The sequence below is a fragment of the Microcaecilia unicolor genome, chromosome 2, assembly GCF_901765095.1.
Source record: "Microcaecilia unicolor chromosome 2, aMicUni1.1, whole genome shotgun sequence".
NCBI classification, from domain to species: domain Eukaryota; kingdom Metazoa; phylum Chordata; class Amphibia; order Gymnophiona; family Siphonopidae; genus Microcaecilia; species Microcaecilia unicolor.
This window is the reverse complement of record NC_044032.1, coordinates 342,128,265-342,200,353: the sequence shown is the minus strand read 5'-3', so window position 1 is coordinate 342,200,353 and position 72,089 is coordinate 342,128,265.

The window sequence follows — 72,089 nt, the reverse complement described above, 5'->3', positions numbered from 1 at the left end:
GAACATCTCACTCAGCAGTTTAGCGGTTTTCTGTTTCCTTCAGCCTGTGAGACAGTATGCAGGGAGTAACAAGAGAAGGGGTGAGACCAAGGTTTGAGCAGATAGAGAAGAGCCACTCTGCTTAATAACCCAGCTTTCTCTTTTCTCTCCTCTGCAGTGGTGCAGAGGGGAGGTTGAAGTGGACAGATCAGAGCAAAGAAGATCTCAGTTGCATGCTCTTTCATACCCTCTTCTTTTTCCCCCTAATTCCATGGCAACCTGCAAGGAACAGGCGGCGAAGGGCCACCATCCAGAGAGTTCATGGAAATTCCTGAATCTCCTTCACCCAGAAAATTCCCAGATATGGAGAAAAGGGGGAATCTGGGGATAGAGGGTTGAAAATATACAGATTGTATATGGGGCTTTCGAGGCAATGTGAAAGACAGGTATTATTTTGGAGCTGTCAGAGCATAGGGAAAGAAGGGATTTTGGGTAAGGTGGTACCTTGCTGTTTGGGTTTCCAGGGATGACATTGTGTAAAAGAAGAGGCAGCAGCCTGAATGGCTGCTGATATTACCTACTAGTGAACACAGTGTAAGCAAGTGCCACTGGGGAGTTTTAGAGAGAGAGAGTATTTATGCTGGGGTGGGGGGTGGGGAGTGCTTGAGAGAGAGAGAAAGTGTTGTGGAGGTTATATGTGAGAGGGAGTGTTTGAAAGAGAATGTGTTTACGTGAGAAGGAGATGTTGGGGATGGGGGAATGAGAGAGAGTGTGTGTGTAGAGCAAGAGTGGGGGAGTATTGACAAAAACAAAAGAGGTTGAGAGAGAAGAGCAATGGAGACTAGGTGGGAACTAGGTACAGCCCAGCGATGAATATCCAGGTACTGCATTCAAAGTTGTTAAATCACAAAAGGATTGTGAAGAATTGCAAGAGAGCCATACGAGATTGGAAGACCAGGCATCCAAATGGCAGATGGTGTGAAGTGATGCATGTCGGAAAGAGGAATCTGAACTATAGCTAGGTGATGTAAAGTTCCACATTAGGAGTCACCGACCATGGAAAGGATCAACAAGACAGAATATTGTAATGCCTTTGTATCGTTTCATGATGCAACTGCACCTCGAATATTATATGCAATTTCAGTCACCACATCTCAAAAAAGATATAGTGGGATTAGAAAAGGTACAGGGAAGGGCAATAAAAATGAAAAGAGGATGGGACTATTTCCATATATGGAAAGGCTAAAGTGGCTAACTCCTCAGCTTGGAGAAGAGACAACTGAGGGAAGATATGATAGAGATTTATAAAATACTGTGTGAAGTGGAATGGGTAGACATGAATCGCTTGTTTATTCTTTCCAAAAATATAAGGACTAGGGGGCAGACAATGAGGATACTAAGTAGTACATTTTAATAAATTGAAAAAAAATATTTCTTCACTCAACAAGTAATTAAACTCTGAAATTCATTGGTACAAGCAGTTAGCTTAACAGGGTTTAAAAAAGGGTTGGCAAGTTCTAAAAGAAAGGTCCATAAGCCATAATTAAGATGGTCTTGGGAAAGTCCACTGCTTATTCCTAGGATAAGCAGCATAAAATCTATTTTACTCTTTTGGGATCTTGTCGGGTATTTCTTGTGTCCTGGATTGGCCACTGTTGGAAACAGGATATTTGATGGACCTTCGGTCTGTCCCAGTATGTCAATGCTTATGTTCTTATGTAAAATCATAGTGGCCAGCATATAGAAAGCTCTCAAAGGACAAGCAGGCCAGTTGTATTCTCACATGTGGGTGACATATTGCCAGTGGTGTGCTGGTAAATGTTTAACAACAGGCTCTCTCCCCGGTCCCCCTCTGCACCACCACCCCCTGTCTCCCTCTGCGCCCCCCCCCCTCCACAAATTGCAGAGCTGGCTATAGCCGGGGAGAGAGCCTGGTGGGGGGGGGGGGGGGGGTGGCAATGCATTACTCCAGGAAAAAAAATTAAATGATCCCAGGTTCCAATCTAATTTATGTTTAATGTGGGATAAAATGCCATAAATAAGTAAATAAATATAAACTTTTAATGTTGAGCACCTGATTCTCAAAGTGAACATATTCCAAACACTATAATGAAAATAAAATGATTTTTTTCTACCTTTGTTGTCTGGTGACTGTTTTTCTGATCATGCTGGCCTAGTATCCGATTCTGCTGCTATCTGTCCTCTTAACTCCGTTTCCAGGGCTTCCTTTCCATTTATTTCTTTCCTCCTTTCTTCTGCATTTCTGGTCCTCAGCTTCTGCCTATTTTCTTCATTCATGTGCAGTTTTTCTCCTCTCTTCCTTTTCCCTCATCTCATCTCCTTCCTCACTCTTCTCTCCCCTCCATCCATGTCCAGCGTTTCTTCTCTCTCCCCTCCTCTCCCCTGCCCTGCATGCACCCATGTCCAGCAGTGACCCTCCTCTCCCCTGCCCTGCATGCACCCATACCCAGTGACCCTCGTCTGCCCTGCCCTGCATGCACCCAGATGTCCAGCAATGACCCTTCTCTCCCCTGCATGCACCCATGTCCAGCGACTCCCTTCTTTCCCATGCCACCCCTCCCAAGTTGTTCACCAGCGACTTCTCCTCCCTCCCTCTGGATCCGTCCCTCACCGACCTGTCCTTTGAATTCTTCGGGGCAGGCAGTCTTGCCTGCCTGCTACCAGCGCTGACTCTCCCCTCCCAGTTCGCGCTTCAAAATGGCCACCGAGACCAGCAGAAGTCTCATGAGGCCGCCTCTGGAAGTCTTGGCGGCCATTTTTAAAGCGCGAACCGGCAGGGAAGAGTCAGTGCTGGTAGCGGGCAGGCAAGACTGCCTGCCCTGAAGAATTAGAAGAGTAAGGTCGGTGATGTGAGGGACCGGATCTGGCGATCGATCGATCAGGCGGGGCGGGCGGGAGGGAGGAGAGCCAGCTCGCATTAGGGAACAACCGGCTCGCAAGTCGGTACAAAATTTAACAACTGGCTCTTGCGAGCTGGTGCGAGCCGGCTCCAGCACACCACTGCAATAGGGAACAACCGGCTCGCAAGTCGGTACAAAATTTAACAACCGGCTCTTGCGAGCCGGTGTGAGCCGGCTCCAGCACACTATTGCATATTGCTAAAAGAAAATTCTAGATGTGTCCCACCATGCATGTGTAGGTGCCTTCCCGCCCAACATATGAGCATGAGTCCATCAGTCTCTTCTTTTCCATGGAGTAAAGAGTGCCTTCCTGTGCGGATTACACTCCTTTCTACTTATTTTTCTCAACATTTTATTTTCTATACTTTTCCCTGTTAGATCTTAGATATTTTCAGCCCTTCAAGGTTTCTTTCTTTTTTTCAGGTTCACTAGCCTTAATTTGAGTTTAGCCCCTTTTCACTCTCAAAATTGAGGAGTTTAATTTGACCGCAATTCTTTTCTTGAAGTCTAAGAAGACCTCCAATGGCTTCACAAGGTGCACCTAATGTACTCTCTGTCATGGACCCATACAATTGGTGCATCGGGTGCCTAGGGCCTAACCACTATGCTTACTATTTTGTTTTTCTGTTTAAAAATGCAAAAGAAATGTGTAATCCTGTCGCTTGCCCTTGGGGAGGGGAAAACACTTCAGCCCTAGGGGCTGGAATAAGAGAGACAATCAGACTTAGATATAGGTGCAACCAGTAAAAATCTTTATTGGTATCTCACTAAACCAATACAAAATAATTGTTCTCTCTGGAGCAGGATGGTCATATATGGATTTTCCTGTTTCCTTCCATCACACAATATAGTAATATACAAAAATGGCAATTTCCTATATTGTACCATCCTCTCCTACTTGTGTCCAAATGCACACTTTGTGGCAATTGGCTAATTCCTTCTCAGTAACGCGTGCTCACAGCGTGCCAAAACCACGTAGCAAGCAAGTTGATATTATAAAACACCTGGTGTCCTTCCTCTCTGAACACATATTTCCGTTGGAACATCTTGGGCTCGCAGGGTCCTCAGTCTCTCATCACCACCAAGGTTATATCCATATGTTTCTGCCATATATGGACCGCATAGCCTCAGTTCCTTCCAAGTGTCACCTTGACATGTAACATGTACTTTCCATTTCCTGAGAAAGCACTGTAACTCACATGCAGCTGCAGGAAGAAACTAAAAATATGCTGAGAACAGCAAGGCTAGGAAAACTGAGGGCTAGCAGGGCCATATTACAGGTCTAGTATAGGAAGGAATATATATAAGATACAGAAAGCATATCAGATACAGCAGGAGAAACATTTTGGCTACAAGAAGGCCAGTTCGTTGACATCGGCAACAGAAGCATCGACCTCAAGGGCTGCCCAGACTGCATTAACCACTGAGAGTGTACCGGCATCAGGAGATCACCTCATTCAACATTGGGCACTGATAGCAGGCCCCGGGACCAGCCAGCATCAGACCCAACACCAAGGACGAGTATGAGTTTGATGTCATCCTTGTTGGTACCAATGGACCTTGATGCAGAGAATCAAGGGAAGCCTAAGATCATCGGCATTGGTCCTCTTTGAAGAGCAGTGCAGGGAACATGGGTCATTGGCATCACCAGTAGCTGAAAAGCATCAGCACAGAGGGGAACACTCCCCCTCTATACTGGAGGTGCAGATGTGCCAATGAGCAGCCAGGTTCCTGCTTCCAGTTCAACACCATTGCTTCCCCAGCAGGGGCATAGCTACGTGGGGCCACGGGGCCATGGGCCCCCACAGATTACGCCCTGGCCCCCTCTACATTTGACCCTCCCGCCGCCTGCTCCCCGCCGCATCAGGTACCTTGTTAACTGGTGGGGGTCCCCAATCCCCGCCAGCCGAAGAGTCTTCTTCAGCGCCGGTCGACTCCTGCGCCTTCGTGGTGTGATCATCTGTTTCTGACGCCTTACGTCCTGCACGGGGCTACATGCACGGTGCAGGATATAAGGTATAATAAACAGATAATCACACCTCTCGTGTCCAATATTGTCTCTGTGTGTCCTTATTTCCTCTCTGTCCAGCATTGCTCTTGTGTCCCTGTTCCTATGCTCCCTCCATACCCAATATCTCTTCTCTGTCTTCCTGTCCCTTCTCTCTCTCTTTTTCCTTCCTCCCATACCTCACACCCCCTACCTCCTACTCTCTACCCTGGGGCCAATATCTCTCTCCTTCACCTTCTCTCTTCCTCCACCTCCACCCCAATATATCTCACTCTTGGTCCAGTGTCTTTCTCTCCTTTCTTCCTCTCCTCCAGTCTCAGTCTCTCTCTCCCTCCCTTCTACTCCCTCCCCTCACTGTCCTTATCCCTCTCCATCTCCTTGGTCCAGCACTTCTTCCTATCTGTTCCTCCCCCCCCCCCCCCCTTCCTCCGGTAGAGCAGCACCTCCTTCATTTGATCTCTCTGGGTCCAGCACCTCTCTTTCCCTCTCCATCTCCCAGATCCAGCGTCTGTTTCCTTCCTCCCTCTCCCATTTCCAGCATCTGTCCCAATGCCTTTCCTTCCATTCCTTCCCCCTTCCTGATTCTAGCATCCCTCCCCTTTCTCCTCCCTCCCTTCCCAGTTCCAGCATCTGTCCCCTTTCTCCTTCCACCCTTTCCCTCCTTGCAGTCCCTGTCACTTTTTCTCCTTGCAGCTGGTAGCGGCACTGCTTCAATTGAATCAGCTCTGGGCCTCTAAATAGAACTACGCCAGGACATTGGGCAAACGGGGTTAGCCCTGCCCTAGTTAGGGGGGATTATAGCTAGTGCTAGATAGGCAGGTTTTATTTTGTGTTTACTGGTGTACTGCATGTTTCTGCCCGCTAGCAATACAGCAAGAATGTGGAAAGGCTACTCCAGGCCTTGGTGGAGGGCCAGCAGCAACAACAGTTTATGCAGGTGCATGTTCAACAGCAGTAACAGTGACAGTAGCAACAACAGGTGCAGAAGCTGCTAGAGCTACAACAGAGTGCTCAGCACCAAGCAGGAAGGGCTGCCCCAGCACTCAGCCTGCAAACAACCCCTCTGGTTTCAGTATTAAAGAAAATGGTGCCAGAGGATGATCCTGACTATTTCCTGACCAATTTTGAACAAACCACCCACCTTGTTGGTTGGCCAGAAGCATCAATGGACAGCTTATCTGGGGAATTTACTGACCGGTAGCAGCTAGATGGCATTCCAAGATATTAATTTTGCTGGGACGGCCACATATGCGGAAGTAAAAGCTGCCATTTTGGAGAGGGCGGGCAACACCCCAGAGATCTATCGGCAGCAGTTCCAGAAAGGATCCCTACAAGTTAAGGAAAAAACACAAAGTTTCTTCAACCGACTCAAGGAGGGCACTTGGAGATGGCTGCAACTGGAAGGCAAGACGGGCCCTGAGATTGCAAGAGCTGTCATTCTGGAAAAGTTTTTTGAAGGATTACCCTTGCTTTTCTTCATATTCCACTGGTCTAGCTATGTCATTTTTAGAATACACATGTACATGTTTCATTCATAGTTTCTTAAAATAAGCAGGGAAAAAAATACCATAAATATTCATACTGGAATGTGGACACGTTTCCTAATAGCTTAAACATCCTGAAAGTAAAACTGTAAAATTCTTAGCAAGCCTAGCAGGGAAAAAATTGTTATCTAGAAATCATATACACAAAATAAAACATTGAAATAAAATTGTATCTAATAAATATTAGATTTAAGTCAAGAGAAATAAAACTGTAAGACAAACTTAGGAAATGCCAGGGCAGCAGTTAATTACTTCGGGCTAAGAATGAAAGGTAATTTAATCCTTATCAGTAGTGCTGGATTTCAAAGTTCACACAAAGAGATAGCCAGATTGGGTAAACCAGTTTATCATTTAACTGGAGACAAAGTTATTTACAAAGGAATGTTGATAAGTAATCATGACAAACAGAGACACAAACCATTCATTCCAGACAAAAGAAACAATTCATCTATGCTCTCAGAAAAAAAAAGAGAGACACTGCTTACAACTAAAATTAGCAATCCAAGCAACTGGAACCATCTTGAAATAAGAAAACTGTTTGCAACATATAGACAAAACAGGAAAAAAATAATGTTGGCATGAGCATGTCAGGAAATCTAATAGCTAATGTAAAAGCTACATAGCTGTGAAACATACAACAGAGAATTCAGAAGAATTAATGGCAGTAAAAAGTACAAATCCCAATGACAAAGGTGCATCCTTGGCTGACCTTTACCAGATTCATATAGATCAGGCATAGCACATAAACGTTTGCAAGTCTTATGAAGAAATTTGGAAATTAAAGATTGTATTGTATTGTAAATATAAATCACATTCCTCCTCTGCGGTATGAATCGGGCCCTGAAACACAAAGCAGTGGGAAAGAATGGTATTCCATATACTTTTAGTGTAATTTAAATATAAAATGCAATTAAATCAACCGTAATAGGGATAGCCATAAGACTTGAGTGAGAAAAAATCATAACGGAAACAAGGGCACTGTCCCAGAGGAAGTTCATTACAGGACAGAACTGATGAGCAAAACGAATGTGCACAGCTCAAAGAAGATAGCAAAAGGCAATACAAGAAAACAGTTTATTTCAAAGAAAAAGTCTCTGTACAACAACGTTCAGGAATCTCTTATAATGCTAAAACTTAGTGCTCTCAAACAAAGTAAAGTTTCTATCACGTAACTGAAAACAAGGCAATTAACAAAAGAACAGGGCTAAATATACAGGCAGCTGATATCTCCCTGAAAGAAAGCACAAACTGGACTTTACTCATGCCCACACATACTTATGAAGGATAGCAAAAGAAAGAAATGATCACTGCTTTCAATCCAGACAGCCTCTGCCAGGAAGCAAGGAAATGAATGTTCAAAAAGATATAGCTCTCCTATCTGTACAATAAACTCTCCAGCACTGTTTCTCACTTTATTCCAAAGTTCAAACAGTAATAAATGCTGTAACAAGCTGTTAGCCCTCTCACAAATATCCAAGGCTCTCAACAAAAGTACAAGATAACGGGACAGGAAAGATCCCTCCTTAAACTAGGACAAAATAGAGGTAGAATTTAGCAATTTATGGCATTTTACATTGTACAATTTAATATCCTGAACCATTAAGGGAAGAACAGTACATACGCAAACTACAGATACTGACTTTTTTTTATCATGCTCCCTCTTTCACAAATCAATGACAAGGTTCTTTCTCTAATAAAGAATTACTGGTACACACAATTTTAAATGCACTACCCATTTCCTACTCTCAATGAAATGAGTTGAGAATTAAAAATTAACTTTCCTCTTCAAAATCTAAATAAAAAAACATAACAATACAGCAGCCGGCTTCAAACTTATTTGCGTGCACACTTTCAAGTATACCTGTTTTAAAACACCTAGTCAGGCAATAGTGACATAGGACCTAGCATAATAAAAATTTAAAGATGCCACTTACCAATCTTCGTCCATACCATGACCGTCTGTGGTGTCAGGAATCCTGCAGCTGAACCGACACCCTTGTTTCTTTTCACGAATGTACCCGGAAATCACCGAACTGAACCAGGATACTGTTTCTTCTCCTTAAGATACCTGAAAATCTCCGGACTGAACCAGGACCCTATCCCCTCTATCGACTGAGTCTTCTGTTTCCTAGAATCATGTGCTCCGGCGTACCAGAGACAGACATGTGACTCCCAATATATTTTTTTTCTCTTTTTTTGTTTAAATTTTTTTCTTTTTGCTTCGCCTCAACCCGAAATCCGGGTCAATCGGAGGGTCCGTTCGCGACTCTTAATGGACGATCCCTCCTATCAACGTCGGGGACACCAATGTTTTTAGGCTGCTTGTACCCCTCCCAAATTAACATGTACCAGCCATCCACAATTTGGGAGGATAAAAGAAACCAAGGCTACGTGCATATGAGAAAGTATATATTTTTTATTTGCTTACCAAGTACAGATACAATTAATAGTTTCTCATGAGAGATCAGTACAGTTACCTAAAGAGATATTCACTGTCTGCATCTCTGAAATACTACTCTGAGACGGCGGCTTATATTGTTTGCTTCAGACAATGATTTACATGACTCTTTCTCTGCAAACTATCCTTCTACTACTACTACTACTATTTAGCATTTCTATAGCGCTACAAGGCGTACGCAGCGCTGCACAAACATAGAAGAAAGACAGTCCCTGCTCAAAGAGCTTACAATCTAATTGACAAAAAATAAAGTAAGCAAATCAAATCAATTAATGTGTACAGGAAGGAGGAGAAGAGGGTAGGTGGAGGCGAGTGGTTATGAGTCAAAAGCAATGTTAAAGAGGTGGGCTTTCAGTCTAGATTTAAAGGTGGCCAAGGATGGGGCAAGACGTAGGGGCTCAGGAAGTTTATTCCGGGCGTAGGGTGCAGCGAGACAGAAGGTGCGAAGTCTGGAGTTGGCAGTAGTGGAGAAGGGAACAGATAAGAAGGATTTATCCATGGAGTGGAGTGCACAGGAAGGGGTGTAGGGAAGGAGGAGTGTGGAGAGATACTGGGGAACAGATTATAATCTGGTTCCCAGCATCTGGTTCCCTTAAGCTGTTGGACAACATTTTTCTATTGTTTATACTAGTTTCTTTCCCAAGCCTGCCTTGCCCATAAGGGTATCATAAATACCAGAGATCATGCAGGCTCATCAATCTCTGATAGACTCCAGTTTTATCAATCTCTGGCCTTTTAACCCATTCCATAGTGTATGACTGTGCTCATAATTCTACAGCAGCACTCCCATCGTGCATGCACGAGTGATTTTCCACCCGCCCCGAGAATGCAGGACCTCCAGTTCTCTTTTTCCGCGGCGAGGAGAGGATGTCATTTTTATCACTCCTCACAGCTTGGATCAAGAGAGTTTTTTCGAGTGACTGTTTTGTGCCTTCCCTTTATTTATTGCCTTGTTTTATTTTGAGGCTGTTTTCTTCCCTTACCCTTGTGGTGTTAGTTTTTTTTTGTCCTCGTTTTAAGTTTCCTTTATATTTACTGTGCTCAGTAGGCTGCACTTAGGCCTGAGTTCCAGTTGGGCTTGTTCCTATTCTTTTTTCTGGTGTGCTGCCCCTTTTTTCAGCACCATCGAGTCCTTTAATTTGGCCATGACTGTTTTTTCTTCCATGTCATTGAAGGTTCCCAGTGGTTTTAAGCGCTGCAGCCAATGCCATAGGACCATCTCTGGCAAAAGATACCCATTCTTGGTATTTTCATTGTTTGAGGTCTGAGTGTACTCCTTCTAACCATGTTCTTTGTCTTTGTATGATGAAAAGAACCCGACTGGCCAGAGAGGCTCAGTGAGAAAAAACTTTTTGGAGCCAGGTCCGAAGCTTCGGCATTGGTGTTGGGAATTGCATTGGCATTGGGCCTATCGGTCCACTAGGCATATAGACACTGGGAGTGGCCATGCATCAAGTAGATCTCCATTTTCCTTGACACCGGTCACTCTGCAGGCCCCCTAGGACTGGTCAGATTTGCACCCAACCCTGAAGCGATGTGAGGAGTCAATGTCATCCTCGTTGGCACCAAGGACTGTTGATGACTGGCATCGGGAGAAGCCCAAGAAACATCAGCATCGATCACCCTCAATGCATGGTGCCAGGAGCTCCAAGACACTGAGGCAACACCCGGTACCCAAGAAGCACCAGCGCCGGGAGGACCTCTCCCCATCCATACAGAAGGACTGGTGCGTGGATCTCCACACAGCCAGGACCAGATGCCCGCATTGACCCCAACAGTTCAGCAGCCTATCTCTGCTCCAATGCCCCAGCCTTTCCCGATGTTGGACCTCGATGAAAACCTCTGGGCTTTGCTCCTTGAGCTTTTGGCGGGGCTACTACAACAGAGTGCATTGGCATTTGGGGTGCTTGTCCTCGCCATGCCTCTTGCTGCTGCCCCTTATGGCTGTCAGCCTGCGGTGATGTCTCTGACACCGGCGCCACTTGCATCCTTAACATTGACTGCCATCCTCAATGTCAGTGGAGGAAGCTTTGCCAGATTCGAGGCTGGAGCCAACACCTCAACGCACCTCTCAGGGACCTAGGTCCTCCTCTGATCCCTCCCCTCCACAGGAAAGGAGAAAGTTTCCACCTGAAAGCCTTTCCTTCCCATCTTTTGTTAAGGAAATGGTGGCTGCCATTCCCATTTCTTTGGAAGTGGAGGATAAACCCAGGGCTAAGATGTTTGAGGTTCTGGACTAGGATTCTCCTTCTAGGGAGGGCTGTGATGGTCCCGATTCACGAGAACTTGCAGGACATTCAAATGAAGAACTGGGTGAACCCTCTGTCGGTCCCTGTTCTCCCTACATGATTGATATCATGTACTGGATTCAGTCTTACCCTGGATTTGATAGGTTTCAATTGCCTCATTGTTCCCAAGTGATAGAATCCATGCTCAAAATGGTCGGTGCCACCCGGCAGGGAAGCTAGAACTCTAGATTCTTTTGGGTGGAAGGTGTATCAGGCCTCTATGCTCATCTCCCATATACAATTGTTCCTGCTCTACACAAGCCTGTACTTGCGGTCCTTGGTGCACAGTATGTCTGATTTAGCAGGCTCTCTCCCACCAGAGAAGGCTGAATCTCTTTGCCAGTTGGTCAAGCAGCAGAAAGTGTATCCTTGACCAGGGGCGCCGATGGCATTTTTGATGTGTCATCCAGGATCTCTGCTTAACGTATAGCAATGTGCAGACTCTCATGGCTCTGTGTCTCTGACTTAGACCCAGAGGTTAGCAGATGCCACGTGCCGGGGGGATAATCTTTTTGGAGAGAAGGTAGAGAAAGTTGCTGACCTCATCAAGAAGCACACTGATAACATCAAGCTCTCTCCCGCTGGACATCTTCTGCAACTACCTACTCATCCAGGTGGTTTTGGGGCAAGTTGAAGAGGGGTCTCTACTACTCACAGAGACGTAGGTACACGTCTTCTCATCAGCCTCAGCAGGCTGAGCCCCATTGCTCTCATTCCTGTCAATAGCATGTGCCTATGGCACAGTCAGCTCCCCAGTCAAAGCAAGGGGAGAGCTTTTGACTGGTTCCAGCAGAGTATAGCTGCAATAAAAATGACCGGTCGGAGGGAGGCTGAAATTTTTTCAAGAAAGGTGGCCCCTTGTAACCACCGACCACACCGTCTCAGTTACACCCTACATTGGCGACAGAGACCACCAGATTGCTCACCAAGAGCAAATCACTTAATTACATAAATATTGCCATACTGGGAGAGACCGAAGGTCCATCAAGCCCAGCATCCTGTGTCCAACAGTGGCCAATCCAGGTCACAAGTACCTGGCAAGATCCCAAAACAATACAATACATTTTATGCTGCTTATTCTAGAAATAAACAGTGGACTTTCCCCTTTCAATAATGGTCTATGGACTTTTCTTTTAGAATGCCATCCAACGAATTTCAGAGTTTAAGCCGTAGAAGAGAGATTAAATTATTTATTTGCTTCGGTCTTCACTGAGGAAGATTTGGGTGGGATACCGGTGCCAGAAATGGTATTCAAAGCTGACGAGTCGGAGAAACTTAATGAATTCTCTGTAAACCTGGAGGATGTAATAGAGCAGTTCTACAAACTGAAGAGTAGCAAATCTCTTGGACTGGATGGTATTCATCCCAGAGTATTGATAGAACTGAAAAATGAACTTGCGGAGTTATTGTTAGTAATATGTAATTTATCCTTAAAATCGAGTATGGTACTGAAAGATTGGAGGGTGGCCAATGTAATGCCGATTTTTAAAAAAGGTTCCAGAGGAGATCCGGGAAGTTATAGACCAATAAGTCTGACATCGGTGCCGGGCAAAATGGTAGAGACTATTATAAAGAACAAAATTACACAGCACATTCAAAAGCATGGGTTAATAAGACAAAGTCAACATGGATTTAGTGAAGGGAAATCTTGCCTCACCAATCTACTGCATTTCTTTGAAGGGCTGAACAAACATGTGGATAAAGATGAGCTGGTTGATATTGTGTATCTGGATTTTCAGAAGGCGTTTGACAAGGTACCTCATGAAAGACTCCAGAGGAAATTGGAGAGTCATGGGATATGAGGCAGTGTTCTATTGTGGATTAAAAACTGGTTAAAAGATAGAAAAAAGAGAATAGGGTAAATGGTCAGTATTTTCAATGGAGAAGGGTAGTTAGTGGGGTTCCCCAGGGGTCTGTGCTGGGACCTTACGAGACTGGGAAACTGGGCATCCAAATGGCAGATGACATTTAATGTGAGCAAGTGCAAAGTGATGCATGTGGGAAAGAGGAACCCGAATTATAGCTACGTCATGCAAGGTTCCACGTTAGGAGTGACGGACCAAGAAAGGGATCTAGGTGTCATCGTTGAAGGGATCTAGGTGTCATCATTGATGATACATTGAAACCTTCTGCTCAGTGTGCTGCTGCAGCTAAGAAAGCAAATAGAATGTTAGGTATTATTCGGAAAGGAATGGAAAACAAAAATGAGGATGTTATAATGCCTTTGTATCGTACCATGGTGTGACCGCACCTCAAATATTTTGTTCATTTCAAAAAAGATATAGTAGAATGAGGAAAGGCTAAAGCAGCTAGGGCTCTTCAGCTTGGAGAAAAGGCGGCTGAGGGGAGATATGATAGAGGTCTATAAAATAATGATTTGAGCGAAATGGGTAGATGTGAAGCGTCTGTTTATGCTTTCCAAAAATACTAGGACTAGGGGGAATGCGATGAAGCTACAATGTAGTAAACTTAAAACGAATCGGAGAAAACATTTCTTCATTCAACAAGTAATTAAACTCTGGAATTCGTAGGCAGAGAATTTGGCAAAGGCGAATAGTTTAGCGGAGTTTAAAAAATGTTTGGACGGCCTTCTAAAGAAAAAGTCCATAGACCATTATTAAATGGACTTGGGGAGAATCCACTATTTCTGTGATTAGCAGTATAGAATGTTTTGTATTTTTTGGGATCTTGCCAGTTATTTGTGACCTGGATTAGCCACTGTTGGAAACAGGTTGCTGGGCTTGATGGACCTTTGGCCTTTCCCAGTATGGCAATACTTATGTACCTTACATATACCGAAGAGAAAACAACATTGACCCAGACTATATCTCCCACCTTACCTTCCTCTCTATCACCTATCTCTACCTACCCATCCATCCTATTACTACCCATCATTACTATGTTATACTTAATTTCCTACTTTACATAACAAAATTCTGTGTTACCTATTACTATGTAAGCCGCATTGAGCCTGCTTTTAGTGGGAAAGTGCAGGATACAAATGTAATAAATAAATAAATAAATAAATACTTTTGTAATTACATGTTGAGTGAAGAAATATTTTCTCCAATTTATTTTAAGTTTGCTACTTTGTAGCTTGATTGCGTGCCTCCTAGACCTAGTATTTTTAGAAAGAGTAAACAAGCGATTCATGTCTACCCGTTCCACTCCACTCATTTTATATTATTTTATCACATCTCCCCTCTCCTTCTCCAGGCTGAAGATCCCTACCCGCTTTAGCCTTTCCTCATAGGGAAGTCATCCCATCCCCTTTATCATTTTAGTTGCCCTTCTCTGTACCTTTTCTAATTGCACTATATCTTTTTGAGATGTGGTGACCAGAATTGAATACAATATTCGAGGTGCAGTCACACCATGGAGCGATACAAAGGCATTATAACATCCTCTTTTTTGTTTTCCATTCCTCTCCTAATAATACCTAACATACTATTTGCTTTCTTAGCCGCTGCCGCACACTGAGCAGAGGGTTTTCAACGTATCATCAATGAAGACATCTAGATCCCTTTCCTTGTCGGTGTCTCCTAATGTGGAACCTTGTATGACGTAACTATAGTTTGGGTTCCTCTTTCCCACATGCATCACTTTGCACTTACTTAAATTAAACGTCATCTGCCATTTAGATGCCCAGTCTCCCAGTCTCTTAAGGTCCTCTTGTAATTTTTCACAATCCTCTCATGATTTAACAACTTTGAATAACTTTGTGTCGTCAGCAAATGTAATTACCTCACTAGTTACTCCCATCTCTAGATCATTTATAAATATGTTAAAAAGCCACGGTTCCAGCACAGACCCCTGGGGAACCCCACTATCTACCCTTCTCCATTCAGAATACTGACCATTTAACCCTACTCTCTGTTTTCTATCTTTTAACCAGTTTTTAATCCACAATAGGACACTTCCTCCCATACCATGACTCTCCGATTTATTCTGGAGTCTTTCATGAGGTACTTTGTCAAACGCCTTTTGAAAATCCAGATATACAATATTGACCGGCTCACCTTTATCCACATGTTCATTCACCCCTTCAAAGATACCGTTTTGCCTGGCACCTATGTCAGGCTCACCGGTCTATAATTTCCAGGATCTCCTCTGGAACCTTTTTTAAAAATTGGCATTACATTGGCCAGAACCATGCTTGATTTTAAAGAGCACAACCAGGTAGTTGCAGAGAATCTGTCTACCCTTCTCAAGGCCCATGCTGTCGAGCCTGTTCCACCATTGGAAGACGGGAAGGGATTCTATTCCAAGTACTTCCTTGTGCAAAAGAAAACAGGGGGGATTTTATTTATTTTTATTTATTGCATTTGTATCCCACATTTATCCCACCTCTTTGCAGGCTCAATGTGGCTTACAATTCTTCAAGGGTGATGGAGGTAGAAGAGAACATACAATTGGTTTAACAGAGGATTTTGGGTTACATGGTGGTGAAATACATGATGATTTTAGAGCAAAAGACATTAAAGAGCATTTCTGGATATATTAGAGATACGTGAAATACATGATAGTTTAAAGCAGAAGACATTAGAGAATATTTCTGGATATATTAGAGATAGTGCAGTTATACATGCTGATCTTTATGATATATGTTGTCAAAGAGGTAAGTTTTCAGTAGTTTGCGGAAGTTGGTCAATTCATAGACCTTTTTCAGGTTTATTTATTTATTTATTGCATTTGTATCCCACATTTTCCCAACTATTTGCGGGTTCAGTGTGGCTTACAATACATTGTAAATGATGGAAATACAATTTGTTACAATTCGGTTATGGATTACATTGTGAGGAGTTATGCGAAGACAAAGTCAGAGTATCGTTGAAGGAATAGAACAATGGAAAAGAACAATGGAACAATGGAAAGAGACAACGGGAAACTGATAGGGCAACAAAACAATAGTAGGAGAACATTCAGTATAACATTTTTCTGTGAGTAAAGCTATAAATGTGGTAAAATTAAAGGGGGATGAGAATTCCAAGAGAATGTATTGATGCATTACTGACAGTGTGTGTGGACTTCATGTGTTGTGATCCTTTCAATAAATTTTATCAAAGAGATGAGTCTTCAATAATTTGCGGAAGTTGGTTAGTTCGTAGATCGTTTTCAGGTTGCGTGGTAGTGTATTCCAGAATTGCGTGCTCATATAAGAAAAGGTTGATGCGTGCAGCGCTTTGTATTTTATGCCTTTGCAATTAGGAAAGTGGAGGTTGAGGAAAGTTCGGGATGATCTTTTAGTGTTTCTGGGTGGTAGGTCTATTAAGTCAGACATGTAGGCTGGGGCTTCACCGTGAATGATTTTGTGGACTAATGTGCATACTTTAAAAGTAATGCGTTCCTTGAGTGGGAGCCAGTGTAGCTTCTCTCGTAAGGGTTTTGCACTTTCGTATTTTGGTTTTCCAAAGATGAGTCTGGCTGCTATGTTCTGGGCTGTTTGAAGTTTCCTCAGTACTTGCTCTTTACAACCTGCGTATATTGAGTTGCAGTAATCCAGATGGCTGAGTACGAGGGATTGCACTAGGCTGCGAAAGATGGATCTTGGGAAGAATGGTCTTATTCTTTTCAGTTTCCACCAGGGGTGTAGCCATGGGCAGGCCTGGATGGGCCCAGGCCCAGCCACTTTCCCTCCAGGCCCACCCAACCAACATCCGCCCCGCCCCCACCTGCCTACCAGCTCCGTTGACGGACAGAGAGATGATCCTCTTCTGCCACCCAGCACCACCTTAAAAAAGAAAACCGATGAAGTGCCTCGCCTCTGCTCTGCGCTGCTGTAAGGTAAGCAAATCGCCTCATCGCGTCGGCCCTTCAATCACTGTGTCCTGCCCTCCGATGTAACTTCCTATTTCCGCGAGGGCGGGACACAGTGATTGAAGGGCCGACGTGATGAGGTGATTTGCTTGCTCTTCCTGTTTCCGGCACGGAGGGACGGGCATCGATAGAAAGATGTTGTGTCAGAGGTCGCAGGATACCGGAGAAGAAAAACTGGCGAGCCACTCGGGTGATTTCAAACACGAATTGGAAGGTGGGAATGCGGTGATAGGGAGTTTGAGAATGAGGGCTAGAACCTGAGCTGCGGGCGGGGAGGAGAGGTGGAGACATGTTGGTCAGGGGAGAGCGGAAGAGAGGGAGAGATGGTAGACCACGGAGGAGGGGAGAAGAAGGGTCCCCGGTTGCATGTGAACAGAAGTGCTCGTCGTCTGACAGTTTGAAGGAAGTCAAATGCATGTGACTTCGTATCTCTGCTTTTCTTCCGAGAACAAGAGGTTTCGCAGCACGGGGGGGGGGGGGGGGGGGGGGGGGGGGGGGGGGTTGTATTAAGGTCTGAATAGTGCGCTGCTGATGTGAGGGAGTAGAGTCGCTGTTTAAGGCAATGGTTAGTATTTGATATCAGTGTTTTGTCTGCTAAAAGAAAAACTGAATGTTCCTGAAGTTCTAAATGTCCGTGGAGGCATACTAATGTTTTCCTAAATGCATAATCTAGCTATAACCATAAGATTCACGAAAGATCTTAATCATTGTGCAAAAAAAGCCCATTGGGTTGTCAGACTTTCTAGAAAATAACATAAAAGCTGACATTTATTTGATAGTATAATCAATCGCCATTTATAGGAAGAAGGAACTGGCACTCAGCCACCTGCTGAACGTTATCATTAAAAAAAATAATACAAATATCTTATTAATTTGAATACATTTTATACAGCATGCATCTTGTCTTGAGTCTATATAAAGATTTCAGAATCATTGTTCTGGCAAAAGCATGGTTTAAAGGACCAATATGCAGTATTAGTTGAAATATATTTGCTTTACATAGTTGCTGAGTGTGGTTGCAAAAAGAGTATAGCTGAAGATATACCACTGAGAGACAAAATAGGAGAAAGCCTTCTTAACATAAGCTTCTCATTTGATAAACACTTTTTAAAACTTGAGAGTAACATGTTTAACATTCACCTTAATGAACTTAATTTTGTGTTGTCTTGTAGTGTTTTGAACTTACTTATATCTTAACACAGGTTAGTGCTATCTGAGTTTGATAACATTAACTTGATTTAGGTATTGGATACGCTTTCCAAAAATACTAGGACTAGGGGGCATGCGATGAAACTACAGTGTAGTAAATTTAAAACAAATCGGAGAAAATATTTCTTCACCCAACGCATAATTAAACTCTGGAATTTGTTGCTGGAGAACGTGGTTAGTTTGACAGAGTTTAAAAAGGGGTTAGTGGCTGAAAAGGAGCGGCAGGTGGGAGATGTGTGCTGGGGCTGGAGCTAGGGGCAGGTGGGATAATGGGGCTGGAACTGAGGGCAGAAAAGAAGGGGCAGCGAGAGGGAGGGCAGACCCTGGAGGATGGGAGAGGGAGGGCAAATGGTGGATTGAAGGGGCAGAAAGAAAGGGCAGACAGTGGATGGAAGGGACGGCAGAGACGGTAGACACTGGATGGCAGAGAGAGAGAGCGAAGACAGATGCTGGATGGAAGGAAGACAGACAGTGAAAAGAAGATGAGGAAAGCAGAAACCAGAGACAACAAACTGTAAATAAAATATGTTTTTTTTTTTTGCTTTAGGATAAAGTAGTATTGTAGGTGTATTAATAAATATTTATAAATAGAACATGTAAATAAGGTAATCTTTTTATTGGACTGATTTTAATACATTTTGACTAATTTTTGGAGAACAAAACCCCTTTCCACAGGTCAGGACTAGGATACTGTAACAGCAATACTGTATTGACCTGAGGACGGAGGTTTTGGCCTCTGAAAGCTAAATGTATTAGCCCAATAAAATGGTATTATTTTATTTTCTATATTTGTTTTATTTCTATTTGTTAATTTGTAAAGTGGTGATTGGTATTTGTTAGTTTTTTTTCAAATTTACATCTGCTGTCTTTATATTTTGCACAGTACTAGGGAACATTTTCTGTTTCTGTGGTGTTGCATTGTATGCAGAGTCTGGCATCTTGGGGGTTCAGTTAAATTTTTGTCTAACTAGAAAGTTTATGATTACTTATTCTATAGTGGGTTAGGGTGTATCTGTGTTTCTGAAAAAGACATGGCTTTCAGTTGGCATTGACTGTGCAGGATTGACTATCTGTACTATTCTGTCTGGTTTCGTTTTACAATAGGTGAATTGATGTTCTAGTGCTCACTGTAGTGTTTAAGATGCTTTCCTTTTCCTTGGGCTACAGTTCCAGGCTGGAGATTTTGGGACAGTCCTGCATTTCTGACCACCCCATTATTATGGAACTAGCAGAACTGTTTTCCATGGGCAGAATCAGGCACTGCAAATCCCACACTGATTTGGGTTATATTATTAGTCTAAACCAGGACTGCACAAAAGCCTGGAACTGGGTAATTTGCCATCTCTGTGATTTCTAATTTTTTGTGTTTATTCTGCAGTTGGTAAGGGGTGTTCTGTGTTCTGCATGTGACCAATGTAATAGATTCTGTGTGCATGTAGTTCGTGTGGGGATCTATATGAGTCTGACTTCTCTGGCTTTTTAAATGGGAATGTCAGTTTCAGAATTTACCTGTTTTATGAATACAGCTTAATCATGCATTTGCATTTGTTACAAAGTAAAGTTTGAAGCATATGTGCCATTGACATGTTTGCCTTATACAGTGGTGTGCTGGTAAACTTTTAACAACAGGCTCTCTCCCCGGTCCACCTCAGCACCCCCCCCACCCGTCCACCACTGCGCCCCCCCCCCCCCCCGTCCACCTCTGCGCCCCCCCCCCCCAAATTGCAGAGCTGGCTATAGCGGGGGAGGGGGGCAATGCATTACTCTCTCCAGAAAAAAAATTAAATGATCCCAGGTTCCAATCTAATTCATGTTTAATGTGGGATAAAATGCCATAAATAAGTAAATAAATATAAACTTTTAATGTTGAGCACCTGATTCTCAAAGTGAACATATTCCAAACACTATAATGAAAATAACATGATCTTTTTTCTACCTTTGTTGTCTGGTGACTGTTTTTCTGATCATGCTGGCCCAGTATCCGATTCTGCTGCTATCTGTCCTCTTAACTCCGTTTCCAGGGCTTCCTTTCCATTTATGTCTTTCCTCCTTTCTTCTTCATTTCTGGTCCTCAGCTTCTGCCTATTTTCTTCATCCATGTGCAGTTTTCTCCTCTCTTCCTTTTCCCTCATCTCATCTCCTTCCTCACTCTTCTCTCCCCTCCATCCATGTCCAGCATTTCTTCTCTCTCCCCTCCTCTCCCCTGCCCTGCATGCACCCATGTCCAGCAGTGACCCTCCTCTCCCCTGCCCTGCATGAACCCATACCCAGCGACCCTCGTCTGCCCTGCCCTGCATGCACCCAGATGTCTAGCAGTGACCTTCCTCTCCCCTGCATGCACCCATGTCCAGCAGTGTACCCTCCTCTCCCCTGCCCTGCATGCACCCATGTCCAGCGACCCCCTCCATCCACCCATGCCCAGCAGCGACTCTCTTTTCCCCCCTGCTACCCCCTCCTGAGTTGTTTTGTGAATTCTTCTTCTTCTCCCTCCCTCCCGATCCGGTCCCTCACCGCGCGCTTGTATTTTAAATTCTTCGCTTCCAGCGCCGAGTCACCGACTGTCCTGAGTCCTCCTTTGCCGATTCGCGCTTCAAAATGGCCGCTGAGACTTCAGCCGAAGTCTCGCGAGGCCGCCTCTGGAAGTCTCGGCGGCCATTTTAAAGCGCAAATCGGCAAGGGAGGACTCAGGATAGTCGGCGACTCGGCGTTGGAAGCGAAGAATTTAAAAAACAAGCAGGCGGTGAGGCGGATCCGGAGGGAGGGAGGAGGGAGGGCGGAGAGCCAGAGCCGGCTCGCTATTTTCAACAACTGGCTCGCAAGCCGGAAGAAAATTTAACAACCGTCTCGTGCGAGCCGGCTCCAGCACACCACTGGCCTTATAGCAGTCATATTTGGTCAAGTTTAAGATATGGGATAAAATCACTATATTTAAAAATGTTGGTGTTCCATGAACCAGGTATGCGGTTTGTGTTAATGCAGGAGAGCTGTTGCACAGACTGTTTACTTAGAAATCCATCATCAAGTGTACTCTAAGGCATTATTAAGGAGTATCCCAAGAAACACTACTCACATCTAGTGCCCACCCATATTAGCTCTGGGCCCACCCAAAATGTCAGGTCTGGCTACGCCACTGTATGGTATCACTGTATCTCTCCCCCAACCTCCGAATGACACACTCTTAAGCTTTATCTTTCCCCACACCAGTGACACACTCAGCTTGTTCTACCCCCCACACCCAAGGATCAATCTCAGCTTTCTCTGCCCTTCTCTCATCGGCATGGCACACTCTCTCACCTTGCTCTGTCCCCCCCCCACAGCACATGCACACCTTGCTCTTCCCGCCCAACCCCCTCCCCCAATCCACAGGGCACACTCTCACCTTGCTCTGCTCCCTCTCCAATCCCAATTGCACACTCATCTTGCTCTGTTCCCCCGCTCAATCCCCATGGCACAATCTCACTTTGCTGTGCCCCAACCCCATGGCACAGTCACCTTGTTCTGCCCTCCCCACCATCCCCATAGAACACTGTCACCATGCACTGCCTCCCACCCCATGGCACACTCACCTTGCTCTGCCCTTCTCTTGTCTGCATGGCTCACTCACCTTGTTCTGAACCCCCCCCCCCACCACCACCACCACCACCACCAGTCGCCATGGCACATCCTTGGTATCAGTGTCAATCACCCTCTCTTCATAACCTTTTGGCTTAATTTTTTATGCACTTCAATTTTCAGTATATGTCTGTGAGTATAAGGCTTTTTTTTATTCACATATCTTGTTGGATATGCACACATCCAAAAATTATGTTCCATTAGTCCTGTGTGGAAACTTGTCTTTTACTTTACTCCTTGTGCCTTAGTGGTCTCTTAAGCAGATAATGTATATATTTAACTTCAGTGCACTTACTGAAAATTTAGCTAGCAAACTAGTTCAGTCCTGAGGACTCATAATTCCTTTTCATTTTACACTCTCTCAAATGTAGAAAGACAAAACTTCCCTTGTTTAATCCTCTTATAGCAGTGGCCTGGGCCCACTCACTTTGGGCTCAGGCCCACCCAGTAGCAGTACACCTATGATTGGCTGGCAGGGATACCCAAAGCCCCACCAGCCAAAAACTCCGAACTGTCCCTCCTGCATACTTCACCTGCAGTGAGCAGCAACTGATACATAGTGCTCGCACTAGCCTCACAGTCTTCCCTTTGATGTATTCCCTCCTATTCGGAAACAGGAAGTTGCATCAGAGGGAAGGCTGTGGGGCCAACATGAGCAGTATGTATTCACAGCCAGATTTTTGTGAAATCTGCTATTTAAAAAGTATGCAGGGGAGGGGGTATGTTTGATAACCATATGGCATGCAGGTGAGAGAGGGAGAGACCAAATCACTTGTGGACAAGGCGGAGTTCTTCTGCCCACCCATCTTCAGCCCAGGCCCACCCAAAATTGGGTGTCTGGCTACACCCCCTGTCTTTATAGTAACACTTATTTTTGTAACAAATGATTTTCCTCTTGATTACAGCAATATGCTTTTTCTTCTTATGCATTTGCCAGGTCCACCAATTAAACCAAACCTTTTTTTTTTTAAGTAGAATTTAGTACATGCATTACAGCTGTAGCTCACAATGTTATGCTCTGGTACGTAGATATTTGGCTATCCAGAAGGTTTATGGTTTAACAGCTAGAGTTGCTAATATGCAGTGCTTTGTTACCACAGGTTAATGACATTAATATGTCATTTTATGTAGTTAGACCCAATTACTAATAATGTACATTAACAGTGGTAGCACACATTATTAACTCCAGCTATAAGCTTGTACCTGAGGTAATGGAGGTTTTAAGTGACTTGTCTAGGATCATAAGGAGTGTCAGTGGGACTTGAACCAGGCCCCCCAGACTCCTCTGGTTCCCAGCCCACTGCCCAATCCCAGCAGGCTATTCTTCCACTCCTCTCTGGACTGTTTAATAAACCTGCAAGGAAAGGGAAAGAAAATAAGACAAAGAATACTATAATGCCTCTGTATTGCTCAGTAGTGTGACCTCACCTTGAGAATTCTGTGCAATTCTGATCGCTGTATCTCAAAAAAAAAAAAAAGAGAGAGATAGCACAATTAGAAAAGGTTCAAAGAAGGGCGACCAAAATGATTAAGGGATGGAACTGCTCCCATATGAGGAAAGGCTAAAGAGGTTAGGGCTGTTCAGCTTGGAAAAGAGATGGTGAGAAGGGATATGATTAAGGCCTATAAAATCATGAGTGGTGTAGAATGGGTAAAAGTGAATCGATTTTTTTACTCATTCATAAGTACAAAGAGGGGATACTCAATGAAATTATATGGAAATATTTTTAAAACGAATAGAAAAAAATATTTTTTTCACTTAAAGAATTGTAAAGCTCTGGACTCATTACCAAGGACAGTAACAGTGGGTAGCATATCCAGGTTAAAAAAAGTTTAGACAAATTCATGGAGGAAAAGTCCATTGTTCGGCTATTGACATAGAAACTGGGAAAGCCACTGCTGTCTCAAGAATTGGTAGCATAGAATCTTGCTACTATCTGGAATTCATTCTATAAATTGGAAGCTGATCTGCTCTATCTGCTCCCTCTTTCTGCCGTTGGTGCTTAGAGGGGCATTTTCGAAAGGGACGTCCAAGTTGCGATTTGGACGTCTTTGTAAAACGGCGAAATCCAGGGGCGGGAAAACCCGTATTTTCGAAACAAGATGGACGTCCATCTTTTGTTTCGAAAATACCGTCAGGGACGTTCAAATCCTTAAATTTGGTCGTCCTTAAAGATGGACGTCCCTAGATATGGACATTTCTGACTTTCAGCGATTTTCGAAAACCAAAGATGTTCATGTCAAAACGTCCCAATGCAAGCCATTTGGACGTGGGAGGAGCCAGCATTTGTAGTGCACTGGTCCCCCTGACATGCCAGGACACCAACCGGTCACCCTAGGCGGCACTGCAGTGGACTTCATAAAATGCTCCCAGGAACATGGTTCCCTTACCTTGTGTGCTGAGCCCCCCAACCCCCCCCCAAAAAAAAAACCTACTACCCACATCTGTACACCACTACCATAGCCCTTATGGGACCTATATATGGGTACAGTGGGTTTGTGGTGGGTTTTGGAGAGCTCGCTGTTTCCTCCACCAATGTAACAGGTAGGAGGGGTATGGGCCTGGGTCCGCCTGTCTGAAGTGCACTGCAGTACCCACTAAAACTGCTCTGGGACCTGCGGCGGCAAGAGAGCAAATAGAATATTAGGTATTATTAGAAAAGGAATGGAAAACAAAAGTGAGGACATTATGATGCCTTGTATCGGTCCATGGTGTGACCGCAACCTCGAATATTGTGTTCAATTCTGATCACCCGCATCTCAAAAAGATATAGTGGAATTAGAAAAAGGTACAGAGAAGAGCGACAAATGATAAAGGGAATGGGGATGAACTTCCCGATGAGGAAAAGTCTGAGCAGCGAGGGCTTTTCAGCTTGGAGAAAAGACGGCTGAGGAGAGATATGATAGAGGTCTATAAAATAATGAGAGAAGTGAACGGTAGACATGAATCGTTTACCTTTTTCAAAAATACCAAGAAGCTACAAAGTAGTAAATTTAATACAAATCGGAGAAACTTTTTCGTCATTGTGTAATTATACTCTGGAATTTGTTGCCAGAGAATGTGGTAAAGGCAGTTAGCTTAGCAGGGTTTAGAAAAGGTCTGGACCGACTTCCTAAAGGAAAAGTCCATAGACCATTATTAAATTGATTTGGGGAAAATCCACTGCTTATTTCTGGGATAAGCAGCATAAAATGTATCAAACTTTTTCCGGGATATTGCCAGATATTTGTGACCTGCATTGGGCCACGTGGAAACAGAATGCTAGGCTTGATGGACCTTTGTTCTGTCCCATTGTGGCAATACTTATGTACTTATAAAGGCTGGAGGCGAGCCGCTGGGCTGTTTTTCACTGCCGTCGCTGTGACTTAAAAGGTTTAAACGCAGGGCGGCAGTGAACAAAGAGGAGGGCTGTTGGGGAGCTGAGGGCGGCAGGTGGGGCTGCATAGGTGCCCGGTATAAGAGGCTTGGGGAGGCTAAGCCTCCCCTTGGGGGTTTTAAATTGTTGATTGCAGCAGCTGCAGTGAAAGCCCGTCTCTAGCCTTCCAGTTGTAGAAATTGGTGTAATTTGATTACCTACTGCTGGAGAGTTGGCTTGAGGTGTTGGCTGGAGGTGTCCTGGGTTGCCAGGGAGATATTTACTAGGATCATGAATCCTGCACATGAGCAGTTCACACCAAAGAGACTTGCACTGACCCCTGAAATTTTTTAAAAGTGCTAAAAATAAGTTTTAAAAGTATTTGCATTAAATCTAATTGCAGAATTTAGGTGCTAGGAAGTGAGATTGGTATGCAATATGTACTCACATTTGCTCAAGCCATATGCAAATTAGTCTGTTTTGGGAGGTTCTCATTTGCATATTTATGGGTAAAAATGGTTTGTAAATGTTTACAGCCTTAATGTTAGGGCATTGGCTCTGATCACAAATGTGAAGTTTGATCCAAAAACGAAGGGTTTATCTAGTGTTTTTGACTAAAATTCCCATCAGAGTGTATGTTAATCTGCATTCAAATAGAGCTCTCTGATTGGATGAGCAGCTCCTGTTAGAAAATCTGCCCGGTAATAGAGAGATTGACTGAGACAGGATCTGCATGTTTGAGCTCCGTGGTGTAAGAAAGGAAAGAAAGAATTGTTGTTTGATCTAAGTTGACTGAAAATGATAAAAGAGTGCCTGATTATGTGGTAAATGAGAAAATATGTGAAAAGAGATTGGTGGAAATTTACAAGTTTGAGGTTTCTCTATTGAGAAAAGGATCTGAATATTCACTTGTAAGCTTCCCTTCGTTCCCGTCAGTGCCCGCCTCTTCTGACGTCATTTGCCTCTTCCGCGAGGGCGGGACGCTGACGGAAATGAAGGGAAGGCTTACAAGGCTAGAGACGTGCTTTCACTGCGGCTGCTGCGATGGAGGCAGGGGAGCGAGAATTGTTGAGGGTGGGTATGGATGGCTGGAAGGGGGGCAGGGGATCGAAGAGAATCGCTGGGTGGGTGTGGATGGCTGATGGGGGGGCAGGGAGAGGAGTAGAAGAATTGCTGGGTGGGTGTGGATGGCTTGAGGGGGCGATGAGGAGGAGGAGAGTTGCTGGACTGGATGGAGGAGAGGGAAGGGAGAGAGAAGAAATGCTGGACTGGATGGAGGGGAGGGAAGAGTGAGGAAGGAGATGAGATGAGGGAAAAGAAAGAGAGAAAAAACTGCACATGGTGAAGACAAATAGGGCAGAAGCTGGATCCACTGGACAGTCAAGTCTGCGGAGGACCCAGCTTTTACTTACGGATGTAGGACAAGAAATGAAGAAGAAGGCAGAAAGTAAAGAATAAATGGAAATGAAGCCCTGAAACGGAGTTAAGAGGACAGATAGCAGCAGAATCAGATACTTGGCCAGCATGATCAGAAAAAATAAAGTCACCAGACACAAAGGTAGAAAAGATAATTTTATTTTCATTATAGTGTTTTAGAATATGTCCACTTTGAGAATCAGGTGCTCAACATTAAAAGTTTATATTTATTTACTTATTTATGGCATTTTAGCACACATTAAACATGAATTAGGATGTTTTGTGGCTCTGCCATGAGAATTGTGATATTATGATCCCTTGTTTCATATTGTTGACGGTCTGCATTTTCCGTATGGTGTGGTATATTGGTGTATTAGGTTCTGCCCAGTGTAATATTTATGGGTACCGTAAGGTTCTGAGTGTGTTTTTTGCACAAAGTTGTGCATAGTGTTTTGCAGTTGAGCAATTGTGGTTAGTATATCTTTGAGCAACCACTTTATTCTTTGACATATGATACATATCTAATAACTAAATTTAATAAAAGGTATTAATTGTGACTTTTATTTTATTTATTTTTTCTGTGTTATCAGACAAGTTATGGATTTAGCTCCACCCCTGGGCCTCCACACTAACCCCGCCCCCTTTAGCCTCCCCAAACAGTGGGCCACCGACCGCGCCTAGTTGTGGGGCTGGGTTGAACTCGAATCAGGGACTGAAAAGGGGGTGGGCTGAGGCAAGTCACTGGACATGGATGGGAGTGGGGATAGGAAGCAAAGGAGAATCGTTGGACATGGATAGGAGGTTGAGGGCAGAGGAGAATTGCTGTGACATGGATGTGAGGGGGAGGGCAGGGACAGAGATGAAAAATCGCTGGACATGGGATGGAGGGGAAGGGCAGAGTAGAATTGCATGGTGGGAGGGAAGGCACGGGAGAGAAGAGAAACTGCTGGACATGGAGGGAAGGGCAAGCGAGAGAGGAGAATTGCTGGACATGGATGATGGAGGGGCAGGGGATAGAAGAACTTTGCTGGATATGGATGAGGAGTGGGCAGGGAGAATGGAGAGTTGCTGGACATGGATGGATAGAGGGAGGGAAGTCAGGAAGGAGATGCACATGGATGGAGGGGAGGGAGAGAGGAGAAATGCTGGACAGGATGGATGGAGGGGAGGGAAAGGTCAGGAAGGAGATGCACATGGATGGAGGGGAGGTAAGAGAGGAGAAATGCTGGACATGGATGGAGTGAAGGGAAGGAAAGAGAGAAGAAACATAGCACCGAGAGGGGGGCAGTGGGGGACAAAATTCCCCGGGCCTCCAAGGGGGGGCCCGATGCCGCAGTCCCACCCGCCCTCTGTCGTCGACCGTCTGCCTCCTGCATTGAAATCGCAGTCTACCTCCGTGAAGCAGCACTGCAGGCAGCAGAACACCTCCCTTCGGCCTCCTTCCCTCCCTGTGTCCCGCCCTTGTCTGACGTAACTTCCATGAGGCGGACACTAAGGAGGGAAGGAGGGCCGAAGGGAGGGCGTTCTGCTCCTTGCAGCGCTGCTTTCAACGGAGGTGAGACTTGCGATTTCAATGCAGGGGGGGCCCGGTCTGGTGGCAGACGGAGGGGGGAAGCGGCGGCGACACTCGGGGGGGGTGGAGGGGGAGCAGTGGCTTCGGCCGACCTTGGGGGGAGGATGGTGGCGACCTCGGGGGTGGGGCAGCGAGCGCAGGAGAGGGCAGGGCCCGGGGGCGGCCTTGCCCTGGGCCCGGCCCAGTCCCTCGGCTGCCCTAGCGGAGAAATGTGGACAAGGATGGAGGGAAGGAAAGACAAAGGAAGGAGAGGCACATGGAATAGAGGGGTGAGAATGAGAGGAGAAATGCTGGATATGGATGGACGGGAGGGAAGACAGAGGAAGTAGATGTACATGGATGGAGGGAAGTGAGGAGAAATGCTGGTATTGGATGGAGGGGAACTGCTGAATTTAAGGGCTGGATTGGAACACTTTGAGGGCAGATGCTAAAACTTGAAGAATAGGGACAGGGTTGCAGATGGTAGACAGGATGCATAAGAAAACAGGAGGATGGTGGACATGGTGAAGAGAAAATATCAAATGGAAAGAAGACACTGCATAAACAGAAGACACTGGGGACCAAAGCGAGAGAAAAAACTAAATGCTCAGACAACTGTCATGTGTTTTCAAGTGTGATCAAGGTGCAGTATTCTGCTAGCGTGTAGTATTTACTGCCCTTTTGTTTTGTTTTTTTCACTAGTTAGTGTATTGGTGTTTTAGAGCCCGGTGTAATTACAGTGCTGCCTTTCCACGCATAAGGTTTAGCTCGTCCTGACCTTGGAATTAGTGCTGTTTTGGTTGGTAAGGTTATGAGTGTGTTTTTGCACAAGTTTGTATATAGTGTTTTGCTGTTGGTGAGATTGTGTGTTGGCCTTACTGAGGTGGCACCAAAACATCAGAAAGGGTTTTAGAGCCTAAATCATGACATACTACCTCTTGAAGGATCTACATAGCCTATCAGTTCTAAGGTCAACACTGGCATGGTATGGGGAAAGGAGGTGGGGAAATACTACTGGAGAGGAAGAGGGAGTGCTGGGTAAGGAGGACAGAAGGAAGAAAGGAAGGAAGGAAGGAAGAAAAGGAAGGAAGGAAGAAAGAAAGGGAGAAAGAGCTGGCTTTTTGGGAATAACCATAATGAATATGTAAGATATATGCAAAATGAATATGCTAATATGCCCTGCCCCATCCTTTACCCCCCCCCCCCCCCCAAAAGAAACAGTCAAACGACACCCATGCATGGGGCCCGGATATATGTTCATACTAACTCCCCTTCTGAAATCATCTCACTGGCTACCACTTCCTCAATGCATTGCCTATAAAATTTTAATTTGGGTGTTTAAAGTTAAGACCACCCAATAGCCTGTCTTCCTAGCACATATGCTGTCCCTTAAACCCCTGCATGCTCTCTTCGTTCACAGATCAACAACACCTGATTGTTCCCTCAGATAAAGATATCATTCATGCTAAAATAAGGTGCTGCACATAGGCGGTCGGTGGCCCAACTGTTTGGGGAGGCTAAAGGTGTGGGGTTAGGGGTGGGGCCCAGGGTCAGAGCTTACATCCATAATTGTCTGAAACACCAGAAAAAAAATAAGTAAAAATAAAAGTCACAATTAATACCTTTTATTAAATGTAGATATTAGATACAGTATGTATCATATGTCAAAGAATAAAGTGGTTGACCTCAAAGCATATACTAACCACAATCGCTCAACTGCAAAACATCAAGGTCAGGTATACATATAAAGTAGCACATATAGTTTATCTTGTTGGGCAGACTGGATGAACCGTACAGGTCTTTTTCTGCCGTGACCTACTATGGTATGTATGTTGCTATGCACAAATTTGTGCAAAAACACTCTCAGAACCTTACTGGTAACATAATATTACACTGGGCAGACCCTAATACACCAATATACCACCCATACGGAAAATGCAGACCGTCAACATGTATGTTTACCTGCAAAATATTGCAAATATATGCAAGAGAAATGAAGGTTGTAAGGCCATTTTGTGTGGATATCATGAAACCCTCTGTCTAGGGCATATTCCAAGACCTGCTTGAGAATCACTGCTATAGAAATAAAGTCGGTATTTCCTCTGTAATTTTAATAATTACTTTGACTTCCATGAATATGGGAATGCTTTCAAACATATATATTTGGACATCCTGACTTAATATTTGACTTGGACATGGCTAAGAGGCTAAGACTGCACAAGGTCTGGAAATCCTTTAGAAAGAACAATGTCTATGCTGAATCATTATCTGTATGAACCTAAAGCAGGGCTCACGGACACATTGTTAATGTTCACGTCCATTCACAGAGGAGGCAATCCAAGGAAGAGAGATAACTGAGTAGCTAAATTTTCTCAACACCTTTTACTCAGTTCCTTCATGCAGTGATCTCGTTGCATAAAATCCAGACCAAACCTCTGCAGGAACCCCACAAAGTGTGAAAAAAAAAAACAGAACAAAAAAAAGGAGAAATTCATTGTGTGTGCCATCACCCAGGTCATTATCTGCTGCTGCCCCCCCCCCCCCCCCAAATGCAGAGCTGCTGTGCACTGCAGCCAAGCAGCTCTCAGAAGTTTCCTCCGATCCTTCCCGCCCTCAGCTGAGCTTCCCGAAGGACAGCCCTCCTCTCTCCATTCCCCCCCCCCCATCCCGGTGGCGTGTTTACTGTTTACTTTTAGTGGCAGCGAGTGGTGATGGCAGTGATGAAAAGAAAGCACTGTGGGCTCCTCCAGCTTCTCTCCCTTCCCTTCCCTCACACGGTCCCGCCTTCTGCGATGATGTATTTCCTGTTTCCTCGAGGCGGGACAACGTGTGAGGGAAGGGAAGGGAGAAGCTGGAGGAACCCACAGTGCTTTCTTTTTCATCACTGCCATCGCCACTCGCTGCCACTAAAAGTAAAACAGTAACACGCACCGGATGGGGGGGGGGGGGGGAATGGAGAGAGGAGGCTGTCATCGGGAAGCTCAGCTGAGGGCGGGAAGGATCGGAGCGAGAAAACTTCCGAGAGTGCTTGGCTGCAGGTGCCAGGCAGCCCCGCTTTGGGGGCGGGGGGTAGCAGCAAGGGGAAGGTTCCGGTTGGGCTGGGGAGGCTTAGCCTCCCCAGCCGCTTATACAGGGCACCTATGGTGCTGCATTTTTTCAGTACAGGGCACAGAGCTCTGGAACCAGCTCCCAGAACACTACGTACTCAGTCATACCCTGGAACAGAGTTAAAATTGATTTGAAGACCTACCTTTTTCAGCAAGCCATTCCCTAGTGACCACTGCAGGTTTTGACCACGTGAGCCTGTCCCTGACCTCATTGTGTGTTGTGTATCCGGGATGTGGCTGCGCGCAGAAGGGAAAACTCACGACTGACCTAATTGGTTTCAGCATTTTTGACTTCACTTCATCTCCTGTCTATTAATCTCCTTGCCAACAATGGCTATGCCATGTCACAAGTACCTGGCAAAATCCAAGATTCCAAGTTTATTAAGAGCTTGCTATCCCGTCTATCAGTAACACCAGCTAGGCGGCGTACAAACTATACCAAAAAAAAAGAGAAAGATAGAGAACAACATATACACCAAATAGACGAGGAAAGGCAGGGGGAACTATAATATTCAAGATAGGAAAGCAGGAGATAAATCTTGAATATTATAGTTCCCCCTGCCTTTCCTCGTCTATTTGGTGTATATTTGTGTTCTCTATCTTTCTCATATTTTTTTTTTGTATAGTTTGTACGCCGCCTAGCCGGTGTTACTGATGACGGGATAGCAAGCTCTTAATAAACTTGGAAACTTGGATTTTGCCAGGTACTTGTGACATGGCATAGCCATTGTTGGCAAGGAGGTTTAATAGACAGGAGATGAAGTGAAGACAAAATGCTGAACCCAATTAGGGCAGTCTGAGTCTTCCCTTCCCTGCGCAGCCGTCATCCCCGTATACGCAAAACAAAGCAAGCAAACCTATGAGCTGCTTCATCTACGTTTGTCAATCTTTATTGTTGGTAGCAATTTTTATTACCGTATTTTTCGGACTATAAGACGCACACGGACCATAAGACGCACCTAGGTTGTAGAGGAGGGAAATAGGAAAAAAAAAAAATTTTCCTCTTTCCCTCCTCTAAACCTAGGTGCTCTGCTCCGGTGCGTCTTGTCCGGGTGTCGGACCTCCGTTCCAGTACTTACATGATGTCCATGTGCCCTGGTGGTCTAGTGACGTCGGGGCAGAAAGGCCCCCTCTTTCCTGCCCATCGCGCTGCTCTCCGTGCTCCTCAATGCTTTCTGATGGTCTCGGCGAGATTCAAAATGGCCGCCGAGAATCTCGGCGGCCATTTTGAATATCGCCGAGACCATCAGAAGCATTGAGAAGCACGGAGAGCAGCGCGATGGGCAGGAAAGAGGGGCTCTTTCCTGCCCCGACGTCACTAGACCACCAGGCACATGGAATCATGTAAGTACTGAACGGAGGTCCGAAAACGCTACCTTCGGACTATAAGACGCACCCCCCATTTCCTCCCAATTTTTGGGGAAAAAAGTGCGTCTTATAGTCCGAAAAATACGGTAATCTCACTTATATTTTCAAACATGCCAGCTTGTGCAGCATACGGATGTAACACAGAGGAAGCATAAAAACGGATAACTTTTCATAGGTAAAGTAGTAATTGTTATAAATCTTAATCAGTGGTCAGTTGGAGGGGCAGGTTACAGGGACAACCCTAGCATGTGTTATATTCGTGCAGAGATTTTTCTTTCCTGGTAATGGGCCACTAAAATATACATCATGTTTATGAGAATCAGGTGCTTAACATTCAGAGTTTCATCTATCTATTTACGACATTCATATCCCACATTTAACATGTATTAGGTTGAATCCTGGGATCATTGAAAGCTTTATTTTTTTACCTGTGCCTAGATGGTTTGTGGGAATTTGCTCCATCTGTTTTGAAGAATGCAGTGGTATAATTATAAAATGCACTTAATATTGTCTATTACTATTATGTTACTACTGGTTGATTGATAAAACATAAGTTAACCAACAGGCTTATTTTGAAAGAGAAGGGCGCCCATCTTTCGACACAATCGGAAGATGGGCATCCATCTTCCAGGGTCGCCCAATCGGCATAATCGAAACCCGATTTTGGGCATCCTCAACTGCTTCCGTCGCTGGGACGACCAAAGTTCACGGGGGTATGACAGAAGCATAGCGAAGGCGGGACTAGGGCGGCCTAACACATGGGCGTCCTCGACCGATAATGGAAAAAGAAGGGGAGTCCATGACGAGCACTTGGCGACTTTACTTGGTAAATTTTTCTTACGACCATGTCTCAAAAAGGTGCCCGAAACTGACCAGATGACCACCAGACAGAATCGGGGATGACCTCCCTTACTCCCCCAGTGGTCACTAACCTCCTCCCACCCTAAAAAAAACTTAAAAAATATTTTTTTCCAGCCTCTATGCCAGCCTCAAATATCATACCCATCTCCATGACAGCAGTATGCAGGTCCCTGGAATAGTTTTAGTGGGTACGCAGTGCACTTCAGGCAGCTGTCCCAGGCCCATCCCCCCCTACCTGTTACACTTGTGGTGGTAAATGTGAGCCCTCCAAAACCCACCAGAAACCCACTATACCACATCTAGGTGCCCCCCTTCACCCCTAAGGCTATGGGTAGTGGTATACAGTTGTGGGGAATGGATTTTGGGGGGGCTCAGCACACAAGGTAAGGGAGTTATGCACCTGGGAGCTTTTTCTGAAGTCCACTGCAGTGCACCCCTAGCGTGCCTGGTTGGTGTCCTTGCAGTTAGGAGGACCAAGTGCACTACGAAGGCTGGCTCTTCCCACAACCAAATGGCTTGGATTTGGTCATTTCTGAGATGGACGTCTTCGGTTTCCATTGTCGTCCGAAAATTGGGGACGACCATCTCTGGGATGACCATCTCTAAGGTCGACGTAAAAGTTGAGATTTGGGCATCCCCGACCGTATTATCGAAACGAAAGATGGCCACCCATCTTGTTTTTCGATAATACAGGTTTCCCCGCCCCTTCGCAGGGACGTCCTGCAAGGAAGTCCTCAGAAAAACTTGGGCGCGTTCGATTATGCTCCTCAGTGTATTTATTTAGTTTTATGTTTCAACTGTTTTATTGACACCTCAATTTGGTACAGCACAATAGTATAAACAGTATTACAGAACGTTTCTGGTGTACTATACATAAATATCCTAAAATTTAACCAGGGTCAAACTTTTATTTTTGTTTTCCCCTCCACTCTTCCCCCCTCCCAATCTCCGCCCCATCCCCAGTATGTTTCGCAGGTGTGGGAGCTTCGTGTTGATGTACTGGTTAGGCTGTGATATGCAACTATTCGGGACCCTATGTATGCCTAAAGATCTTTCAGCTACTCAATATCCAGTCTCCATCGAGATGGGACTTTTCATTAACCGAGGGATCAAATCTTGTTCCTGGTCCCTGCAGCGATGACTTATTACCAGAGCCGTACCTCCACCATAGCATCCAACTCTCAAGACGTCCAGTCTCCTCCCGCATCTCTCCTCTAGCTACTCCCTCTCCTGCCCCCCTTCAACCTCCCCTCCCCGGCAAGCATCGAATGGAACTGTCTCACTCTCTAATTCCTGGCCTCCTCCATCCCCACCACTTCGCTTCAACTTTATCAGGCATTGAGGAGTACGCTACCGCCCTTGGGGCTAAGGGCTTGCAGATATGGCATCCAGATCTGGAGAAAATTGTGCTCTGCGTTTGGGTGATTCGCTTGGAATCTCTTGCGTCCCCAAGAGGCCAATAGGTGTACTTGGTTTCACCAGTGCCAGTAGGCCGGCTCCTCTGGGATGTCCAGTATTGCATAATACACTTCCGAGCAACCAAACTCAGTTTCCTGCATAGTTTATAGCGGGGGCACGCAGCGGGGGCAAAGGCTCCTGGCCAGCAGCGTAGCCAGACCTGACATTTTGGGCGGGCCCCGCATTAACCCTGGTGGGCTGTTTCCAACCCCACCCCTACAACAGTAATTTTTAAAATATTCCCTCCCCCCCCCCCAGGCATTTTCTTCTGTCTCCCTCGGCCTACCTTGGCAGCGCTTTCTCCCTTCGCCATCCCCTCCCTCTCTTCTGACGGCTCTCCCACGTCCGCGTGGTCTGTATTTTTAGTCCTTGAAGCGCGTTCTCCCTCCAGCACCGCACCGGCGATTCCGATAGCCTTTTGCCAGAGTGCGTCGTCGGGGACGGGGCCTCTCAGGCGCGTCCTGAGGTGGGATGCGCCTAAGGAGAAGCCCCGCCCCCGATGATGCACGCTGGCAGAAGCGACTCGGAATCGCCGGTGCAGGTCCTTGGAGGGGAGAACGGCGCTTCAGGACTAAATTAAACGAACGCACGCGGATGGGGAGAGCCAGCGGAAGAGGCAGGGAAAAGATGGCTTGGGTGGGGCTTGTTAGGGTGGGCGCTGGGCGGGCCTGAAGGAAAAGTGGCTGGGCCTGGGCCCGTCCAGGCCCACCCGTGGCTACGACTCCCTGCTCCTGGCTGATCCCAGCAAAAACTGCCTGTCCGTCCCTTGAATCTATTCCCAATCGGCTTAAAAAACCTTTTACCCGCTGCCCAAAATGAACGCACCTTGGGACATTGCCATAAGGCATGATACAGTGAGCCGGGACCCCTTCCGCATTGGAACAAGCTGAACCGTCTGGCCCTGCACATGAGCCAGCTGTGCTTTAGACAATGTAGCCTCGGAGGACTACCCTATATCCGCATTCTCTCAGCCTTTCATCCTGTACTAGCATACTAATGCCTTTCAGTGTAGCTGCCACATCCCAAGACGTTAGTGAGGACCCCTATATCTTGTTCCCATTTGTTTTTGAGATCCTCGTATTCGTCTCTTGGGTTGACGCCGGGGCCCAAGGCTGCATACAGACCAGATACCGAGTACCTCTCTGTCAACAGCTCCTCAAAAAAACCTCGAATTGCTTCCCCCATTCGCCCCTTCAGAGCTGCCTGGTTTAGGGATTTCATGTAGTGTGTAACCTGTGTATGTGCGAACCTATTGCCCCATGTTGCCCCCACCTTGTCCTGAAGGGCGTTAAATGTTTGCGTCTCCCCATTCTCCATTAATAAGTGTTCCAATTTCGTGATACCCAGCCCTTGCCACTCACCAAAGACCGGGTTGTCCAACCCCGCTTTAAATACTGGGTTGCCTATAATCGGTATCTGGTCAGTGACGTGTGGATGTCCTCCCAGCTGCCTCATCCACCATTGCCACGTCTCTCTAAGAGGTTGAAATAAAATGCTCTTTTAAAATTTGAACGGGATGAGGCGACGAGGCAAATGGAGAAGTGCCTGCACATCGTAAGGCGCAAAGAAGGCCTTCTCAAAGGTTAAGGGTGTGTAATATTGCGTGTCTTGAGAGAAATCCCCCAGATGTCGCATCAGGCATGCCTGGTTGTATAGGAACAAGTCCGGGAAGCCTATGCCTCCCTGCTTCCAGCTTCCCACTAACATGTCCTGTCTGAATTTTGGTTTCTTCCCTACCCAGCAGAACCGACTAAAAAGGCGGGTCACTCGTTTCAAATCAGTCTTCGTCAAGCGGATTGGCAGCTGTGTTTGTAAGGCATATAGCCAGCGGGGGAACAGCACCATCTGTATTAGGTGTATTCGCCCCATCAAAGACAAAGGGAGGTTCATCCATGAGTCTAATTTGTTCCTAGTATGTTCTAGTAGGATCTTGACATTTAGCTGATATAGATCTTGAGGTATTCATGTGAGTCGAATGCCTAGTATTTAAAAGAGTCTTTGGTCCATTTCAGTGGGAACCCAGGTCCCCAGTCACTTTGGTCACCGCTGGCGAGGCCAGAGCTTCAGACTTGTCCAAGTTTATTCTAAAGCCTGCATAATCCTCCGTATTCACGGAATGCCTCCAATAATGTGTCTAGCGATTCTCTCGGGTTCGTGAGGTGTACCAGGAGATCGTCTGCGAATGCTGCGATCTTAAACATGTGGGGTCCCACTCTGACTCCCTGAATCATAGGGTTTTCCATATCTCTCTTATAAGGGGGTCTAAAGTCAGTACAAAAAGAAGGGGGGATAGTGGGCATCCCTGCCTCGTGCCCCTCCTAATAGGAAAGCTCTCCGACTCAAGCCCATTTATCCACATTGTTGCACTAGGATTAGCATATAGGACTGAATCGCTTCTGACAAACCGCCCGGAGAACCATAGCTTCCAAGGTGGCAAAGAGGAAGTCCCAGTGGACTTTGTCGAAAGCTTTTTCCGCGTTCGAAGCTAACAAGCAATGGACGCTGAGGTTACCCTGTGAGTTGTGTTCCAATGAATGTCGGATCTTCCTCAAATTTTGCTCACCGCCCTACCTCCCACAAAGCCAACTGGCTTTCATGTATCAGTCTAGGCAATAGTCTGCCAGCCTGTTGGGCCAAACTTTTTGCCAGCAGCTTAGCATCATAGTTCAGTAGGGAGATAGGGCAGTACGAGGTCGGCTCTAAAGGGTCCCTCCAGCTTAGCAAGACTATTATGTGGGCTTCTGTTCAAATCGGGGGGGCATTGCCTGTTTCTCTATTAGTTGATTTAAAAAATCTAGTAAGAGCTGGTATAACGCCTCCCTCCATCAATTTGTAGAATTCCCCTCGAAGGCCATCTGGTCCTGGGGCCTTTAACCGTGGGCTTCGTGTTATAGCCAAACTAACTTATTTTCCGTTATTAATTGGTTAAGGCTGTCCAGCTCCTGTGTTGTGAGTCTTGGCAGTGCTATGTTATCTAAGTACATCTGGCTAGGAAGGCCCTCTTCCTCTGGAGCGGCATATAGCCCCCTATAAATGTCTGGAAAGTGTCACAAATTGCCTTATCTGTTGTGTGGAGACCTCCCCCTTTTTGCCGAAGTGCCAAGATATTTCGAGTCCCACCCCGAGGAGTAATTACTTTCGACATCAGTCTGCCCGTTTATTACCCATGCTTATAAAGCATGTAGCGGTAATAGGTCTGGGACTTATGTGCCCTCCCCTTGTAGCCAGTACGTTCAGGGCGGTCTGAAGCTCTAGCATTTGCGGCTTGTCTCCTATTGCATGTGTGTCCCCATATTCTCTTCGCGCCTGACACAGCTGTTTACTGAGACGTAATATCTCTCTGTCCCGTGCTTTCCTCACATAATGTGCATGACTTATAATTTCCCCTTTAAGAACCGCCTTAGCCGCTTCCCAGAACAAAACAGGGTCGTCTAAGTGTTTCTTGGTTATGGTGTTATATTTTGCCCAGCTAGCATGTAAGCGGCCCTTAAGCACTGGATCCGAACTTAGTTCCAGGGGGAATTGCCATCTATATTTCTGTTGGGGCCATACCCCCAGGCATCACTCAATTTTGACCCAGGCATGATCAGATACGCATATGGTCCAATTTCTGCCGTGGTCACCTCCCGAACATTTGGCGCTGATGTCAGAATATAGTCAATTCGCGACTGAGTCGAATGGGCCCGTGAAGGTGAGGTTATAGTCTTTCTCCGCCTGGGTGCAACACCCGCCAGACATCAATGAGGTCTAACAAACTGGCCCATCTGCAGGAGTCCTTTGTTATTATAGTAAGAAGCTGCCCCGGGGCTGATCTGTCCAGTAAGGGGTCCCAGGCTGCATTAAAGTCTCCCCCCACTACCATGGCTGTGTGTGATTGTTTTAACAAGAAGCTTGAGCAGGCTTTGGAAAAATCTCCGGTCGTAGCTATTTGGGGCATATATGTTGCAGATTAGCAGTCTCTGCCCGCCCGACAACCGCTTCCAGAATGACATATCGTTCTGCAGCGTCAATCAGAAGTGGTTTGATCGCTGAGGCTATACCTTTTCTAAATAGCACCGCTACTCGTCCCTTTTTGCCTTTGCATTCGCAGCAATACAGTTCCCTACCACCATTTGTTGAGTTTGGCGTGCTCGGTTTGGATCTAAGGCGTCTCCTGTAGGAGTGCAATATCCGTTTTCTGCCTTTTAGCTGTTGTATATCTTAGATCTTTTTATTGGCGAGTTCACCCCGCCTACATTCCATGATATAATTCTTACTATTTTGTTATATATAATTGGAATAGTTGATGCCATGTAAGACTGCTTTTGTATGCCCCGAGAGCAGCCCAACCTTGCCCTCTCTGGCTCTTAATTCCAACTTGTCCTCAAAGCTCTGAGTCCTAAGCCCAATCCAAACTGTATAGCCCGCTCCTTACCCACAAAGCTCTTTTCATGGGAAATTGGTGTTACTAGGCCCCACGCAAATCCTCGTTGTCGTCCTTTACCACTTCTCCTCTTAGATCTCATCCCCTGCTTACCGTACCCGCATCCCCCCCCCTCCTCCCATCTCCCCTCCCCCGCCTCTAACCCCCCTGTCCCCTATGTCCGGGCCCACTAAATGGGACCATAACTTCCTTACGTCCCTCCCTCGCTCCTCCCTCCTTTTTTAAACAGTAAACAAATAGAACAGAAAAAACAGTAAACAGTTCCCCCCAATATTCAGCTGGTCAAGAGTTGTAGTGTCGTAGCCCCTCACCAGGGCTTTACCTACTCCACTCTTTATCCATGTCCTCTGCAGGTGAATGTATCCAGCATCCAGGGACTCTAACTTTATAGCTGCAGCAGTCAAACAAGGCAGTCCTTCCGTAGCCAGGTAGTCCGCCTCTTTGGTGAGCTAGAACTGCTGCTGTATTAACTTAACTTAATCCCCCAACTGGGTCAGTCCAAAAAGAAAAGGGAAAATATTATGTCTCTCCACGTTCAAGTGTCTTCTCTCCTCCATGATCGCCAAAGCTGCCTTGTTAATTGAATTAAGCAAAAACGCTCCTTGCATCTTTCCGTACTAGGCCACCGCCTCACGACTCCGCATCTCCGCTCAGTAAATTGTAATCCTCTCGCTATTCAGCGCTCCTCGGGTGTTGTTGCCCTCCAATTGTCTCAAGAAAATCCTGTGCCGCTTCAGCCGTTTTCATAGATTTTTGAGGTGCCATTATAGGTCACTCGCAGCTTCGCGGGGTACTGCAGTGCAAATCTGATTTTTTTGTGAAACAATTGTGAGCAGACCTCTGAGAACTTGCAGGCGTTTGGGCTGCCACCCCTGCAGAGTAGTCCCTGAAAGCAGCGGATCGTTGACCCTTCATATGTTAAGGCATTGCCGGATCGGAGCGTTGCAGCACCTCTTGCTTCTGGGCGTAGTTCAAAAAGCGCATTATCACCACCCGAGGTTTATTTGAACCAGTTAGTTTTAGCTCCCAACCTGTGCGCCCGTTCTATACGAAGGGGCCCCATGGATTCTGGGAGATGTAGTTCAGCTGTAATCCACCTAGTCAGAAAGACCTCTAAGCCCCGTTCTCCAACACTTTCCGGCAGACCGATCATACGAATATTATTCCTCCTGGACCTGTTCTCTAGGTCTTCGATTTTGTCTTCCAATCTCCTGCAGTTGCTTTTTTCATGGAGGTCTGTGAGCCCTCTACCTCGGCCATTCTGTCTTCTACTTCGCCTACTCGCGTCTGGAATACAGCACAGTCACGCAAAAGGTCAGTCAGCTGAGCCTGTACTTTCTCCAGCTTCGAATCTATAGGGGATAATCGCCGTTCCAGCAAAGCCTCCATTATTGTTGACATTTCTGCCGTGATTTCAGCAACCCACGCTGACGTTACTGGAGGGCCGGGCGGGCTTACGGGTGGCGCCATCTTGTCTTCTCCCCTGCCTCGGAGCTTATCTTTAAGTGCGGTCTTCATCGCCATTGCGCCGCCGGACAGATCGCGGATGTTTTCGCCTGCCGCTGGGAGTCTTGCCGTCACTGAAGGTGCGGTTTGCGGCTCAGGGGGTTCCGTTCTTCAGGTTTTGGAGGAGGTCGGGAGCCGGAGAGGTCGCGAGTTTCAACCTCTCACGGACATGACGTCACCGGAAGCTCTTTATTTAGTTTTTAGTGTAGAAAAATGATCACAAAATACAGAGTTTGAAATTGCTATTTCTATTCTGTTCAATTCTGGTCGCCGCATCTCAAAAAAGATATAGTGGAATTAGAAAAGGTGCAGAGAAGGGTCAAAAATGATAAAGGGGATGGGATGACTTCCCTATGAGGAAAGGCTAAAGTGGCTAGGGCTCTTCAGCTTGGAGAAAAGGCGGCTGAGGGGAGATATGATACAGGTCTATAAAATAATGAGTGGAGTTGAATGGGTAGATGTGAAGCGTCTGTTTCTGCTTTCCAAAAATACTAGGACTAGGGGGCATGCGATGAAGCTACAATGTAGTAAATTTAAAACGAATCAGAGAAAATGTTTCTTCACTCAACGTGTAATTAAACTCTGGAATTCATTGCCAGAGAATATGGTAAAGGCGGTTAGCTTGGTGGAGTTTAAAAAAAGTTTGGACAGCTTCCTAAGGTAAAAATCCATAGATCATTATTAAATGGACTTGAGGAAAATCCACTATTTTTGGGATAAGAAGTATAAAATGTTTTGTACTCTTTTGGGATCTTGCCAGGTATTTGTGACCTGGATTGGCCACTGTTGGAAACAGAATGCTGGGCTTGATGGACCTTTGGTCTTTCCCAGTATGGCAATACTTACGTACTTATGTACCAGCTATAATAATTTTTAAGCTGTTTTTGTGATATTCATGTCATGATATTTATATCTACACTATATGGGAAGCTTTCAAATAAATTAAAAAGCTGTCCAATAAATTAAAAAAAATCTTTTGTCCTCCAACTTTTAAGGCACTGCCTATTCAATTGAAACAGCTTTAGACTAGTTACAGATGAACCAACAATAAAAAGCAACAACAACAATGTGGATGCAACAGCTCATAGGTTTGCTTGCTTTGTTTTGAGTAAACGGGGATGACAGCTGTCCTGGGAAGGGGAAACTCAAATTGTCCTAATTGGCTTCCTTGTTTACAATGGACTAGATAGGCTCACTTCCACTCCCGTTTATTAAACCTCCTTGATTGTAAACAGGCTACTGGGCTAGATGGACCATCGTTCTGTTCCAGTATGGCTATTCTTATGTTTCTGATTTTATAAGCCACTTAGATGTTTTGTGATTTGTGGTATATTAAATAAAGCTGAACCTTGAACTGGATTCCAGAGAGAATTTACTACTACAGTGGGCTAGGTAAACTGAGATTAAAAATCTGTGTTATGAAAAGTGGATTGGAGAAAAGAGAGTATCCAAATCAGTAATCAGTTTCAGGTTTCCTGGATGGTTTTAATTTTAGCAGCCATATTAGTAAACTTAGTTTAATATCAAGATCTTGATATGAAAGAAAACAAAGTAAAGCACTAGCAGATAACAGAAAGCTGTGCAAAACACTTCAGAAAGCATGCAAGCAGGTTACTATGCAATTTGTACTGTATAATAATGTGGGTTACTAATTCCCACAGTGTTATATGAGAAAGAGACTTAATCAATGTTAATTTGTGACATACTATGAAGCAAATTTTAGCAAAGACATACATCAGATTTAAGATGTCCAAGTTGGGACACCTCAAGTACCACTACTATTTTAGAACAGGATCTGCTAATGTAAAACCTGTTCTAAAGTACATAGAGAAAAGAATGTTTGTACTCTGGTTACGTGCATCCATTTTAGAATCATAAATATCTAAGGGGGTCTTTTACTATGCTGCGGTAGCATTTTTAGCTCACAGTAGAACTCAGCGGCTGGCATCAAGGAAAGTGGAGACCCTCTCTATGCAGGTCACTCCCAGTGTGCAAGGGACTCTTAGCCATACGGACCGACGCACCCGATGCCAACACCAACATCGAGGCTTCGGACTCGGCTCCAAAAATCTTTTCTCCATGAGCCTCTCTGGCTAACTGTGTTCCCTTCTTCATACGAAGACAGAGAATACAGTTTGCAGGGGTATGATCAGGCCCTAAACACTGAAGACAGCAAGAATGGGTGTCTTTGCCAGACATGGTCCTATTGCACCGAGTGCAGCACTTGAAGCCACCGGAAACTTTTGATGAAATGAAAGGTAAAATAAAGAAAACTTTAAAAAGAGGCAAAAAATAATCTAAAAACAAAATACAGGGAAGGAATAAAATAAAGAAAAACCCTGAGAGAGGTACATAAAAAAACAAAAAGGAAGAAACAAAAAAGACCGAAGGCCAAATCAGCAGTGATGAGTGGGAATAAACGTGTCCTCTCCTCACCATGGAAAAAAAGAGAACTGCTGGTCCCGTGCTCTTGCAGGGGGTAGGAAGGCACTCATGCATGCGCGGTGGAGCACATCTCATGCTCAAAGACAAGCTCCAGACTGGAAACATGTGAGAATTAAAGGCCGGCTTGTCCTCGGAGAAAAAGAATTTTCATGTAACTTCACTGAGTGTCCCCTAGTCTTTGTACTTTTTGAAAGAGTAAAAAATCATTTCACTTCTACTTGTTCTTCCCTAGTTTCTGGAATCCAGTGGATTGGAGGACCCGGAGCATGGTTTTGCTAGAGGTAGATCTTGTCAGACAAATCTCATTAATTTCTTTGAGTGGGTGATCAGATACTTGGATTGAGGGAAAACGCTAAATATGGTGTACTTAGATTTTAGCAAAGCTTTTGACACGATTCTGTATAGGTGACTGATAAATAAACTGAGTGCCCTTAGAATGGCCCAGTAACTGACTGTGTTAGAAACTGGTTGAGAGAAAGGCAATAGAGGGGACTGATAAACAGAGTTAACTCAAAGGAAAGGTATGTTTCCAGTGGTGTGCCACAAGGATTGGTCCTTGTCCAGTCCTTTTTAATATTTTTGTCAGCAATATTGTGTAAGGGCTGTCTGGTAAGGTTTACCTCTTTGCAGATAAAACCAACATCTGCAAAAGGGTGGAACCCTGGTGGTGTGCATAGCATGAGTAGGATCTAGCAAAGCTTTTAGAATGATGTAGAATTTGTCAGCTAAGATTTATTGCTTTAAAAAAATGCAGGGCCGTGCATTTGGGAACTGTACAGTGCATGAAAAAAGAACGGGATTTGTGGATGTTTGTATCTGATGATATTAAGGTGGCTGAACAGGTAGGAAAGCTGACAACAAAAGCCAGAAGGATGTTTGGGTGCATAGGTAGAAGAATGGCTAGCAGGGCCGCCAAGAGACTGAACCGGGTCCGGGGCCCCCAGATCGCGGCCGATCCACCATAATCGTCACTGCTGACCCCCCCCCCCCACCCCAGATCCCGAGGCCCTGCCAGCAGAAGACGTCTTCCTTCAGTGCTGCTCTTCTGCCGATTGCCCACCCCTGTAGCTGCTTTTTGTCTCAGGGTATGCTCGGTTTCAAAACAGAGCATGTGTCCTGAGAGGAAAAACCGCCACTCAGCTGGGCAGAAGAGCAGCACTGGAGTTGCTCCTCCTGGTCCTCCCCAGCTGCCAAGGGGGGCCTGGCCGCTGTTCCGGAGTTTTCTCTCTCCTGTTCCTGTTGGGACGCGATCACTCGGGTCTTGACAGGAGCAAGAGAGAGAGAGAGACCCCAGCACTAGGCCCCCCCTTGGAAGCCTGGGCCCAGGGAATTTTGTCCCCCCCCTCTCGGCTGCCCTGCAAGAAAAAGATGGTGACAGCGCCTCTGTATAAGTTTCTAGTAAGACTCCATTTAGCATGCTGTGTACAATTCTGGAGACCACACCTTTCAAAGGCAAACTGGATGGAGTTGGTCCAGAGGACAGCTACTAAAATGGTCAGTAGACTTTGCCATAAAGCATATGGGGACAGACAAGACCTCAATTATACTTTGGAGGAAAGGCAGGAGAGGGAAGATTTGATGGAGATATTTAAATAGCCCCATGGCAAAATTGCACAGGAGGCAAGTCTCTTTCAACTAAAAGGAACCTATTAAATGAGGGAGCATAGGATAAAGGCGAAAGAGTATAGACTCCGGTGTTATCTAAGGAAATACCTCTTTATGGAAAGGGTGGTGTTTAGGTAGAATGGTCTCAAGGTGGATGGAGACAACAATGTCTGATTTTGAGAAAGTGTTGGACAAGCACATAGGATCTCTTAGGAAGAGGAAAAGATATTACATGGTATGAACACACACACACATACGTTACAAAAAAATTCCATGAGCCATGCTCTGTATGTTTCGGCCACTGAGGCTTTGTTACATGAAGCTCAATGCCGTAAGTATAACCCTGGCACATGAAATCACCTGAAGTCTCTATTTTTTATGAAGTCTTTTATTGAATAAATCACAGATAATTTACTCACAGATAGATGTTCAGAAATGTTGCTTCAGAATACAGAGACTTCTTAATCTGGAGGTTGTAGGAGGTGGGAATCTGAGGAGAGGTAGTTGTATTGCAGGGGGGAGAGAGGGTAGTTGAGCAGATAGAGATAGTCCAAAGCTGGATGACTGGAATGTGCGATATCTCATTTGGAGAGAGAGATTCTCAGGGTAAAAATCCAGGTTCTTTACAAGGAGTTCTCAGCAAGACAGAGCTATCTGGCATAGGATGGTGCAAGCTCCATGTCTCTGGCCAGGTGGTATTGGAATGCCTCGTGGCTCAGAGGACAAAGGGGGGTTGGAGTTTTGCACAGGCTCAGAGAGGAGCAGATAGAGGCCAATGGGAACAGAGCCTGCCATCAGGTAGCACGGGGTGGTCCTAGGGATAGGAGGGGAAGGTCATACCTGGCTGACCTCTCAGGGCAGAGATAGTAAGGCTGAACAAGAAGTCATAGCAGAAAGACAAAAGAACCAAGCTCGGCAGAGAGGGAAAGGAGATCTGGGCAGCCTCACAACCAGTGGTAACAACTCTTGCACAACCAAGCAAGTGTGGTTGCACTGCCCATGAACTACATTAACCACAATGCCTTGCTCATATATCTTTACAATGAGAGACTGCCCAGCGAAAGTCCTTAGAAATGAGAATAACAGTAAAGGCATTACACACGTTTTAGGATCACGTTATGAACTATTGCAAGGCTGTCGGGGGACAGAACACTGTATGTTTTCTTCACTTATTCAAATAAAAGTTTTTTTAGGGGGAGGAGGACGGTCTGAAGATGGATTTTTGTGAAAAATGAACATGAAAATAATGCAGTGTGTAGTTTAAGTACCTGAGTCCTGCTGCGATTTTTTTTAATTATTATTATTATTATTATTATTAAGGTTTTTATAGTTTAAATTCCAAATAGAATTCAGAAATTAACATCCATAACAAGAATATATACATAGGAAAAAGAAATATAAATATCAATTTCTATAATAGTAGTCTAATGTACTTAGTCCCCATCATGGTGAGGGAGAAAGCAATAACAAAACAGTAAGATGATTCAAAACAAATCTATCTGGTGGTACATTCGTATTTCTGACTTATCTAATCCCCAATGCTAAATAGGAAAACTATACTGTGTTTTTTTTTGTCATGAGAGAGGTCAAAAAAGACAAATTGATTCCCTTGCCAAGATACAAACATTTATAGGGGAATTTTTTTTTAAGGTTCCCCCTACTTGCAAAACCTTTAATTTAAAATACAGAAACTGTTTCCTCCTCAGCTGTATGGCTTTCTTGCCATATTCAGGAACATCTGGATTTTTTGACCACAAAAAAGGAAATAGGATTTCAATACATGCATTTTATCCTTCTCTGCTGAAAATGTGACGAGAAGGATGACTCGAGTGGAAATAACTGTAGAAGATTCTACAAAATAAGTTAAAATAAGAGAGCCATCCTCTAAGAAGTCAAAGGCCACTTTATAAACATTAACTGCCCAGATCTTAGAAGGAAGATAATAACACTGAGCAATTTTTATATCTTCAGACAATAGCAGCACTTATTTAAAACATTTAGAAAGGAAAATAGGAAAAATCCTGCTGTAATTTTAGGGAGTCTTTTTTAGTAAGCCAAAGTAGCATTTTTAGATATCGTGGCTTAGTAAAAGACCCCCTTAATGTTCTAAGTCATTAACAAGCACAGCAGAGAAATGGATTACTGAGACCGAGTCAGCATGGCTTTTGTGTGGGGAAATCTTGCCTGACCAATTTACTTCAATTCTTTGAAGGAGTGAACAAACATGTGGACAAAGGGGAGTCGGTTGATATGTGTATCTGGATTTCAAAGGCGTTTGACAAGGTACCTCATGAAAGGCTACAGAGGAAATTGGAGGGTCATGGGATAGGAGGAAATGTCCTATTGTGGATTAAAACTGGTTGAAGGATAGGAAACAGAGAGTGGGGTTAAATGGGCAGTATTCACAATGGAGAAGGTAGTTAGTGGGGTTCCTCAGGGGTCCGTGCTAGGACCGCTGCTTTTAATATATTTATAAATATTTAGAGATGGGAGGTAACTAGCGAGGTAATTAAATTTGCTGATGACACAAAGTTATTCAAAGTCGTTAAATCGCGACAGGATTGTGAAAAATTACAAGAGGACCTTACGAGACTGGGAGACTGGGCAGCTAAATGGCAGATGATGTTTAATGTGAGCAAGTGCAAGGTGATGCATGTGGGAAAAAAGAACCGAATTATAGCTACGTCATGCAAGGTTCCACGTTAGGAGTTACGGACCAAGAAAGGGATCTGGGTGTCGTCGTCGATAACAGCACTGAAACCTTCTGCTCAGTGTGCTGCTGCGGCTAAGAAAGCGAATAGAATGTTGGGTATTATTAGGAAAGGTATGGAAAAACCGGTGTGAGGATGTTATAATGCCGTTGTATCGCTCCATGGTGCGACCGCACCTTGAGTATTGTGTTCAATTCTGGTTGCCGCATCTCAAGAAAGATATAGTAGAATTGGAAAAGGTGGCAGCGAAGGGGCGACTAAAATGATAGCGGGGAGGGGACGACTTCCCTATGAAGAAAGACTAAGGAGGCTAGGGCTATACAGCTTGGAGAAGAGACGGCTGAGGGAGACATGATAGAGGTATATAAAATAATGAGTGGAGTGGAACAGGTGGATGTGAAGCGTCTGTTCACGCTTTCCAAAAATACTAGGACTAGGGGGCATGCGATGAAACTACAGTATAGTAAATTAAAACAAATCGGAGAAATTTTTCTTCACCTAACGTGTAATTAAACTCTGGAATTCGTTGCCGGAGAAAGTGGTGAAGGCGGTTAGCTTAGCAGAGTTTAAAAAGGGGTTGGACGGATTCCTAAAGGACAAGTCCATAAACCGCTACTAAACGGACTTGGAAAAATCCAAAATTCCAGGAATAACATGTATAGAATGTTTGTACGTTTGGGAAGCTTGCCAGGTGCCCTTGGCCTGGATTGGCCGCTGTCGTGGACAGGATGCTGGGCTCGATGGACCCTTGGTCTTTTCCCAGTATGGCATTACTTATGTACTTATGTACTTACAATTTACATATTTTACCAATTCAACCAGCAGACCCAAGGTATGGATTTGTATTTGTGTTTGTATGGGCTTTCTGTCATCAGGATAAACTTAATTGTCTTAAGTCTTTTCTTTAAAGAAAAACACAAAACTAACCCCCTTGTTTACTAAGCCGTGTTCACTTTGAATGGCTGTGCCTGCATTGCAGCGCAGCAGCCGCTAGCATGGCTTAGTAAACAGGGAGAGGGTAACAGTGGCGTAGCCACAGGTGGGGCCTGGGTGGGCCCACTTTGGACTCAGGCCCACCCAAAATTATGACACTCTTGCTGTGGCTGGTGGTGATCTCCAAATCTTGAAAGCTGAACATTTTCTTTCCTTGGGCAGCCAGTGCTCTTCCAAATGTCAGCCAGCAGCTCTTGTCTTGAGCTGATGCTGAGACCAGCCCTTCTACACATGCTTAGTTTTTGCACATGCAAAAGCACTGAGCATATATGGCCTGCCGGCAGCAGCATCAGCTTGAGGCAAGTGCTGCCAGCCGCTGTTTGGAAGAGTGCTGGCTGCTCGAGGAAGAGGAGGAAATCTTTAGCTGACAGGGTTTAGGGATCCCCGCCAGCTCAAACATTTAATATTTGGGGTTTGTGAGCAGGGAGGGGTGGAGAGAGGGGCAAACCAGAGGAGGGCCAAATTCTATGCCCACCTACCCTGGGCTCAGGCCCACCCAAAATTAACCATCTGGCTACGCCCCTGGGTAAATTAGGTTTATAAAAATATGACAGTACCTTCACGGTTGTCTTTGTCTCAAATTTAAAAGCTTTGGTCTGTCCATTTTCCAAGTACACCTTGAGAACATTGGGCATGAATAATAGTGAATTTCCCTATAAAACAAAAAGATATTACATTATTCAGGATTCATACATATCATGATATGGTTGTTTGCTGAGAAATATGATTAGTAAATAATTTTACATTGTACTGAATCAGATTTGATTATGACCAAAAAAAGGTAGTACAATATTCTTTAATGTCAGGTTGATTGCATAATATTGAAATAGCACATTCTGGGCATAATGATTTATAGGATAATTTTATAACTGAACAAAGCACATATTTTTCTCAATTTTCAGATTTTCAAAGTGAAAATTATCCAAGGAAAATTATGCACACACATTCATACCTGCTCTTTGGCATGCACAAATGTTCAGAGTTATTGTAGACATATATGACAAGTTTTCAAAAGTATGCAAGTATAAACCTCTGGTAAATCTCACCCCTGGAAAAGCCTTTGCTTAGTCCAGGAAAACTTACACACACAAGATTTTGAAACATAAATTTATATGGGGAAAGTGTGTTTACTTTCCATCCCTTTCCTGGAACTTTAGGAACGTAAAATTAAATCCACAATAAAAAATGTTGAATGTAAAATCTTGTGCCAAAAGCATTATGGGTGTAACATCATGAGAATTTTAACAACTCTTTGTGCTGTTTTAAATTCTCTATGCCATGCACAGTTCATTCAGGCCATTAAGTTAGTGCTTCCATTGCTGGACTATGGCAACCCTAGCAGCATAGGCGCCCTGTATAAGAGGCTTGTGACCTTCCCCACCTGCCTATCTGCCAAGACTAGACTACCGACAAAATCTTCTGCTGCCGCCGCTTCTGTTGAGCAGCGGCAGGAGCAAGACCTACGCTGATCCGCTGCCGCCGCTTCTCTCCACAGCCAGCATAAGAAGAAAAAGAAGCGCGGGGCCGCAGCAGCCCTCAGACATGCACTGTCGGCTCTGCCGTTCTCTGCCCACTGACGTCAATTTCCCGTTCCGGGGGCAGAGGACCGGCAGAGCCGACAGCGCATGTCTGAAGGCTGCTGCAGCCCCACGCTTCTTTTTCTTCTTATGTTAGCGCTGCTGTAAAGAGGTCCGGAGGGAGAGAAGAGAACGTGGCTGGAAACTGTAGGAGGAGAGAGAGGGGAGAGCAGGGAGAGCCAGATAGAGATAGGGAGAGAAAGAGGGGACATGGAAAAGAGCAGGGGAGAGCCAGAGAGAGATGGGGAGAGAAAGAGGGGGCTATGGAAAAGAGCAGGGGAGAGCCAGGGACATGGAAAAGAGCAGGGGAGAGCCAGATAGAGATAGGGAGAGAAGAGGGGACATGGAAAAGAACAGGGGAGAGCCAGGGACATGGAAAAGAGCAGGGGAGAGCCAGATAGAGATAGGGAGAGGAAAGAGGGGACATGGAAAAGAACAGGGGAGAGCCAGGGACATGGAAAAGAGCAGGAAGAGCTAGAGAGAGATGGTGAGAGACAGAGGGGACATGGAAAAAGAACAGGTGAGAACCAGAGAGAAGATGCTGGATGGAAGAGGGTACAGAGAGAGAGAGAGAGATGAGTGGAAAGATGGGGAGAGAAAGAGGGGACATGGGCAGGAGAGAGAAGAAAAGCTGCTGGGGAGAAACTGGGGGAGACCCTAGCAGTCAGACTGAGAAATGCTGGATGAAAGGAGGGAGAAAGAGGAAAAATGCTGGAAGGAGGGGGGCAGAATGAGGGAAGATACTGGTAGGGAGGGAAAGAGAAAAGACACTGGAAGGATGGGGTGAGAGAGGACATGTTGAATGGAAAAGGGTCGAGAGAGAGAGAGAAAGAGAACTGTCTAGAAGGAAGGGGAGATAGAGGGAGACAATGGATGGAAGGATTGGGAGAGGGTAATGGATGGAAGGATGGAGAGAGAAAGAAAGAAAGAGGGATGACACTGGATGGAAGGGTAGGAGAGAAAGAGGGAAGGTGCTGGACATGGATGAAGGGGAGGGAAGTATATGCACATGGATGGAGGGGAGTGAGGAGAAATGCTGAATATGGATGGAAGGGAAACTGCTGAATTTAAGAGCTGGATCGGGACACTGAAGGATAGGGACAGGGCTACAGATGGTAGACAGGACGCATAAGGACACAGGAGGATGATGGACATGGTGAGAGAGAAAATATCAAATGGAAAGAAGACACTGCATAAAAGAGAAGACACTGGGACCAAAGCGAATAGAAAAACTAAATGATCAGACAACAAAAGTAGAAAAAAGTATTTTATTCAGAATTTATTAACTGGAATATGTCAGCTTTTGGAAATGTGCATCTGTGATATTTTGCATGGAAGTTTCAATTTTTCTAGTATTGCTGCATGCTGAGTCTGACTTCTTGTGGTAACTTTCCAGTTCAGTATTTTGCTTTCATATCTGTTGTGTCATGTGTTTTTCATGTGTGATCAAGGTGCAGTATTCTGCTAGCGAGTAGTATTTTCAGCCAGGGGCGTAGCCAGACACCCAATTTTGGGTGGCCCTGAGCCCAAGATGGGTGGGCAGAAGAACTCTGCCCTGTCCCACAAGTGATTTGGTCTCTCTCTCTCTCTCTCTCTCTCTCGCCTGCATGCCATATGGTCTCTCAAACATCCCCCTCCCCCGCATACCTTTTAAATAGATTTTCACTGGCAGTGAGAAGCAACTAATACACACTGCTCATGTTGGCCCCACAGCCTTCCCTGATGCAACTTCCTGTTTCCACTTAGGTGGGAATACATCAGAGAAAAGGCTGTGGGGCCGGTGCAAGCAGTATTTTTTATTTTTCTTACATTTGTACCCCGCGCTTTCCCACTCATAGCAGGTTCAATGCGGCTTACATATTATATACAGGTACTTATTTGTACCTGGGGCAATGGAGGGTTAAGTGACTTGCCCAGAGTCACAAGGAGCTGCCTATGCTTCTCGCTGCAGTTTACAAGGTACGCAGAAGGGACAGCTGTTGGGAGTTTTCAGCTGGTGGGGCACACCCTTGGCTATGCCACTGTTTTCAGCCCTTTTTGGTTTTGTTTTGTTTTTTTGTTTCACTAGGTTGTGTACTGGTGTTTTAGAGCCCGGTGTAATTACAGCGCTACCTTTCCACGCATAAGGTTGTAGCTCGTCCTGTCCTTGGAATTAGTACTGTTATGGTTTGGTGAGGTTCTGAGTGTGTTTTTGCACAAGTTTGTGTATAGTGTTTTGCAGTTGAGCAATTGTGGTTAGTATACAGTGGGGGAAATAAGTATTTGATCCCTTGCTGATTTTGTAAGTTTGCCCACTGACAAAGACATGAGCAGCCCATAATTGAAGGGTAGGTTATTGGTAACAGTGAGAGATAGCACATCACAAATTAAATCCGGAAAATCACATTGTGGAAAGTATATGAATTTATTTGCATTCTGCAGAGGGAAATAAGTATTTGATCCCTCTGGCAAACAAGACCTAATACTTGGTGGCAAAACCCTTGTTGGCAAGCACAGCGGTCAGACGTCTTCTGTAGTTGATGATGAGGTTTGCACACATGTCAGGAGGAATTTTGGTCCACTCCTCTTTGCAGATCATCTCTAAATCATTAAGAGTTCTGGGCTGTCGCTTGGCAACTCGCAGCTTCAGCTCCCTCCATAAGTTTTCAATGGGATTAAGGTCTGGTGACTGGCTAGGCCACTCCATGACCCTAATGTGCTTCTTCCTGAGCCACTCCTTTGTTGCCTTGGCTGTATGTTTTGGGTCATTGTCGTGCTGGAAGACCCAGCCACGACCCATTTTTAAGGCCCTGGCGGAGGGAAGGAGGTTGTCACTCAGAATTGTACGGTACATGGCCCCATCCATTCTCCCATTGATGCGGTGAAGTAGTCCTGTGCCCTTAGCAGAGAAACACCCCCAAAACATAACATTTCCACCTCCATGCTTGACAGTGGGGACGGTGTTCTTTGGGTCATAGGCAGCATTTCTCTTCCTCCAAACACGGCGAGTTGAGTTCATGCCAAAGAGCTCAATTTTGTCTCATCTGACCACAGCACCTTCTCCCAATCACTCTCGGCATCATCCAGGTGTTCACTGGCAAACTTCAGACGGGCCGTCACATGTGCCTTCCGGAGCAGGGGACCTTGCGGGCACTGCAGGATTGCAATCCGTTATGTCGTAATGTGTTACCAATGGTTTCGTGGTGACAGTGGTCCCAGCTGCCTTGAGATCATTGACAAGTTCCCCCCTTGTAGTTGTAGGCTGATTTCTAACCTTCCTCATGATCAAGGATACCCCACGAGGTGAGATTTTGCGTGGAGCCCCAGATCTTTGTCGATTGACAGTCATTTTGTACTTCTTCCATTTTCTTACTATGGCACCAACAGTTGTCTCCTTCTCGCCCAGCGTCTTACTGATGGTTTTGTAGCCCATTCCAGCCTTGTGCAGGTGTATGATCTTGTCCCTGACATCCTTAGACAGCTCCTTGCTCTTGGCCATTTTGTAGAGGTTAGAGTCTGACTGATTCACTGAGTCTGTGAACAGGTGTCTTTCATACAGGTGACCATTGCCGACAGCTGTCTGTCATGCAGGTAACGAGTTGATTTGGAGCATCTACCTGGTCTGTAGGGGCCAGCTCTCTTACTGGTTGGTGGGGGATCAAATACTTATTTCCCTCTGCAGAATGCAAATAAATTCATATACTTTCCACAATGTGATTTTCCGGATTTAATTTGTGATGTGCTATCTCTCACTGTTACCAATAACCTACCCTTCAATTATGGGCTGCTCATGTCTTTGTCAGTGGGCAAACTTACAAAATCAGCAAGGGATCAAATACTTATTTCCCCCACTGTATACTTTGAGCAACCACTTTATTCTTTGACGTATGATACATATCTAATATCTACATTTAATAAAAGGTATTAATTGTGACTTTTATTTTTACTTATTTTTTTTTCTGTGTGTTGTCAGGCAATTATACATATAAGCTCCGCCCCTGGCTCCACCCCTAACCCAACCCCCTTTAGCCTCCCCAAACAGTGGGCCACCGACCGCCTATGCCTAGCAGCCAATAGGAAGGAAGAAACTGCCTGCACTTTATTTCCAGCTCTCATCTCTAGGCTTCTATCCGTGATTTGATAGGCAGCTTGGAGCCAGCCTCAGTCGTATCCTTTGTGAACCTGTTGTTTTTCCTGTTCCATCACCTATCAGGAAGTCACATGTTCATTCTAGATGTTTCCTCCAGAGAGGGTGGAAGCCTCTGGAAGTTGACGGCACAATAGGAAGGTTTATGAAAATTTGGGGAAGGGTCTGGTGGCACCAGTTACCTCCCCCCCCCCCCCCCCCCCCCATGTATTATAATTTCCTTCTTTGCCCGAAAAATTTGTCTTGGGTTCCATTTCCTGCCTCTGACCCATGTCAATAGGGAGATCCCTCCCCTTGTCCAGCCTGATGCAGAAATTCTGAATTCTGAATCAGCCTCTCATACTCCCACAAGTTGGCACTAATAAGTGTTCTGCCCCCAGCAGCCCTATGCTGGGCTTTATGGCATAGCTTCAAAATGTGCTATTCTTACATCTTAGGATTTTAGTACTGCAGTTGTTTCTTGCGGTTGTGGTATGTGAGCAATGCACTGTGTGTAATGTAGTCTCATACGTACTGCAGCCACTCCTGCTTATCTGTATAAGCTTTACTACTAGTGGTCTTTTCTCCTGCAAAAGCTTCCTCTTTCTCTCAGCTTAGGGTTACCATATGTCTGGATTTACCCGGACATGTCCTCTTTTTGAGGACATGTCCGGGCAACCGGGCGGGTTTTGTCAATCTGCCCGTTTGTCCGGATTTCTGGACAAACAGGCAGGCGGGCGGGCGGGCGGGCCGTCCTATGCTAGCCTCCCGGCCCTCCCCGCCCCTTACTTACTACTCTACTGCCCTGGTGGTCTAGTGACCTCTTCTGCCTTTGGGGCAGGAAAGAGCCCCCTCTTTCCTGCCAGAAGTGCTGCCCTGTATCCTGTTGCTGATCTTGGCGCTGATTCAAAATGGCCGCCGAGAGTTGAAGCGACCTCGAGAAGATCAGCAACAGGATGCAGGGCAGTGCTCTGGGCAGCAAAGAGGGTCTCTTTCCTGCCCCGAAGAGGTCACTAGACTACCAGGGCAGTAGAGTAAGGTAAGGGAAGGGGGGTGATGGGGAGGGGAGTGGAGGGGGGTGACCTAGTGTATGACAGGGGGGAGGGGAATATGTGAGAGGGGGCGGTAAGAGGGTGTGAAAGGGGTGGGACGAGGGTGTGAAAGGGGGTGGGGTGGGGTGTGAAAGGGGGCAGGTGGGGTGTGAAAAGGGCAGGGTGGGTATGGTGGGACGGGGCATGTGTCCTCTTTTTGGGGGACCAAATATGGTAACCCTATCTCAGCTGAGCTTGAGTCCTTTATCTACCTGCTGTCATGACCTGATTATCTTTACTATCTTTGCCCTGATGGGTCAGTATGGATATGACCTCTCTCTAATCAAGGATTACCCTCTATGACCTCCTTTGTAACCTGTTCTCAGGCACTGTCCCTACTGGTTCCTCTACCTCACCCTATGGCCTTGTGGGTGTTCTTGGTCCCTCTGTCTCTGCGAGCTCAGACACTTGTCTTTTTACCAATATTGCACAACCCAGCATCTCACCTCTGAAACTACTTTCATCTACCTGCCAATTTATTCCACTTCTGCCGTAAAGCCTTTTCTCTTCAAAACTCCACCCACTGTTGCAGAATTCAGAACTATGAAGTCTCTTGTCTTAGGCCAACAAGCCTCTCAGAACTACAAACTGTGAGTAAATTTGCTACATTTATTCAATAAAGTAAATTTCAGAAAAGAACAGAGACTTCTTGTATGTGCTGATGTGCTAAGGTTATACTCCCTGGATAGTGGAGCATGTGTATGCTTTAAGAGGTCCAGGACAGTAAAAAGACAAATAATTACTAAAGGGGAATTTAAGAAATCTTAACAAGCTTAGGGGCCCTTTTACTAAGCCGCGTAAGCGTCTATGCGTGCTCAACATGCACCAAAATGGAGTTACAGCTTGGCTACCGCGTGGCTCTTGTGGTAATTTCATTTTTGGTAAAAGTCTAATATGCGCATCCAAAAAATAATTTATATTTTCTCACACACATATCAGACATGCGCCAAGTAGCATTTGACGCATGTAGGTCATTACCGCCCTTACCGCCCTTCCCTTTCCTCACACGTTGTCCCGACCTCACAGGAAACAGGAAATACGTCATCGCAGAAGGCGGGACACATGTGAGGGAAGGGAAGGGAGAAGCTGGAGGAGCCCGCAGTGCTTTCTTTTTCATCACTGCCATCGCCACTCGCTGCCACTAAAAGTAAAACAGGTAAACACGCGTCAAGCAGCCCTGCGTTTGGGGGAGGGGGTGGGCAGCAGCAGATAATGACCTGGGTGATGGCACACACAATGAATTTCTCTTTTTTGTTCTGGGTTTTTTTTCACACTTTGTGGGGTTCCTGCAGAGGTTTGGTCTGGATTTTATGCAACGAGGTCACTGCATGAAGGAACTGAGTAAAAGGTGTTGAGAAAATTTTAGCTACTCGGTTATTCTCTCTTCCTTGGATTGCCTCCTCTGTGAATGGACGTGAGCATTTAACAATGTGTCCGTGAGCCCTGCTTTAGGTTCATACAGATAATGATTCAGCATAGACATTGTTCTTTCTAAAGGATTTGTTCTTTTTCCAGACCTTGTTGTAGTCTTAGCCTCTTAGCCATGTCCAAGTCAAATATTAAGTTCAGGATGTCCAAATATATATTTCCATATCATCAAGCTGATCAATCCATAGACTGGTGGGTTGTGTCCATCTACCAGCAGGTGGAGATAGAGAGCAAACTTTTGCCTCCCTATATGTGGTCATGTGCTGCCGGAAACTCCTCAGTATGTTCTCTATCTCAGCAGGTGGTGGTCACACACAGCAGCAGCTCTGGCTAGGCCTCCAAGCCTAATTCTTAGGTTTTGTTGAGTGCCTGGGGTTGAGGGCTCTTCTTGAGCAAGTGCAAACCTGGTGGCGCCAGGTCCCTCCTTTTCTCCCCCCTCCCGCTGGCTCCGTTAAAAAAAAAAAAAAAAAATTTTGAACGTCCTTAAAGGCGTTTATTTCGACATTTATTTAAACGTTTATTGCAGCTACTCACTGGGACACCAGGTCGTTACAGCTTGGAGCGGAAAGCAGGTAATTTTTACCTTTTTATAGCGGGCAGGGGGTTCCCCGATTGTTTCTCCACGTGGCATATGGCGTCGGAGGGCGAGGGCGCAAAGAGTCGCTCCCCGGATCGCTTGAGCGCTTCTAGAGGGGATGCGGGGGTCTTAAAGCTTGATTCGCCCTTGTTGGGTGACAGTTTCGTGACCGATGAATGTCCCGGTCCTTCATCCGGCGTGGCGGTTTTTCCCGCCATAAACGCCCATCCCCCGCTCCTTGCCTCCGCCATCTTGGCCGGCCACGCGGCTCGGACGGCTTCTTCTTGGGCCGCCCTTGAGGTTGGAGACATTAATGCCATGAACGCCCTTAATTTGGGCGACGGCACAAAAGCGGCTAAAGTTAAGCGCCGTTCTTCCCGCGCGGCTCCTTCGCGGAGTGTCGCGCCGGACGCCATTTTGGATGCGCAGCATGTCTCTCCCCCGCTCTTGCGAGCGCCGGTTGAGGGTGCGTCTAGGGCTGTAGCCCAGGCTGCGGAAGTGCACAGTCTGGGGGGTTTCTCCCCCGAGTTTGTTTTGCTGCTGCATCAGGCCTTCCTTATGCAAAACGCTGCCCCTGCTCCCTCGTCTGGTAAAGAGGTTGAGGTTCCCAGAGGTAAACGCCCTCGGGTTGATTCCCAGGCCTTGGAGGACTTTGTCTCCTCCGATGTAGATGAGGGCAGCGTATCTGAGTTCTCCCAACGGTCCTTTGCGGATTCCTTGGAGGAGATGGATCCCCGCTCGGTTGGAGCGGATGACCCCTCTGCAGCGCGGCTTTTTAGCTCAGAGGATTTGCCCAACCTGTTAGTGCAGGCCATGGGCATTTTGAAGATTCCCTCTCCGGAGGACGGCTCTCCCTCAGCCCCTATTGGCTCTGCCATTTTGCTGGGGACGAAGCGCCCGCCTAGAACCTTCCACGTGCATGATGCCATGCACACCTTAATTTCGGCTCAATGGGATGTCCCGGAAGCGAGCCTTAAAGTGGCTAGGGCTATGTCCCGCCTCTATCCTTTGCCTGAAAGTGAACATGAGACCTTTCTGTGGCCTACCGTGAATTCTTTAATCACTGCGGTGACTAAGAAAACGGCGTTGCCGGTGGAAGGTGGCACGGCCCTAAAGGACGCCCAAGACAGAAGATTGGAGGCGGCCTTAAGGTCGTCCTTTGAGGCGGCTGCTTTAAGTTTGCAGGCCTCAGTTTGCGGCTCCTATGTGGCCAGGGCGTGCCTGACTATGGTGCAGCGGGCTTCCCCCTCGGATCATTCCTTGGGGGCTGATTGGCCGGCCCTGGAATCGGGCTTAGCCTATTTGGCAGACTGGCTGTATGATGTCTTGAGGGCCTCTGCTAAAGGCATGGCTCAGACAATCTCTGCGCGGCGGTGGCTTTGGCTGAAGCATTGGTCTGCTGACCACGCCTCTAAATCCCGCCTGGCTAGATTGCCTTTTAAAGGCAAGCTGCTCTTTGGGGTCGAGCTGCACAAAATCGTGACCGATCTCGGTACGTCTAAGGGCAAGAAGTTACCAGAGGTCAGGGCTCGGGCTAGTACTCGTCCCGGTACCTCCAGAGGACGGTTTCAGGAAGCCCGTCGGTACCGCCCGGGCAGGTCAGGCTCCTCTGCCCCCTCTTCCTTCAAGAGGAATTTCTCCCCCAAGCAGCATTCCTGTCGCAGAGACCGCCGTCCCGGAGGTGCTCCCTCCGGTCCTCCCCCAGGGTCTCGTACCCAATGACGGGGCCTTGGTCCATGCCCCAGTGCAGATTGGAGGACGGCTGTCCTCGTTTTTGGGTGAGTGGACCACAATAACTTCAGACGCTTGGGTGCTGGAAGTCATCAGAGACGGCTACAAGCTAGAGTTCTGCCGACCCTTAAAAGACGGGTTTGTACTCTCTCCCTGCAAGTCTCCGGTCAAAGCTGTGGTAGTGCAGCAGACCTTGGACAATCTGATCCGCCTGGGGGCGGTCGTTCCGGTGCCAGAAAATCAGCTTGGCAAGGGACGTTACTCCATTTACTTTGTGGTACCAAAGAAAGGAGGTTCTGTACGGCCTATCCTCGACCTCAAAGGGGTCAATCGGGCCTTGAAAGTCCGGCACTTTCGCATGGAGACCCTCCGCTCTGTTATAGCGGCAGGAAGGCAGGAGAGTTCCTGGCATCCTTGGACATCAAGGAAGCGTACTTGCATATTCCCATCTGGCCTCCTCATCAACGCTTTCTGCGTTTTGCAGTACTGGGCCGACACTTCCAGTTCAGAGCCCTCCCGTTCGGGTTGGCTACTGCTCCGCGGACCTTCTCCAAAGTAATGGTGGTCATCGCGGCCTTCCTGAGGAAGGAAGGAGTACAAGTCCATCCTTATCTGGACGATTGGTTGATCCGAGCCCCCTCTTATGCAAAGTGCGGCAAAGCTGTGAACCGGGTGGTTGCTCTTTTGAGCTCCCTGGGTGGATCATCAACTGGGAGAAAAGCCAGCTGCGCCCGACTCAGTCCCTGGAGTATCTGGGAGTTCGATTCGACACCCAAGTGGGCAGAGTGTTCCTGCCAGACAATCGGATTGTCAAGCTTCAGGCTCAGGTGGACCAGTTCCTAGTAGCCTCTCCTCTTCGGGCTTGGGACTATGTGCAGCTGTTGGGCTCTATGACGGCCACGATGGAAGTAGTGCCCTGGGCCAGGGCTCATATGAGACCACTACAGCATTCTCTGCTGCAGCGCTGGACTCCGATGTCGGAGGATTATGCTGTGCGCCTTCCCTTGGACCCAGCAGTGCGCAAGGCGCTGAGCTGGTGGACGCAGACAGTCAAGTTGTCTGCAGGAATGCCTCTGGTGACCCCGGAGTGGATTGTCATCACGACAGACGCCTCTTTGACGGGCTGGGGAGCCCACTGCTTGGGAAGGACAGCGCAGGGGCTCTGGTCTCCTGCAGAGGCAAAGTGGTCTATCAACCTCCTGGAACTCAGAGCCATTCGGTTGGCGCTGCTGGAGTTCATCCCGGTACTGGCGTTGAAGCCAGTACGGGTCCTGTCGGTCAATGCCACGGCTGTGGCCTATGTCAACCGCCAGGGAGGTACCAAGAGCGCCCCTCTAGCCAAGGAGGCTATGAATCTATGCCAGTGGGCGGAAGCGAACCTGAAGCAGCTGTCAGCGGCCCACATTGCCGGAGTCATGAATGTCAAGGCGGTCTTTCTCAGTCGCCATACCTTGGAGCCCGGAGAGTGGCAGCTATCTGCTCAGGCGTTCTTGGACATCACGAAGCGCTGGGGCCAGCCGAGCCTAGATTTGATGGCGTCATCGGCCAATTGCCAAGTGCCGCGCTTTTTCAGCAGAGGACGGGACCCTTGATCCCTGGGAGTAGATGCTCTTCTCCAACAGTGGCCGACACAAGAGCTTCTCTATGTGTTCCCGCCCTGGCCCATGTTGGGCAGGGTACTAGACCGGGTGGCAAGCATCCAGGCAGGGTAATCCTGGTGGGTCCGGATTGGCCCAGACGTCCCTGGTATGCGGACTTGATCAGGCTCTCAGTCGACGATCCTCTGCGGCTGCCAGTGGAGCAGGGCCTGTTACATCAGGGTCCCGTGGTGATGGAGGATCCCTCCCCCTTTGGTCTTACGGCCTGGCTATTGAGCGGCAGCGTCTGAGAAAGAAGGGCTTCTCAGACAAGGTCATCGCCACTATGCTGAGAGCGAGGAAGCGCTCTACTTCTACTGCTTACGCCAGGGTTTGGCGTATCTTTGCAGCGTGGTGTGAAGCAGGCTCACTTTCTCCCTTCACTGCTCCAATTTCTTCAGTGTTGGCGCTCCTGCAAGAAGGTCTGGAGAAAGGCCTGTCTCTCAGGTCCCTGAAAGTTCAGGTAGCGGCTCTGGCTTGCTTCAGGGGCCGCCTGAAGGGTGCTTCCCTGGCTTCGCAGCCAGATGTGGTGCGCTTTCTCAAGGGAGTTAATCACCTGCGCCCTCCTCTGCACTCAGTGGTGCCTGCGTGGAATCTCAACCTGGTGCTAAGAGCATTGCAGAAGCCGCCTTTTGAACCCTTGTCGAGGGCATCTCTGAAAGACCTGACGTTGAAAGCAGTCTTTTTGGTGGCTATCACTTCAGCCAGAAGAGTTTCCGAGCTCCAGGCACTCTCATGTTGAGAGCCTTTTCTGCAGTTCACTGAGGCAGGAGTGACTATTCGCACAGTGCCTTCCTTCCTGCCCAAGATTGTTTTTCGCTTCCATGTGAATCAGCAGCTCTGTCTCCCTTCCTTTCGTAGGGAGGTCTACCCAGAGGAATACTCTGCTCTCAATTTCTGGATGTGAGACGAGTCATCATCAGATACTTGGAAGTGACCAATGATTTCCGGAAATCGGATCATCTGTTTGTCCTGTTTACAGGTCCTCGTAAGGGTCTGCAGGCTTCTAAGCCTACAGTGGCAAGATGGGTCAAGGAAGCCATTGCAGCGGCTTAGGGTCCGTCTCCTTGGAAGAGATTTGCAAGGCGGCAACTTGGGCTTCGGCCCATACCTTTGCCAGGCATTACCGCTTGACTGTGGCTGCTCGGGCGGAGGCCCGGTTTGGAGCTTCAGTGTTGCGGTCAGGGATTTCTATGTCCCGCCCTGGGTGAGTACTGCTTCGGTACATCCCACCAGTCTATGGATTGATCAGCTTGATGATATGGAAGGTAAAATTATGTATCATACCTGATAATTTTCTTTCCATTAATCATAGCTGATCAATCCATAGCCCCTCCCAGATATCTGTACTGTTTATATTCTGGTTGAAGTTTAGGTTCAAGTTTAGCCTTCAGTTACTTCAGGAGGACTTCGTGTTCAAGTTCTTCTTTCACTTGGATTCTTCAAGAGTTGAGACGAGTTTGTGTTACAGTGAGCTGCTGCATTCCTCTCCCCTCCGTTTTACGGGGCTGGATTGAGATTTAAATTCTGCCGGCACTCCCTCCCGCTTCGTGCGGCTGTAGGGCAGCTTTGTACCCCTCCCGCTTCGGCGGTGTTAGGGTCAGTCAGCTCCTCCCGCGGTTGCGGTTGCAGGATAAGCCAGATCCCCCCGCATCGGCGGGTGTGGTGTCCCTCCCCCGCTCCGCGGGGATGAGCTGGACGGATTCCCCTCCCCCACTTGTGTGGGGATGAGCTGGGTTAATTCCCCTCCCCCGTTTCGGCGGTGGTGAGCTGAGCAGAGTGTCCCTTCGTGGGTGTAATTCTCTAAGTGCTGAGTCCTGCGGATAGAGCTTTGATATCGACATACTGAGGAGTTTCCGGCAGCACATGACCACATATAGGGAGGCAAAAGTTTGCTCTCTATCTCCACCTGCTGGTAGATGGACACAACCCACCAGTCTATGGATTGATCAGCTATGATTAATGGAAAGAAAATTATCAGGTATGATACATAATTTTACTATTTGAAAGCATTCCCATATTCACGGAAGTCAAAGTAATTATTTAAAATTACAGAGGAAATACCGACTTTATTTCTATAGCAGTGGTTCTCAAGCAGGTCTTGGAATATGCCCTAGACAGAGGGTTTCATGATATCCACAAAAAATGCCTTACAAACCTTCATTTCTCTTGCATATATTTGCATATTTTGCAGGTAAACATACATGTTGACGGTCTGCATTTTCCGTATGGGTGGTATATTGGTGTATTAGGGTCTGCCCAGTGTAATATTTATGTTACAGTAAGGTTCTGAGTGTGTTTTTGCACAAATTTGTGCATAGTAACATAACATACATAGTAGGTCATGGCAGAAAAAGACCTGTATGGTTCATCCAGTCTGCCCAACAAAATAAACTCATATGCGTTACTTTATATGTATGCCTGACCTTGATGTTTTGCAGTTGAGCGATTGTGGTTAGTATGTGCTTTGAGCAACCACTTTATTCTTTGACATATGATACATATCTAATATCTACATTTAATAAAAGGTATTAATTGTGACTTTTATTGTGACTTTTTTTTTCTGTTGTCAGACAATTATGGATGTAAGCTCTGCCCCTAGCCCTACTCCTAACCCCACACCATTTAGCCTCCCCAAACAGTTGGGCCACCGACCGCCTATGGCCCCATTAATGATCTTTGCTCTGCCAAAATAGCAACCCACAAAGAGTTATTCACCCATTGTTCATTTCCTAGAGCCAGTCCAAACTGAGGCCCATGCTAGAGACACTAATAAGAATATATGGGTGTCTTTAGCATTAGCACACACCAGAGGCATAGCTACGGGTGGGCCTGGCTGGGCCCAGGGCCACCCAGTTTTAAGCACCAAAAAGTGCACACACCAGCTCAGCAGCTACTGCCAAAGCCTTAGTTCTTTCTGCCGCAGCAGCCCGCTCAGCCACCACCTACCTGCTTTTTTTGGCCGTTGGCACTCTCACTGGCAGGCGGCAGCTCTTCTGACTTGTTCTGATATGGATTCTAGACGGTCACGGTCCTCCCCTCTTCGGCCCTCGGCCAGCGCTGCCTGCCTACATTGCCATGATCCCCCAAGCCGAGCTGCTCTTCAATCTCTTGGCGCACTGAAGTCTTGCAGCCGCTCTGGTGTTACATGTGCCATTCTGCTGTACTACTGTCCGTTTCCCCCCCCCCCAGGCCTGGGTGGCCTGCAGTACGCACAGCACGATGGCACCGCACACAGTGCCGCATGGGAAGGCTGCCGGCCTGAATGTGTCGCGGCCCCTTAGTCCACACTGTGCCTGCCAGCCTGTACCTGCGGTGGGGTCCATGATTTTTCAGTGGGTATCTGTTCCCCAAGTCAATCACAGTCACAACAGCAGTAGTAGCAGCACTTCCCTCGCGGCCCCACAACACAGCTACAGGAGCCAGGTAATAAATACATATATTGTTTAAATGTATAATTGTACTCAAAAATGCTGGCTGGTGGAGGTAGGGTAAGCACTGCCTAGGGCAAAAAGGTATATTTAATGATTAAACTACCTTTTTTTTGCCCTAGGCAGTGAAGAGCTTACCCCCACCCAGAAGCCCTCCACCAGCCAGCATTTTGATTACTCTTGATTACCCTAGCACTTTGCCTAAGGCAAATAAAGGTACATTTTAATCATTAAATATACCTTTGTAATCAAAATAATAGCTCTGGTGGTGGGCTTCTGGGTGGGGGTGGACTCTTCACTGACTAGGGCAAAAAAAAAAAAGAGGTATATTTAATCATTAAATATCTCTCTTTTGCTCTAGGCAATAGAGCCTATCCCCACCCAGAAATTCACCAACAATAAATTTTAATAGTGCCCAGGTTAATTTTAAAAAGGTTGTCTATTTCTCTCATTTTGATGGGTTTTTGGGTGGGGGTGGTCTCTGCAGTGCCTAGGTTCAAAAAAAAAAAGTGTAGGAGGTTTAATATGGCATAATATAACTATATTTTAAAGTATTGGTTTTTTTTTCACATTAAGGGGTATGTTTACTAAGGTGCATTAGTTTTTTAGTGCGCCTGTAAATTTAAGCTGCATTAAATGCTAACGTGCCTATACATTTCTATGGGTACATTAACGCGCGTAAACCATTTATGCGTTAAAAAAGCTAACGTGCTCATGGCACCGTTTAGTAAACATAGCCCTAAGTATGTATGTGGTTTATGTTGGTGCAGGGCAGCTGATGGGCAGACTACTTAGAAATCCATCAAGTGCATTCTAAGGAATTATTTTGTAGTATCCCAAGAAACAATACTCATATACAGTGCCCACCCATATTAGCTCTGGGCCCACCCAAAATGTCAGGTCTGGCTATGCACTGCTTTTCTACTTTCTCCCAGATGGTGCCACCTAGCTAACAACTCTTTGAGGTGTTCCCACTTCTTGTTAAAATAAAAAATAAAAAACCCAAACCCTAAAGTCTTAGACTTTCACTTTTGAATAAACCCACTCCACTTGTGTCTAAATACTGAACCACACCATCTGGTGATGTTTATGTTTATTTTGAACTTGCTGTGCCACCTGAATTGACTCACAGGACAAGGCAGCCTATAGACTAAGGAGAAGAAAGAAAAAGAACTACAATGTTTCAAGAAAGACGACAACAGCATACACATAACAATATCCTCATCCGGGGAGGATGTGAGGATAATAGAGGAGAAACATCAGGGAAGAAAGCCTACAATTGAAATAAAAACCCTCAGCGAACATCAAAAGTCTGATCACCAGATGCCAGGTGATCACCCACTATAACATCAGAAACATACTCCCCATTCATTGGCAGTCACAAACAGAAGAAAAAAACTCCATGGATAGGATGCACCAGGCAAAAAAAAAATCTATAGACAAAAACAGAGCCTCTCGCCAATCACACAATCCATCGTTAACAAAAAACTTCACACCATCCACACTATTAAAAGCAAGACTTTATATTCTCACATTCTATAACCTTGATAATACTCAAACTGCCTCACTCCACGAAAAGGTACAAGGAAAGTTATACACAGTAAGATATTTAAATGAAAAAGAAAAAGGAGGACAACAATACACCCTCCATACTCAGAGCATGTATATTGTTTCACTGCAACATGGATTCTCTGGTGGACTGTGAGGCTGCCCTCAATGACGCTTTTACCACACTTTCCATATGCAACTGTTTTAACTTCTGAATGGATTATGCCACTTTTTGGACATTTTTCTCTTTTGAAAATGAGCCCAATAGTGGTCTTGATGTGAAAACTCAAATTGCAAGGCAAACGGAAATCTTCTGCAGTTTCTTATTTCCTTGACTCTAGCCAAGAAAGGATCAAAGCTCTACCACTTTTCCAGTGTATTAACTGACAAGCCTGGAAAGAACTTGCAGAACTATTGTTAGTAATATGTAATTTCTCTTTAAAATCAAGCATGGTATCAGAAGATTGGAGGATAGCCCACGTAACACCGATTTTTAAAAAGGGTTCCAGAAGTGATCAGGGAAATTATAGACCGGTAAGCCTGACGTAGGTGCCGGGCAAAATGGTAGATATTATAAAGAATAAAATTAAACAGCATGTGCATAAGCATGGATTAATGAGATAAAGCCAACATGGATTTAGTCAAAGGAAATCTTGCATCACCAATCTACTACATTTCTTTGAAGGAGTGAATAAGCATGTGAATAAATGTCAGCAGGTCAATATTGTGTATCTGGATTTTCAAATGACATTTGTCAAAGTACCTCATGAAAGACTCCTGAGGAAATTAGTGGGATAGGAGGTAATATCCTATTGTGGATTAAAAATTGGTTAAAAGATAGAAAACAAAGAATAGGGTTAAATGGTCAGTATTATCAATGGAGAAGGGTAGATAGTGGGGTTCCACATGGGTCTGTGTTGGGAACGCTGCTTTTTAACATATTTATAAACTAGTAAAAAAGGCCCATTTCTGAAAGAAATGAAACGGGCGCTAGCAAGGTTTTCCTCAGAGTGTGTATGTTTAAGAGAGTGTGTGTGAGAGTGACTGTGTGAGAGAGTGAATGTGCGAGTGTGTGTCTGTGTGACAGAGAGTGAGACTGGGTGCGAGTGTGTGTGAGAGCAGGGCCGTGCCAAGGGTCTCTGGTGCCCCCCTGCAGACTATCAGTTGGTGCCCCCCCTGCCCCCCGCTTCTTCATTAGGAGTGGCCTAGTGGTTAGGGTGGTGGACTTTGGTCCTGGGGAACTGAGGAACTGAGTTCGATTCCCACTTCAGGCACAGGCAGCTCCTTGTGACTCTGGGCAAGTCACTTAACCCTCCATTGCCCCATGTAAGCCGCATTGAGCCTGCCATGAGTGGGAAAGCGCGGGGTACAAATGTAACAACAACAACAAAAAATTAGATGTTTCTCCATTGCTACCTGTCTTTCCTTTAGACTGAAAACTACAGGCCCAGCCAGACCTGACAAAAGGGTCTACCACACCCTTCAATGTCAAGCATATACTAGAAAACTGTAAATTAGCTTACACAGGAAAGCAGTTTAAAAAAATAAACACAATTCCTGCTGTTTCTTAACACTGCTCTCCAGAGAAAGCACTGCCTTTATAAAGAGGCTTTTCAGTGAGACTTAGCCTATTAAAAACTATTAGCATAATTAGGAATGGCCAGCCCTTGTAACTGTAGAGACCTAAGCTTTGATTATGCATGTTCCTGTCTTTGTTACAGTGGTGGTGGTGGTGGTGGTGGGGGGGGGGGGGGGGGGGTCTCTTCATCTCATTTACACAGTCTGACCTCCCTGGCTCACTGGGAGCCCAGTCTCTTGGAGACTGCTATACATTGCAAAATAAGATAGCAGATGTAAATTCTCAAAGTGGACATATTCCAAACACTAAAATGAAAATAAAACGATTTTTTTTCTACCTTTGTTGGCTGGTGACTTTCTTTTTCTAATCATGCTGGCCCAGTATCTGATTCTGTTGCTGGTATCTGTCCTCTTAACTCTGTTTCCAGGGCTTCCTTTCCACTGTATGTATTCCTCATTGATAAGTCTCTGACTCTAAAGTTTAGCAATTTCATTAAAGCAAAATGTATTTTCAAATATCACAAACTCTCCCTATCCAAGCAGAATGTTTTATATAAAAACAAACACACAAAAAAAGCAATCAGATTTTTACTTACCAGCTATTCTACACTATACGTCAGCTAAACTTCCTCTTTGAACCTTAGCCAATTAAATGGATTTTAGCTGTAGCTATGATAATTATGTACACATCATTGCAGTCATGCCCTCCTCTCAGTGTACATGCTCAAAAAACAAAAACTTTGAACCACTTACAGATAACAATTACACTATTTATTTTTTATTTCTCCCCAGTCTCACTTGCACACCTGCCTCCAAACCTGTTCTCTTTAATTTGAATGTTGTTCCAGCTCACCCTGAATGAAAGTTGTTCACACACCAAAGCCATAAATAGCTGCTGGTTGTACTCTTTGAAGCAGCTTTAGCAGAGCAGGGTATCTGTCTCAGCACTGCAGGGCTACCTTCACTTCCTGATGTGGGAAGGGCAGGCGAGAGAGGAGAATCACAACTTCAGGTAGAAGATTTTGCAAGTGAGTGGCGCCCTCTAGAGGTCGCCGCCCCCCTGCGTTGCTTACCTCGCTTACCGTGTCAGCACGGCCCTGTGAGAGAGAGTGTGTGTGTGAGATTGAGATTGTGCACCACCCCCCTCCTTCCCTCCCTCCCTTCGAGTTCCAGGGTCGTCCCCTCCCTCCCTTCAAGTTCCAGGGTCATCCCCTCCCTCCCTCCGAGTTCCAGGGTCATCCCCTCTCTCCCTCCTTTCTCCCGCCCAGTTCCAGGGTCCCCCCTCCCTCCCACTTCCAGGGTCGTCGTCCCTCCCTCCCTCCCTTCCAGTTCCAGGCCCCCCTCCCTACGAAGTTTGAAAGTCATCTTGACTTACCTCGTTGGGGTTACGTCTGCCGCCAGCAGCGGTAAAAGACGTGCAGGCTCGGCCCTATTCTCTCTCTCAGCTGTGGTCCCGCCCTCATTTCCTGTTTCCGCAAGGGCGGGGCCACAGCTGAGAGAAAGAAAAGGGCCTAGGCTGCATGTCTCTAGCTTTTGAGTGGCTGGAGTGGTTTGTTGTACGTGACTTGGAGGACCTTGAGCTTTTGGGTGAATGCTTAGAAGAGTGGATGCACAAGGAGATACTGTCTTGTGGATCTACAGTTGCATTTGCTGTTGTCTCTTCAGCCTTGACTACTTCAGCACTACGCTTCTGACCCGTAGCCTCTTGGAGTTCTTTTTCCAAAAGCCTCTGCTCCGTGTTAGTCTCCTCTAAGAACTGGCAATACTCTTCTGCCTTTTGCTGATGGCGTGCGTAGCTGCTCTACATTGATGCCAGACAGGCGTCATTGTCTGCCCCTGCCTTTGCAGTGCTACTCATGTTTAGTTTACTTGCGAGTTCTTCTACCCTTGAACCTTTGTTGGGACTGGAGGGAGAGGGTGTCTATCATATCTGCACTGGCCTCTGGCTGCTCTTGTGTGTCTGGTGTGGGAGACATTTCATCGGGTGCTGTCTGTGAGGCATTAAATTCTGCTATCTTGTACTGGTTTGCTTGTCTGTCTTTATTAAGTGAGGGGTCAGCTCTTGGGGTGGAAAAGGCTGTTCGGTATGAAGGCTGTGCTGGGTTAGGAAGCAGTCTGCTTCTCAAGATGCTGAAATCAACTGGATCAGGTTTCAGTGCTAGGTTAATGAGCAGAGGAGGGAGGGGAGAGTAGCTCTGAGTCAGGGCCCTCCCCCAATCAGTGTCCTAGCAACTAATTGAGGAGATGGGAAGGGGGAGAGTAGCTCTGAGTCAGGGATCTCCTTCAAGCAGTAGCCTAGCAACTGATTGCTTCGCCCTGTGGCTCAGAAATCTTTAAAGCTCTGCTTCCTGGTTTTGACTGAAGGCAGGGGGAGAAGGGAGTTTCAAAGAATCTTCAAAGGGATTTTCACATAGGTGTGAGAATTGAACACAAAGACTCAAGCTGGGAGAATTTATCTTTCTCTGATGTCCTGTTTCAAAGTTCCTGATCAATTCTGCACAGCCACTTTTAAATGACCTTTTATCTCTTAAACTTCTTTTGCTTGCTTAAAGGTTAAAATGTTCACAGGTTTGCCAATACAGAAACAGTTTTCTTCTCTTGACTCTTTAGCTGCTGGCTTTAATTACTGATGACCCAGATGGGAGGGGTAGCTCTTTGAGCAGGGAAGAGTACTTAAAAGGAACAATAGGAGGCAATTAACTGATCACTCTAGGAATGTAGTCAGCACAGCCTCTTAAACACTGGTTTGAGCTTACTTTAAACCTCCACAATTTTCTGCTTCTTTCACAAGCTCCCCTCATCTAGTAAATGCATTTTAACTTTAACAGCCCAACATTGCCTTTCTTTAGTTACAGTTTCACTCAAATGCAGATGAATTAACATCCAATGCAAGCAGAGTTACTCAATTTCCTTTTCCTTTCCACACGATTAACCCTTCTGCTCTTTTAAAAGCACGATTGTCCTGTTCCAAACTTTCCTCAATAGCTATTCAGTTTTACTACTGTTTTTTTTACTGTCAAGACACTTGAGGCTTGATAACTTGAGGCCCCAATATCTTGGAGTATAACCTTGGCACACCAATCACCCAAAGTCTCTATTATTTTTATGAAGTCTCTTTTATTGAATAAATCACAGATAATCTACTCACAGATACAGTAGATGTTCAGAGGTGCTGCTCCAGGACACAGAGACTCCTTAATCTGAGAGCTGTTGGGGATGGAGATCTGAAGAGAGGTAGATATATTGCAGGGGGGGAAGGATAGTTGAACAGGTAGAAATGGTTCAAAGCTGGGTGACTGGAATGTGCGATATCTCATTAGGGAGGAGATATTTTCAAGGTAAAAAAAAACCATGTTCATTACAGGGAGTTTCAGCAGGACAGAGCTGTCTGGAATAAGATGGTACATGCTCCATGTCTCTGGCTAGGTGGTGAGAAAGCCCAAGGTTGCCAGGTGGAACATTTTTTTCCCACCCAAACCAGCCTAAATCCAGCCCAAAACCCGCCCAAACTCAAACCCCGCCCCTGATACCCCCACCCCCGCGTCATCACCCCCGCCCCCACCGTCATCTGCCCCGCCTCCCCCGTCATCGGCCCCCCCTCCCCCGTCATCGGCCCCCCTCCCCCATCATCGGCCCCGCCCAGAACGTCACTAACCCCGCCCCCCGCGGCCGAAAAACCGAGTTAGGATTGGAAAAGGGGTGAATACCTGTGAGTGAGTGTCTAGAGAGGGGATATTAAAGGGAGAAGGGTGAAGGCTGTTGGTGAGAGCGGATGTGTTGTGCAGGGTGTCTGAGCAAAGGAATTACAAGGGAGGTAATAGGCGTTAGGAAAGAGAGATGAATGCATGAAATTAAAGTACTAATATTGTTTTGAAAGGGGGATTATCTAGGGAATGTGTGAATAACATTTGGATTTAGGTAATTGGTTTTGGATGCAGTGAATGCTTATGGTGGATATGCCCTTCCAGTATAGGGAAGCACAAGTAATAGTTTAGGCCTGGAAGTGAGGTACCTTTGGTTAATTTTATTTATAATAACTACCAGCCCCAGTATTTGAAATTCCATTTAAAAGTCATTTAGTATAGTGGAATATGGTAAAGGAAATAGGGAGAAAGGGTTTTCTTTCCTATTTTATTTAATTAAGAGTAAGGTGTAGGAGGAAGAGAGACGTGAACGCGGTGCTGGAGGAGAGGTGATCGGGCCCCCACGCAAGAAAGTTCGGAGCTGCATCAATTCCAGAAGGAGAGGGACAGCTAAGTAAAAGTGAGATGAACTTTGAAGCAATACTTACCTGAGAGAGAGTCCGGGTAACCTAAGGAAACAAAAAGGACACAAAGCAACAAATTCTTACTAATTTCAGGGAAGAAAATAAAGAAAGAAAATAAATAACTGTTGCAACAGGTTGATGATTAAAAAGGGTAAAGGTATAAAAAGGAACTTATCTGATGGTGGTGTATAGAGTCCAGATTAGTCTGTCTGGAAAAGGGAGAATAAAAAAAACATTGTTATGATGTTGAAGTGAAGCAATTGAATGTTGTTTAAATGTTTAGAGCTAAGTTAGATACAAAGTTTTGTTGTTTGAAAGGTATAATAATAATTATTGGACATCAATAAAATTTATATTTTGCAATTATTTAAATTGGTCTCCTTCAAATTCAGAGTCTATCCTAAATTTAGTTTTTTGTTCCTCTCCCGTCCTTTGAGGACGGGAGACGAGGTTAGTTGATTTGTATCCCCTTCCGGTTGGCA